The sequence below is a fragment of the Zingiber officinale genome, chromosome 6B (assembly GCF_018446385.1).
Source record: "Zingiber officinale cultivar Zhangliang chromosome 6B, Zo_v1.1, whole genome shotgun sequence".
Classification (NCBI taxonomy): domain Eukaryota; kingdom Viridiplantae; phylum Streptophyta; class Magnoliopsida; order Zingiberales; family Zingiberaceae; genus Zingiber; species Zingiber officinale.
Window position 1 is genome coordinate 136,428,745 of NC_055996.1, and position 61,747 is coordinate 136,490,491.

Sequence of the window (61,747 nt, forward strand, 5' to 3'; positions counted from 1 at the left end):
TTTAAAATAATTTTGAAATTAATTTGAATTTGAATTAATTATCAGTTTGATTTTAATTACTTAGTCATCTCACCCGATCTAAATTTTCAATCAGGGAATCCTATAATTTTTGTGAGATGAATTGAGGTTTAATTTTAAGGATTTGGTTTAACTTTATGTTAGATTCAGGTTTAGGTTTGGATTCAACAAGTAAGCATTTTTTGGATAAACTTTTGGGCTATGGTGAGTCACAAGGAACTCATTAAAGTAATTATGCCTTCGAGGTTTTTCAAATAGTCCTACCCATTGAACTTAATACTAGACCTTGGTCTAACTAGTTAGGATCCATTTAAGGGTAGCTTCGGTCAATTCCACTTGGCCAAATGCACCAGGTCGAAGTCATATCTTCCTAGACATGCGATGCCCAAGCTTCCCTAACGTACTATCATCCAAAAACTTCACCAGTACCGTGAGTCAAGTTAAACCTAGCCTATTTTATCTAACCTTAATTACCCTGCCGGGTAGTCTACTCTTGTTTACCCATTTCGGGTAGATTAAGTTGGGTTACCCAGTCGGGTAGTTTAGTTGGGGGTGCTAGCTATTCTGGATCCTCCTTCTAATTTTTATTTGACTTAAATTGAATTTTAAATTTTAATTTAATTTCGAATTTTTTTAATTGACTTTTAATTTAATTTCAAATTTTGAATTTTGAATTTTAATTTAATTTCGAATTTAATTGAATTTTGAATTTAATTTCGAATTTTAATTTAATTTTGAATTTGAATTTAATTTTAATTTTTAATTTAATTTCAAATTTTAATTTAATTTTGAATTTAATTTAATTGTTGATTTAATTTCAAATTTTTTAATTTAATTTCAAATTTTAATTTAATTGTTGATTTAATTTCGATTTTTTTTATTTAATTTTGAATTTTAATTTAATTGTTGATTTAATTTCGAATTTTTTAATTTACTTTTGAATTTTAATTTAATTTTTAATTATTTTCGAATTTTTAATTAATTTTGAATTTTAATTTCGAATTTTAATTTAATTTTTTATTTAATTTCAAATTTTAATTTCATTTTATTAAGATCGTTTTCCTTTTTGCTCCCCCTGGATCATAGCCTTGATATAGTCTATCGAGGTAGTGTATTTGATCCTTCGGGATCCAATATTGACCAAGTCCAACTTGATTAATCAATTTGGACTTGGGGACCCATGCTTGGACTGTTTTCCTATTTGTTCTTTCTACATGGGATAAGTAGGATTTATATTTTCTTTTTGGTTTAAATCCTAGACCAGTTCTATTGTAAACGGTTCTTTGTGTCCCAAGAATTAGGTCAAGATTCTCTAGATTCTTAACTTGAGTTTTCGGACTGGAGTTCTCTTCTTCAAGTTTTTGAACTTGAATTGAGTTTCCAGTCTGAACTGGTTCAGTTAAGGATTTGGAGTCAGCTACTTCTTTAAGGACAACTACTTCCTTTAGAAGTGACTTTATTCTAAGATTCGACTTAGCTAATTTTCGCAATAAGTAATTTACTAGATTATTAAGGTGAGGGATACTTACAGAGGGATCGGGCCCTTCGGAAACGGATACGGATCAGTGGCTTCGCTCGGACTCGGCCTCCGACTCGGTCTCGCTCTCGGATTCGTCGATCTGGTCCCGGGCCATCAGTGCGAGTAAACTCGTCTGATCGAGTTCATTGTTGGTATCTTCTTCTGAGGATTCGTCTCACGTCGCCTTTAAGGCCTTCTCTGTTTCTTTGCATCCTTTTGATTCGGGCAGTTGGCCTTGATGTGCCTCTTCTGGTTGCACCCGTAGCAGATCACTTCGAACTTTACCTTAAAACTTGGTTGGGCTTCCTTGGATTGGACTGCCTTCTTTAGGCCCTTCTTGTTGAGGTCTTTATTCTTCTTGTAAAGTCTCTTCACAAGATTCATGAGCTCCGTTGTTAGTTCTTCATCTTCATCATCTGAGTCGGGTTCTTCTTCGTGATCTTGGTTCGCGCGTTCGACTGGTACCTGCAACCAAAGCAACTCCCTTCTCGGTTGACTGTGCATTAGTCTGCTCATGTAATTCAAACTCACAGAATAATTCATTTAATTTTATTGGAGACAAATCCTTGGAGACTTTGTAGGCATCTACCATTGATACCCACAATGTACTCCTCGGAAACGAATTTAATGCGTACCTTATGACGTCCCGATTTTCTACCTTTTGCCATATTCCATGGAGAGAGTTGAGGATGTCTTGAATTCTTGCGTGTAGAGAGCTTGCCGTCTCACCTTCCTGCATTTTTATATTATATAGTTTATTAAGTAAAAGATCTCTTTTACTTACCTTGGTGTCGGAGGTGCCCTCGTGGAGTTCTATCAGTTTCTCCCACAGCTCCTTTGCGGTTGAAAATGGACCGACTCTGTTGAGCTCCTCCTTGGTAAGACCACACTAGAGGGTGCAGGTAGCTTTGGCGTTAGCTTCCACCTTCTTGATTAGGGATGGCTCCCAGTCCTCGCAGGGTGTAGGCTTGCCGTCTTTATCCGTTGGCAGATCCAGACCAGTCTTGATTATCATCCAGGTTTCGAATTGGATTTTCATGTAGGTTTCCATTCGTCCCTTCCAGTACCCGAAATCTTCTCCGGAGAAGAGGGGGGGGGGGGGGGGCGAACGGTGCTGAAACCCTCTTGTTGGGCCATTGAGAGAATATGCAAAGAAAAAATAAAAAAGATGTCCCAAGACTGAGTCTTGGATTAGTAGTGCGGGAGTAAAGAATTGAAAAAAAGAACTAAGTCGAGTGGTGTTGCACCAACTTAGAGCAAGATCGATACGAACGAAAAAAAACTGGAATATAGTAAGAATACTAATTTCAGTTGACTCCGAAAAATTTAAAACACCGCGAAAAAAATTGCGTGATTGGTGGTTGCACCAGATCAGCGCGACCCCGCTCTGATACCAATTGTTGGATCGAGACGCGCTAGAGGGGGGTGAATAGCGCTCGTGGCTATTTCGTTCGATTCGTAAAACTATCAGAGTTAAAAACACACAGCGGAATAAAGAAACACAAACACAGAGACACAGTGGAATTTATTTCGTTCGGAGCCTTGATCGACTCCTACTCGAAGGCCCACGATCCTTGATCGCTTTCAGTGGACAACAACTATAAGCTCGATAAGAATTACAAACTAATTATAATGAAAGTATAATAACAACTTTATACTGACAACTAAGGAAGAAGAAACAGAGCTTCGGGTCGTCGGGAGGTTGTTGCAGCACTTCTGAATCGTGTTGTTAGCAGCTATATACAAAGGAATCGCTTGGAGTGAATTGTTTCAAGCTGCTGGTCGAAACCCCCTTATAAAGGGTGTTCAAGGCGCCTCCATGCTACCGAGTTGCCCGCATGGATCAAGCTTGAACTGGTCGAATTTTATCTCTTCAGGGCGCCTTATGCCTCATTCAAGGAGCCTTAATTAGCTGGTTCAAGGCGCCTTATGACTTCTTCAAGGCGCATCCAGAGTGCTTCGCAGCCAGCTCTAGCTTTGCACCCGAGGCGCCTCCAAGCCCCATGGAGGCGCCTCGGACACTGTTCATCCGAGGTGTACTTTGTGTTTTTGGTACCTGCAAGAGTGTTAGTCCCAAACACATACCCTGCAAACCAAAGTTAGCACAAAACAATAGTAAATATGATAACGGAATATAGTGACAGTCTCCGGACTGTCCGGGTCTGACTTCGGATTTCCGACCGGAAACCCTAGGTCGACCCGACGCCTACTGTTCTCTCTACGGGGAACGCGTCCTCACCTACTCCACTCAGGAGATTTACCTGATGCCAGTGCGATCCTCCAGATCGACTGGATTTTTGCTTGGTGCTCGATGCTTCCGGACTTTCTACTGGACTTCCGCTTCCCGGCTGGTCCAGTCTTTCACCTAGTTCGCGACACCAGGACTTTACACCTAGGGTTACCCCCCCTAGGACTTTTGCCTGAAGCACTCGACCCACCAAGACTTTCCGCATAGGGTTACCACCCCCTATGACCTAGGGTTACCACCCTATAGGGTTTTCACATGCCTAACTACAGTTAGGACTTTACTGAAACACTTAGTCAAGCACGTTAGATCATAACACACCTTAACTTTGAATCTTCTGTCATTATCAAAACTCAGGTTCGATCGTCGGATGCTTCCCACACCAACAATACTATCAGATTCAGATATGAAAGTATAGATATATTAAGGAGATTTTAGGAGTATATTGGTTTCGTTTGAAGTGATTCAGAATTCTCTAGATCTATCAACCAAATCCAAAACTGACTTATTAATTTACATCATTCAAAAATGTTTGATATTTTTTGGAACAATAAGAGTCCTAAGAATCCATTATTAGTATTGGTTAATAAATATTATTAGGTCTATGAATTTATGATAAACTTTATCTAATCTTTATAAATTTAAAAAATCATTGCTCTCAATTTATACTATTGAATTTAGACATGAAGACATGGATACATTAAGGAGACTTTCAAAAGTATTTGAAGACATGGATACATTAAGGGGCCAATTTCGGCTGATGGACCGACACCATTTAAAAATTTAAAAGTTTAATATTTTTTTAATTGTGAGAGTTCTAGGAATTTATTGGTGGTGTTAATTAGAGAATACCATTGTGTTGTTGCAACGGGGCGACAAGAGGGGAGGAGTGAATTGCCTGAAAAAGAAAAAGATACCCTCCTCGTTCTTTCAACTCTAAGAATGCAACAATAATAAAATAATAAAATAGAATTAAAGAAGACTCAGGGTTTTGACTTAGTTACAACCTAGGTTGTTGTTAATCCAAGACGGTTGAATAGCTTACTAAGAATCTCCTTCTGAAGGCGGAGAAGCCTATTACACACTAAAAGCTCTAAGCGTTGCTAGGAAGTTAGTACTGTTGGTGCACTCGACCTCCAATGTTTTAATGTCAGACAAATATGTTTAAGTATGTTTAAGTATGAAGCTTGATCAAGGGAAGTCCTAGTTGTAGGCTAGGCAAGGGAAGTCCTAGTTGTAAGCTAGGCAAGAGAAATCTCGGTAGCCGAATAATGAGTCCTAGTTGTAGGCTAGGGAAGGGAAATCTCGGTAGATCGTGGAAGGAAGGTGGATAGGTCTAGAGGACTTGATCCCTAGGTAGCTGAATACTGAGTCTTGGTGAGTAAAGCTAGATGTAGAAAACCCTAGGGGGTGATAACCTTAGGTAACGAGAAGTCTTGGAGGAACTCCAAGCAAGGTTGATCGGACGGTCGACCGGACCAACGGATCTCAGTAAATCTAAGTTTAGGTTTATCATAATATTTTGTATTATTATTATTGTTGTTGGCTAATGTAGTTGATCCTGTCCGGAAGCTGAGTCGGATGGACCGCCGGGTGAGGTGGCGAGAATGTTGATCGAGTCGCGATGTCCGGGAGGGGGAGTGTACTGAGATGGCTTCCGTGTTGACCAAATCTTCAGAAGTCCTCTGGTCAACGCTACCTGCAGCCAGTGACCGGGTCCCCTGGTCCCTGGTACCTCGAGACTCGAGGCGGATCCAACGAACATATAAGTAACAGACTAAACCTTAAAATAATGAAAATGCGTATGGAATATGAACGAAGAACGTACCCTGACTCAGGGGGCGTCCTCGGATGGGACGCTGTTCGAGTTGTCGCGACCCGGAAGAGCAGGTGACTTGGAGTCGGATGTGGAGTTGGGTCTGGAGGCACAGAGTCGAATGCGGCCTAATCCGGAAGACGGCACGCGGACTTGGACACGAGATCGGCATGCAGGCTGGGACATGAGATCGGCACATAGGTCGGGACACGAGATCGACAATCGACTCGCAGGCTAGGATAAGATATCGACACGTAGACCGGGAAATAACAACACCCCGAAGGCTAGACACAACATACAATCCGAAAGACAACCGCGGCTCGCAGGCTGGGATACAATAGCGACACAATGACCAAAGCATAAAAACACCACAAACACCGAGTCGGAACATAATGACAGCGAGGGCTTGGAGGGCTCGGATCGAGAGCGGGATCGACGTCGGACCTAAAGACCCGGGCCCTAGATGATCGAATCCTTGTGTTTGTTAATTCTCTTGTTATTTTTTCCTTAAGCTTGTGATTCTTGCTTTTTTCAGTTGATGCTGTTCTCCTGGCTTTCATGTACAAACATCCAGGGCTCAATAAATTAGTTTTATGTAAACTGGGAGAAGAATTGTTGCAAAGGTGTCGGCTTAATCCTCGTTTCTCTTCTCTCGGATTACTTCCACCTCACGAGGCCCCTACTGAGGCTGCTGAATCTTCTGAGGAAGAAACTCCCTTCATTGTCCGACGCACGCAACATCTCACCTCAAGAAGCAATCGACCTCCGATTACCATATCTGAATTCGAACAAGCCCCTATTGTCACCTCTGAGATTTCTCATGAGCAAGGTAAGGAACCCACTATTCCTGGTCACTTTCGTCCTAACCTTGCTCTTAACCTTATGCGGCCTGACTTACTAATCTCTACAGTTCTCCCAGTTGTTCCCGCTTCTGAGGTAACACCGGCTGCACTTGAGTCTCCTCAGCTTCCTTCCACCTCCTCTCCTTTTCGGTCCGCGACGAGAGCTAGAAGAACCTCCTGTAAAAGGTCTTCTCGTTTGATCTCCCAGGATATTACCTCTTAACCACACCTAGAATCCATCCCTCCTGCTTTGCCCTCCAGTACTCCTATTTCTTCTAATCAGGGTGTTCCCGCGACTCTTAGTGTTAGCCCCTCACCTTCCTCTTCTGAGGCCTTACCTTCTTCCTTCATAGGACCCTTATCTCCTGCTCCTCCTCGAGTTATATTCCGACAGGCCCAATGCTTACCTTCTATGATGCGACAAAATGTCCTTCCTTCTTCTTGCGGGATCCTTCAACTGCATGACTCTATAGCTGGAGCTTGGCTGCATGGCCAAAACTTCCTGAGAGGCAAGAGCGTTTCTGAGCAGGCTGATATTCATCGTCGCTAAACTGCTACCGTGAGTATTTTGAGTATGCCCTTTTACCTTATGATAATTATAGCCCATAATTATGTTATTACCTGGTCTAGTTTATGGCCTCAAGTTTTCATATGAACACCCTGCTACTGACTTGGAGAGGGAGAACAGAATCTTAAGGGATCAGATAAGGGCTTTAGAAGCAGCCCCTCTTCTTTCAATGAAGAGATTATCCTATTGAAAGAGAAGATAGACTCATAAGCTCAACAGACAACCCTTCTAGAGCAAAGTTTGCAAAATCATCGACAACTGCTAAGGACTAAGGATGAGGAGAAAAGGACTTTGGAGCTACATATACAAAACCTTTCCTCTCAATTGAGTGTTGAAATGACCTTGAAAAGTAAAGCCCTCTCAGATGCCCCCCTCAGGTCCACTATTTTGACTCATTTTGGAACTTCACGTCCTCGGTCCCCAGATTCAGTTCAAGAATTAGCCTCTCAGAATTTCGAGATACTGCGACTATAGGAAAAAATGAAGGCTCAAGATTCAGAGGTAGATTTTTTATCAAAAGAGCTGGATCGTGTTAAGACAAAAAGGGATAATTTCAAAGAACAGTCAGAGTGCCTTGCCTCAGAGTTACAAGACTATAAGGCAGATGAGGAAAACCTTTGGGAAAGTCGGCGTCTGGTGTATCTTGCTTCCCCTGAATTTGGGGTTGAATTTGCAGGGCGCATCATAGGAACTATGACTAACTCGGTTGAGGGCATTCTCAGACAACTGCAGGAAGGAGATTTTTTACCCCTGGAATCTCCTCCCCACTTCATAGACCTGCGGTGCCTCAAAGAAGAATTACCCAAAGGCCTAATCATCATTTTCAAGTAAGGGTTGGATGTATATATTGATCATAGGCCAAAACAACCTGTGATATGCCGAATCTGCAAAGGATATTTCTCCACAAGAACTGAATGACATCTCCTTCTATGATCCTGGCCAGGGCTTCTGCCTCCACCCATTTAGAAAAGTAGTCCACAGCTACGAGCAAGAATCGCTTCTGACCGGATGTCATAGGGAATGGTCATACGATGTCCATGCCCCATTGATCAAAGGGACAAGAAACTATGGATGTTCTCAACATTGCAGTCGGCCTATGTGTCAAATTTTGATGCTTTTGGCAAGATAAGCAAGTGTATACTAACCGCTGAGCATCTTTCTACAGGGTGGGCTAGAAATACCCGGCCAGTAACACCTTTCGGGCCAACGTCCTACCTCTCGCATGATTGCCGCAGTATCCTAGATGTATTTCTTGTAGAGCATGCTCAGCCTCCTCTATTCCTAAGTACTTGAGCAACGACCTAGAGAATGCTCGCTTGTACAGTTGATCCCCGATCATGGTATAGGTATGAGTTATTTTCCTGACCAGTCGGGCTTCTTCCGGATCTGATGGTAAGATGTCTCGCTGAATATAACTAATCATTGGCACCCTCCAATCAATTGGCTCCTCAATGTTGTTTTACAAATCTATTTGAGCTATAAGGAAGGTCTGTGCTATTGACTTATCCAGCATCTAAGTGGTAAGAGAGCTGGCCAACTTAGCTAACTCATCAGCTCGACTATTTTCTGCTCTGGGGATCTTAGCTACCATGACCTCTTTGAACTCCTCCTTCATTTTCTCATATACTTCTCGGTATACTTGCAGCTTGTCACTATTAACCTCAAAATTGCCAACCACTTGCTGAGCTACTAATTGAGAATCTGAGTAAATAATTACTCAGACAGCTCCCACATGTCGAGCTGCCTGCAGTCTTGCCAATAAAGCCTCATATTCTGCTTTGTTATTGGTGGCTCTGAAATTCAACCGGATGACTAGCTATAGGATATCCTCTTGAGGGGATATCAGAATGATTCCTACGCCACTGCCTTGTTGAGTAGCTAACTCATCCACATAAACTTTCCAAGTTTCCTCAGAGTCAGCCTGATGAACCTCTGTCAAGAAATCTGCCAAGACTTGCGCTTTAATAGCAGTACGAGATTGGTATTATATGTCGTACTCTCCCAATTCAGTTGCCCATTTGATGAGTTGGCCGGCAACTTCCACATTGGTAAGGGTCTTACCCATGGTGTTGTTAGTCAAGACAGTGATGGGATGCGCCAGAAAATAGGGCCTCAAGCGGCGAGCCATGAGCACCAATCCGTAAACTAACTTTTCCAGGGTTGTATATCGAAACTCAGCCCCCTTCAATAAGTGACTGAAAAAGTACACTGGTCGTTGTACATTGTCTTGCGCTTTCACCAACACTGCCCCAACGGCCTCGGGGGTGGCCGACAAATAGATCCAGAGTGGTTCCCCTGCAACGGGCTTGAACAAGGAAGGCAAGGTCTCCAGATACTTCTTTACCTCTTCAAGGCTTTAGTGCATTCTTTGTCCCACTAAAACTTGACGGCTTTCCTGAGCACTTTAAAGAAGGGTGTTGCTCGGTCCGCAGATCGGGAAATAAACCTAGACAGAGCTATTATTCTACCTACCAATTTCTAGACCTCTTTTAGATTTTAGGGAGCCTTCATGTCTCGGAGTGCCTGAACCTTCTCAGGATTCGCTTCAATTCCCCGCTCAGTTACAAGGTACCCCAGGAATTTTCCTCCTCGAGCCCCGAACAAGCACTTCAATGGATTTAACTTCAATCTATATTGTCAGAGAGTGTCGCAAGTTTCTTCCACATCGATAATCAAATTTATGGCTAAATTGGATTTGATAAGAATATCATCCACATAGACCTCCACATTTCGCCCGATCTGCTCTCGAAAGATCTTGTTCATCATCCATTGGTAAGTAGCTCCTGCATTTCTTAGTCAAAAAGGCATGACAGTATAACAGAAAGTATCGTTCACCGTGATGAAGCCGACTTTTTCCTGATCTTTCGATGCCTAGGGGATTTGATGATACCCTTGATAAGCATCCAACATACAGATCCTTTTGCAACCAGCCGTTGAATCCACCATCTGGTCTATCCTTGGAAGTGGGTAGCAATCTTTGGGGCTGGCGCGATTGAGATCCCGGAAGTCAATGCAAACTCTCCACTTATTGTTAGGCTTGGTCGCCAGGACTACGTTAGACAGCCAAGATGGGAATTGTACTTCTCTAATGTGGCTAGCTTTCCTGAGCTGGTCCACCTCTACTCGGATAATCTTATTTTGGTCGGCAGAAAAGTTCCTCTTCTTCTACTTGACCGGCCGGGAATCAGGCAAGAGATGTAGCTTATGCTCTACTATTTCAGGTTTGACCCCTGACAACTCCTCTGGGGACCAAGCGAAGATGTCTCTGTTGTGTGTCAAACACTGGACCAGGTCTGTTTTGAGTTCGGCGGTAAGTCACTCGCTATGTGGGTGAGGCTTTATGGGCGCTCGGGATGAAGCTGAATCTCTTCCCAAGGAATGAGCTCCTCTGTTATAGAGAGAGGTTCTTCTTGGATGGTGTGGACGCCACCATCCTGAGTCCTTTGTGCTTTGCTGGCCTCCACTCTGACCATATCTATATAGCACCTACGGGAGACCCGCAGCTCCCCTTTGACCTCCCCGACCTGGTCTCCCACGGGGAATTTGATTTTCTGATGAAAGGTGGAAACCGCAGCCCGGAATTTGTGCAATGCAAGTCTACCCAGGATGACGTTGTAGGACGGACAAGGGTGAATCCACCACGATAAAAGTGCTCCTCCTTGTCCGCACAAGTATTGCCCAGGGATATAGCCAGTTTAATCTGGCTCATGGGCTTTACTTCATTGCCAGTGAAACCATACAAAGAAGTGGCCACTGGTTGAAGCTCGCTGACGTTGATCTGTATTCTTTTAAATGCATTCCTGAACAGGACGTTGATAGAGCTTCCAATGTCGACGAAAACCCTGGCCACGCGACTGTTGGCTATGACAGCCTTGATAATAAGGGCATCATCATGAAACAGCTCCAATCCTTCTAGATCCTGTGGCCCAAAGCTGATGACAGGGACAACAACTTGCTCCTTGCTGCATCCGATGGCATGAATATCTAAATAGCTAAACAGCGCTCATGAGATTTCCACGCCCTGCCAAAATCCCCATCTGTAGGCCCTCCAGAGATCATGCTTATCTCCCAAATGGCCGCATTGCCTCTATTTTCTTCCTCCCGGGCTTCTCCCTGCCCTTAGCCGCTAACATGTGGTTGCATACTTGGACCAACTTGATCTGGCCTGGATTTGCCGGCCTGACTAGCCCTGACGCGTTGGCCATCCATCATCCTCTGTACCTGAGGGGCAAGCTCTGGTGGTGGCAGACCTAACTCGACGACGCGCCGAGAGTCACAAGCGAATTGGAAACAGTTGTTGGTGGCATGCGTATGGGATCGATGGTAGGTACAGTAGCGTGGACCCCACAGACCAGGACTAGGAGCGTGAACCGTGGATACCCGTGGAATTGGCGGGGAATCCTGACCATGCGAAAAGGTAGGTCGGGTTTCCCAGGCGCGATGAAGAGGCTGGGTTGGTGGCTGGGGTATTCTTCTTTCTGGCTTTTTGACAGGCTCGGGAGCTCTGTCTACTTTCCTACGCGCTGCTTGCGCCTCCTCTATGTTGATATAGCTGGCCACCTTCTCCAACATCTCATCAAAATTCTTCACGGGATTTCTGATGAGGTCTCTGAAGAACTCTCCTTCTATCAATCCATGAGAAAAGACGCTCATTAATATCTCTGAAGTGGCAGACGGGACATCCTGAGTCACTTGGTTAAAGCCCTTAATATAATTCCTCAAAGGTTCGACGGACCCCTGCTTAAGGGCGAAGAGGCAATGGTCTATTTTTTTTTATATTTCCTGCTGCTAGCGAAGTGCGTGGCGTAGGTAAGCGATTTTGAAGTCTTGGAAATAGGTGATGGAACCATGCGGCAGTCCATCAAACCATTTTTTTGTTGAGCCCGATAAAGTGTTCAGGAATACACGACACTTGACTGCATCACTATATTGGTGTAACAACGCCGCATTCCTAAATTCACGGAGATGATCTTCAGGGTCCTTGCTACAATCATATTCCCCGATAGCAGGGGGCTTGTACCCCTTGGGCAGCTTCTCTTCTAGTACCCATAGGGAGAAGGACACTTGCTCGTCAGGTTCCCCTCGGGGCTCTTCCCTGACGACGATAGGTTTTCCTTTCTTGGAGTCCCTGGACGGGGAACTTTCTACCATAGAAGCTTGCGGTTGCTCCTTCTTAGTGTTGTAGCACCCGGGGTCCCGCTGATAATAACCTAGACCGGGCTCCCTATAGAAGATCGGGGGAAACTCCTCAGGATGCTTTCTCTTAGATCCCCGATCAGAAATATTCGTTGGGTCCTTGGAAATTTTTGGCAGCTTGTGCAGTCGGGAAACGATAGTTTGTTTTGCTGAGGTCGCTCGCCTCTTGGCCTCCTTGAAGAGCTCGTACTCTCCGGCTGTCATGGTTACATTGATTTTGCCCGTATCCTCTATATTCACGCTCTGAAACATGTAAGTGTGTTCTCACAGACAGCGCCAAATTGATCCCGTTCGGAATCTGAGTCAGACGAAAGTTGGCTGCGTTGTTGCTGGCGTTGACGGAGGGTGACTAAGACCCTCTGCTAGCACAGTACTTCGTGGGAGGGTTCCCACGGGCTACTGACAATGGGTGATGATAAGGATGACGACGCGGGAGTTCTCTGTGCACACTCAGACAGGCACACGGAACATTAGAGACCCAAAACCAGGGAAAAAACCCCCGGAGCAAGCCCTCCGACGTTCAAGTCAGGTATTTTCCCCCCAGAAAACAGTAAATTAAAGGAAAAAAGTAGAGGGCAAGTGCGAAAAGGTGAACGCGCGTCCCTGCGTAAGGGAGAGGGCTTCCCTTTTTATATGTCAGTGTGTACTTCTAGAATCTGACAAGTGTCAGAGAATGTCGACTATCAGGCCTTGTCTAGCAGTGAATGACACGTGGCCTCCTTTCATGGGCCAGAGGAAAAGTTCTATTAGCAGAAAACCTTAGACCATTGGAATATACCCTGACAGATGGTTACGATTCCCTAGCTTCATTGTTGTATAGTGCTTATCGATTGGGCATGGATGAAGAGGTTCTGAATGACCAGTGGCTGGAGGACACGACCTGGGTATAACTTGAGTGATCCGCAAGACCCCGACCTGCTTATCTTGACCTACATATCTTGACCTGCGTATCTTATCCTACATATCCTAACCCGTTTATCCTGACCTGTATATCCTGTCCTACATATCATGACCTGTTTGTCCCGACCTGTATATCCTGTCCTGCATATCCTGACATGTTTGTTCCGACCTGTATATCCTGATCGGTTTATCCCGATCTGTATATCCTGCCACGCCCCCTTGTCTTCTGACTGTCACGTCCCCTGACTTCTGACTGCCACGTCTCCTTGACTTCTGACTGTCACGTCCCCCTGACTTCTGACTGTCACGTACCTTTGACTTCTGACTGCCACATCCCCTTGACTCCCGATTGTCACGTCCCCTTGACTTACATCTGGCTGGCTTCATCGGGCCTACCATTATGCGTCGTATCATCCGTTATTGGTTGCTCTTTTGTTGCAGCTGCCCCAGATCGTAAAGTTGCGGTCGCTCAACCGTAAGGGCCGACTAGTTGGAGGGCTCGACTGATAGGGCCGAGTGAGAATGACGGAGCGATGTGAGAGAAAAGAGTTCTTTATTTTATTTGCCCATCCAACAAAGTTCTATCAGACTCGGGAGGAAAGAGTGAATGGAGAGAGAAGAAGTGAATGGAGAGATCTTTCAAAGTTTTGAATTACCATGAACGACTATGGAAAGCAAGTCCCAAAAGATATTCGACTGAGTTCTAGGCACATGCCATGAACGACTAACGGTAGGGATAGGGCTAATAAAAAAAGTAGTCTTTTCTTTCATAGTGTGTTTTTTGAATCTCTATTCCATTTTAGCAATATTGTAATCTGCTGAGGGAATTTCTTTTTTCCTTCTAATACTTGACTCAATTATGAAATTCAAATCTAAAAATCAAACATCTTTATTCACTCTATCCTGCCCTTACTAAAATCAAATATAGTTTGTCCTCCCAAAAGTCTTTTTTTAGCTGAATTTATTCATTTAATAGTGAGAGAAATCAAATACTGTTTTAATTATTCTTCCCTACGCTTGAGCACTTCTTCCCCGTCTAATATTTTCATTTTGAAAATCATTCTTCTGTTTGAGTAGCATGTGTTAAGCATATAGCAAAGTTGATCTTTTGATCTGAAATTGAAGTCCTTATCTTATCTTAAGTGTACTTAAGAGCTTTTTGGAAAGTGTCTTAGGCAACCGTTTATCTGCTTCGCGGGACCTCGGTCCACTCATGGCTAAGCTTCTTTGGGCGACATTTTTTCGATCAATATTTCATGAAAAATCCGAGATGAAAGGAGTGTTCATTTCATCTTCATCTATTACCAGTCAGATTCTGATTAGTTGGCAATCTTTTGAATGGGAGGAATAATGAAAACTGAAATTCATTTTCTTTAATATCCGCCTTATACTCTTACTGCTCTAGGACAGTACGGGGATTCGGGGAAGACTTCCTCTAATAAAGGACAACGACAAAAGACATTTTCTTTCAAAGAATCCCTTATTAACATGAAAATGACACCCTTCTCTTCTTATCTACGCTATTTAGCCCGATTCCCAATGTTATTTTTTAAAATTTTTAATAAATATGTAGCTATTATATGCTAACCATAATTTAAAACATAAAACATTTACTTTAACTATTTGGCTAAACTGAGTAAATCTTTATCTTCTTCTCAAAGGCTAATGGAATCCTATCTTTTTTTCAACTGGACTTGTGATATTTTTCCTAATGCAAGTCTACAAGTAGAATCAAAGCTGTAAAATAGCACAGCTAAGTGCAACAAATACTTTTTGCATATATGATTCATACAGTGACAGTATGAGTGTCTACTAAATGGATAATCTATTGTACACAAACAATTTACAACTGGAATCAAAATTCAAATCAGTGGGCATGGCATGGAGCCCCAGATGCTGTCACGTCGATATCGACATGATATTGGCCAGCATATAAAAATAGCATAAAGAGCTTTCTCTTAAAATTGCACCTAAGCCATCTTAACAAATTTCCAAATTTTGTAGCAATAAGCAAAATGATAGATGCTATATATCAACATGAATATTGTTAAAAATCATATGAAATACAAAGTGGCTTGGGTAGAGTCAATGACAGTATTTAGCCAGATCTAGTGAATCCTAAAATCTATAGTTGCTACTTTTTTCTATCAAATTAGTAAAAATCAAATGCATTTATTAAGTAGCGCAAGTGAAGTAAATATATTAATATAAATATTGTTTAAAATCATATCCGAAATATAAAATGGCTCGGGTAAGGTCAATGCCAGTATTTAGCACAATCTAGTATCACGAGGGAAACTTAACATTTAAAGTTTGCAACCAAAAAGCATTTATTTGTTCCTACTGGGGTAACATGTGAATTTGCAAAGTCGTACTGAGTTAATGACATACTCGACCTGCTTTAAAATCATTGCAAGTGGCTTCAAGAGCTTCGCGTTTCATGATTTCACGATTACAACTATCTTCAATGACTGAATCTCCAATAGTGCATATATCATTGTATCTCCAATAGTACTGCAAGAATTGTTAGGTTGACCTTTTGAGAAATATCAAGCTCTTATATCAAACCTACTGTACAAGTTTATACCACTGTTAAAGATAAAATGAATACAAATAACTAAAACCAAATGAACAGAAGAAACCAAAATCCATGGCCATGAGAAACCACTCCCTCACCATTTGTCTGCATGAGATTGCTCATACGTTTCCATCCTGCTTATTCTTCAGCGGCCAAGGTGGCTGTATCGATAAGCATGATTGCGGAACTCATGGTTGGTGTCCTTGCGTCTCCAATGAAGTTAGAAATCCCCAGAATTGGAGAGTCACATTGCAGCTTGCTCAGCAAAATGAAGTTAGAGAACTACAAAAACGTAACAGGTGCTTGCTTGATGGTGATAAGTAGATTCTGATTGAAGCGGCATTGTATCAGACAATCTTGGGTTATGTAAGGTTTAGGATCCTTCTAAAAGTATAAGCAACATTGTCTCAGTTACGCGATAGACAGCATTTTAAAAAGGACTATAATCTCTATTGAGTTTGCACAAAAGTACCTGGGAAAGTAGTGGATCTGATCTCTGAGGCAGCGGACTTTGCGAGTTGCAAGTCGAAGAATGTGATCACAAATTTGAATTCTGGAAATCACAAGTATGATGTTTATCCAAGTCAAGGAGCAAGGAGATTTTTCTGAATCATCAGCAACAGAAGTTAGAATTTCAAGGGGCATAGTTTTTATTCTCTTATCTCATTGCAGCCATCAGTTTCAAGCCTTTCAGGTATGCTTCAATTTTCTTTGATATCAAATGATTAGTAGCATAACAGCTACCTCTATAATTTACATAACAAGAGTAATTCCACATCAGTTGCTGCTCTACAACTCTTTCAGGCATGCTCACTAATAAAGATGAGGTTCTATATAGGCCACCCTTGCTCATGAAGCTCCTTAGTGAGAGTATGAATAGTGTTCACTTTTCATCCTTAATGCTGTAATTGTGAACCTAGGTTAAATATTAACCCAGTTCAGCTATCAAAATAGATCATATTCCTTCAGATAAAAATTTCTAGGATGGCTAAAACCTGAGGATTACCTTTCGCTAAAGAGCAATTGCTTCATGTATTGGTCTATACCAGCTAATTTAGTCAATCTTTGGAGTGTAACCTTCCATCTTCATCTCATCGACTGCTAAGTCAATCATATCAAAAATCTCTGTAGCTCTGAGATGCATCCTGTCACCTGCATGGAATTCATGGACTCGGTCACTGACCTCGATCCAGCTGCAACCAGGAGTCTTCGCTACGCCCCTCTCCCTCATGAGCCCTATCATCCTGGCTGAATCCTTCCATCTCTTTGAGCCTGCAAACATTTTAGAAGAAATGACATAGTTTGCTGAGTTCGAAGGCTCCAATTCAAGGATCCTCTTTGCAATTTTCTCTCCTATTTTAGCATTCTTGTGATAGCGACAAGCACTAAGCATAGCTCCTAAGGCAACTGCATCAGGTTTTTGAGGCATTTTCTCCAGGAACTCCCATGCTTCATCCAATAGTCCAGCACGTGCAAAAAGGTCGACCATGCAGGAATAATGCTCAATCTTTGGAACAATTCCATACGTTGACTGCATGAAACCAAACCAACGACGGCCTTCATCCACTAAGCCTGAATGTACACATGCCGAAAGTAAACCTATAAAGGTAATATCATCAGGCAGAAGCCCTTGCTTATCAGCAAGCATTCTGGAGAACAACGAAATAGACTCTTCGCCTTGCCCATTGAAAGCAAACGCAGAGATGATAGCATTCCATGTGAATAGGTTCCTGTGAGGCAAGTTTTCGAAGACTTCCATAGCTCGAACTAAATTTCCACATTTTGCATACATGTCAACCAAAGCTGTTCCGACATAAACATTATTATATAGGTCATTTCTTGACGCATATGCATCAAGGGACATGCCTAGCTCTAGTGCCCCAACCGAAGCGCAAGCTGATAGAACACCTACAATTGTGATTTTGTCAGGTTCAATCCCTTTCTTCCTCATGGTGTGAAATAATTTAATGGCTTCATTCGATAAACCATTCTGAGCATACCTGTGTAGTTTTGACAAGCCAAACAATCAATCCAAGATTCTATATGCCACAATCTAACAAAAAAAAAAGTGATTGTCTCCATTTACTAACCGTATAAAATGAACCAACAGAATTAACAAAAGTTTGCCTAGTTTATCAAAAAGGACATCATAATGTAATGCACAAGGATCTAATGAATACTTCTTTTCTGTTGATCGGATATTAGTTAAACCAATATAGAAAGGAGCAAGTCTTTGTTACTATGACACCAAAGGTTTACCACAGTCAAATATTGTAATGAACTAGAGCAACAGCTATGGAATTTGGAAAGTGAGTTTCAAAAAAGGAATGATATGTACCCTGTGATCATTGCGTTCCATGCAACCAAATCCTTCTTTGCCAGTCTATCAAAAACCCTCCTTGCTGAGTCCAAATCCCCGCATTTACCATACATATCAATCATTGAAGACCCAAGAAACGAGTTCAGGACCAATCCATACTCCCCCACCAGCTCCTCCAACCACATGCCCAAACTCACGTCCCCCAAGTCCCCGCACGCCGCCAAGACACTCACCAGAGTGACCTCGTCCGGCTCGACCAGTCCTTCTGATCGCATCCTCCGGAACAGCTCCACCGCCTCCCCGGCGCAACCCATCTTCGCGTACCCTGAAAGCATCGAATTCCAGGAGACCGAATCTCTCACGGCGATTTCACCGAACAGCTTGCGGGCGAGGCCCACCTGGCCGCACCGCGCGTACATGGTGAGCAGAGAGTGCTGGACGTGGTCGACGTCGTGAAGGGCGAGCTTGAAGATGGAGGCGTGGGCGGAGAGGCCGTGGTACAAGGACTGGAGGTTGGCGGCGGCGAGGAGGACGAAGGGGAAGGTGTAGTGGTCGGGCCGGAGGCCGGAGCGGAGCATGCGGAGGTAGAACTCGAGGGCGAGAGGAAAGCGTGAGTAGAGAGTGACAAGGGCGCGGATCACGAGGTTGAAGGAAAAGTCGTTGGGGCGGGGGTTCTGGGAAAAAAGGAGGAGGGAGTAGGGGAGGTCGCCGAGGAGGAGGAGCCTGGCGAGGAGGTCGTTGGGCTTGCGGACGGCGAGGGTGAGCATGTGGGCGTGGATCTGCTTGAAGCAGCGGAGGGTGGTGCATTGCTTGAGCAGAGAGAGGATACGGTGGTGCCGGTGGCGAGAAGGAGAAGCATAGGAAGGCGGCGGCGGCGGCGGCGGCTTTAGGAGTTTGGATTTGAGCATGGCTTGGGCGAACACTCGACTCGCCCAACGAAAATAGCACAGCTGATACGTTTACTTGGGCACCCAAACTTGTGATATTTTTGAAGTGTTTTAGCGTTTAAGATGGTCCGGTTGTACGAACCTTCCACCGTTACATATTTATCACATGAGACATCTTCTTGTTTTCCATTTTATATGAAACACTATTTTCACGGCTGCAAACCGTGACCTAAGGTCACATACCTTTTAAATTTATAATTAAAAAAATTAGGTGTCTAAATTTCCAACAACAACCTCTTATAAAAAATCGGGATAAATATCTTCCTTATATATTAGTCATTATTCCAAAGACTAATAACCACCTATGATTTATCTCCTCTGTGTTGACCTTATGACGAATTGACGAAGACGCTAGGAGCAAATATATTCGTCTTTTGTCACAATGAAGTAAGACGGTGTATAATGGATCTTTCCCTATACTCTATATGACAAAAATTTCATATATCGAACTGTTTTTTTTTTTTTTTTTTTAATTTAGGGAGATAGATCGCTCATTCATCTGCCAAATAATTTGTAGTCTAATACTTATCTTATCCATATTAATTATCCTATTTAAAAAGTTTATCCTAAATTTTAAATGAGATAGTTAAAAAATCTTTATATTAACTATTTTATCTATTTAATGCAAAGAGAAGAACTAGCCGGCAAATTACTGTAGAGCTAGCTCCGGCAACCACAATGGATCCACTCGTGTCACATTACGAATGTAATTTTGATTTGTTCGGACCAGTTAGTTGAAGATGATACAATCTGCCTTTGTGTGGAACAACACAGAAGAAGGATGCACCCGCAAGGTCTGACCGCTCGCTAAAGTTCTACGGCAGCGAAGGAAGAATGCAACAGGAAACGATGAGATAGTACAATCAAGAGTATCTTTAGATTGTGCACTAAAAGATAAATTGCAATATCTTCAAACCTGTGAATGTCCCGTGCGTGTCGAAGAGACCGATAATTGATGAAATTCTCCCTGCACCATTTATTTAACTTTTTCTCCAATGTTTTCTCTTTGACATTTGCAATTTTGTTCTTCTCCTAGCTTTCCGCAGATGTGCGGTACACATTCAACATAGTTATGTGGTCTCCCTCAGGGCTTGAAAAACTCTTTCTGGCAGCTCTTGCCTATGAAAAGAAAGAAACTGAAATGAACAGTTCATCTTCTAAGAGCTTAAAACTTTTAAGTCGAGAGCTATAAGATCTTTGTTAGACAGTTGACCTAATAGAAACCTCGGACGTGCTAAACAAGTAAAAATATGAAGGTAACTTTGATCCCAATTGACTTTGAATAATATTTTAAAAACAACTAATGAAGTTTATTGTATAGCTCAAGAATGTTCACCTCTTCCAATTTTTCTCGTGGAAAGTAAAATATGGACTCCACTGAGAGCATAGCGACAACTATTAACATTTCTTCCAGGCATTTAAACTCGGCAGCCAAGATAAGTGCCTTCGAATACATAGGATCCAAGGGTAGCTTTGCCATCTGATGTCCGACTGGACTTGAGAGCTTGTAGTCATCAGTCAAAGCCCCAAGTAGGAACAGCTGTTCCAAAGATTTCACTTAGTATATCTAGAAGGTTTTTCCATGAAACAAACCCAATGACATCATCAATACCAAGGGCTTTTAGCTGCAAAACAACATTGGAGAGGTTGCATCTTTTGATCTCAGGAACAGTAGAATCTGCAAGTTTACCAAACTCACTCTCAGGGTACAACTGAAAGCATTTTCCAGGCCCTTCTCGTCCAGCACGACCACTGCAAGAGAAATGGATGGTCATATTACATGTAGTAGTATAATAGAGTATACAATGTTGCATCTGAGATTTCAATTTGCAAATAGATAGAAAAGTCTGAAAATAGGCACCCAATATTGCAAGAACAAAGTTTGTTTTTGTTAATCTTCTAATTGAAGAAAGAACTAATCATTTCTTTAGTAAATGTTTCAAGGAGAACAATTCTACTTATGAAAGTAGGTTAAGGCTGAGAGTACTAAAGTCTAAAGACAGACTTTCTCATATGAAGCTTGAAATCCAGAAATTGCATGCAACTTATGATATAACTTACCTTCTTTGTAGAGCCTGTGCTTTCGAGGTAGGAATGATAATCAATGACTCCATACCAGTCACTGGACTGCAAGAACGAGCATCGACCAACCCAGCATCTATAACATACTTAATACCAGGAATTGTTACAGAAGTTTCTGCAATATTTGTCGCTAGAATAAAACCATAAAGAAACTATGAGAATGATGTCGACTATGAACATACATGATGTGAAACATTAAGGATGTAGTTCATAATATACAGAATCAAGAAAGCAGAAGCTTGGTTCATCACTGGAACGAAGACCCGCCAGTCAGCTCATGTCCTTGTACCTAATATTTACCACCACCGACGGCCCACCGGTCAGCAGGTCCTTCAAATCGAACCTAGGACCTCCTTGTTGCACGAAGATCAGCTTCGGCCCCTTGTTGTTGCCTGCGCAGAATATGTACGACGAAATGCCAATACAAAATGTAATATTCTGAACTATGGGGAATGAATTGAAAAATAAAATAAAATGTCGACGAATCCAACGTCTTTAGCCTACCCGGATTTTAGTCCAGAGGCACCCTTCGTATCCAACGTCTTACCTTTCGCCCAGGCTCCGCACAGTCATACGTCTATAGATCTAACGGATCCTCAAGATCGAACGAATCCTCAGGATCGAACGAATCCCAGGCAGGATCGAACGAATCCAGGTCATCACGTCTTTTCTTTCGCCCTGGCTCCGCACAGTCATACTCATAATCACTCCGGGAATAAAACTGTTCCACATGAAAAATGAGAATTATTTAACCAGTGATTTGGCTTAATTGGTTCCATTGAATCAATCAGACGTCTGATTCTAAGAAAACTACTTATGAGGAGGTAACAGATAGAGAACAGTGCAATAAATAGAGGACATATATGACAGCCAAAAGTTTCCCTGACAATTATTTTGGAACAAATATATACTCTCCAGTTGTTAATATATATAAACAAAGAACTTAGAGAGGAAAATGAACGGTTCTTTAAGATTACTTAAACCACTTTCTTCATCATAATGTGAAATAAAATCAACTATGTTTGCATGGATTTGAATAGTTATAGATTCTGTCTACTTGTTTCTTTAAAAACTTTTCCTGGCATGGTTTTTTGTTCACAAATTAATAATCATGCTCTTTTGTAATACAAATTAGTCATGCTATAACGAAGCTTAAGTGCCTTTACACAAGCATTTTCAGACATAGAGATAGTAATTTTGGAAAAAAAATAAATCAACTTGAAAAATTACTTACCGAATTAATCAACTTGAAATAGGGGGTGAGAGAATTCTTATCGTTAACATTCTCCCACTGAATCATTTCCCACCAATCCTCATCACAAATAATACGTTTCAATTTATTTTGACAGATTTCAGCTCCAAACGGTAGCTTTCTGATTTTATAGCATGATATCACATCTATCCGCACCAAGTAGGGGAATGTTAGTGGCTGCCGTGAGATACAATTCAATTTAGGCAATCGATCCAAAGACAGTAAGCGTAAGCCAATGCTAGAGTTGACGGAACTTTCAACACAACTTATCAATTCTTCCATCTCACCACAATTTGATACTTTCAAGACACTGAGGCTTGGTAGGTGAAGAACCCAGGTGATATTTATCAACTTGTTGCATTTATCAATAGTCAATTCGTGGAGATTAGCAAATATCGTTTGAGGCTCGACTGCTTTCCAAGTGATTTCTTGCAAATAGTGGACATTTTTAAGTGTCATATACCTCAAACATTCAAAGCCTCCTTCATGATCCTTGTTGCTCCGAACAACTGTTAATCCACCATCTGTCCTGACATTTATAATCTCTAATCGTTCTAAGCCCTGCCTTGTGTTGTAACTACTCATGATGTTCTTAAATAGTTGGCTTGGATAAGCCAAGTCTATCATGTTTTGTAGTTTGAGTTTCCATGTAGATAATTGTGATAGAGAACTCAATCGTTTAAGGTTTGTCATTGAGTCTAAGGTAAATCCAATATTTTTCCGACATCCTTGAAATCCCTCTAGCTCATCCAAGTCAGCATAGCTGCTCTCATATAAATCCAACAATTTGAGCAAAGGTAAGTTGGATATTGTTCCCTTGGGTACTTGGGCAAGACTCTTAGTGTTGAATTTTGTTTTAAAAAAATTCAAAGCATTTTTTGGAGTGTTTTTAGTCCCACATTGCTAAGTGGAGAAGCTTGGAAGGGCTTATATAGGAAGTCCTTCCATCCTTGCTTAGCAATGATAAGAGGACCTACACGCATGCGCGGACCAAGCCCAAATCGAGTGGATTTGGGGGGTTCGAGCCGGAAATCCATAAACCGGGCGTCACGTGCGCGATTAACGCGCGCAGGGGGGGTGCAAATCCCCAGCCCGTGGGCCTTGCGCTCACGGGCGGCCCGGTCTGTTTTTGCTGGTTTGGTTCAGGGTTTAGCCAGTTTGGTTTCTGTCCGCGTAGCGTGAGGATGCGAAACAACGCATCCGCGCGGGAGAAGAGGTAGCAGAAGCAAAGTGTGCGTCCCTCCTCTGCACTGCTTCAAGTGTATAAATACACTTCTTCACTTCCTTCTCAATTCACTCCAGAAAGCATAGCATTCCTTCTCCCTTGCTTTCTACTTCTTCTGAGTTCTGAGGCTTGGTTCGCGATCTGAGGTTGAGTCCGAGTGCGGCGCTCGTTTTGGAGTACACCTACGAGCGGTTGTCGGATCTTGGGAGGATTTTGCCGGAGAGCCTCTGCACCGTGGGCGGCAATCAATTCTCTAAAGACAGTCGGCACGTCCGACGCTTCTACCGGAGATACACAATTTCTTAACCCTTACTGTTATTAACGTTTATTGCCTGCTCGTCATTTATTGGTGCAATTATAGATTACTGTATTAGTATAATTAGTTCTATTACAGTTATTACAATTTTAGAGAATTGATTGTAGCATCAATAAACATGATGAACGATAGGGTAACGGGGTCCGATGAGGCTAGCGCCCGACCCGAAAGATTTTTCGGGTAAAACTTCAGACGTTGGCAACAACGAATGAAATTTTGGCTTACTACGCTAGGACTATTCTCCGTTATAGAAACAGACCCTCCTTCACCCAATGAAGAGGAACCTGCCCGTAGTGCTACCTTAGAGAGGTTTAAGCAAAGGGATTATCTCTGTCATGGGAGAATCCTATCTGCCCTCTCAGACGCACTATTTGATGTGTACTGTTCAACCGCTTCAGCTAAAGAGCTGTGGAAATCTTTGGATAAAAAATACAACTCGAAGATTCCGGTTTAGAAAAGTACACTGTGGCAAAATTCCTAAACTTCAAAATGGTTGAAGGCAAATCTGTGATAGAGCAGACACATGAATTCCAAGTCCAAATTCATGGTCTTCTGAAGGAGATATGCCATTACGAAAAATTTCAGGTCTTGTCAATCATCGAAAAATTGCCTCCGAGTTGGGAAGATTTTGGCATGACTCTTAAACATCAAGAGGTAAAATCTCTCAAGATTTGATGATTGCCTTAAATATCGAAGAAGAACATCGGAAGCAACATAAAAATGATGATACAAGAATGCCTATGGATTTTATTCCAAAGGCGAATGTAGTAGTCTCATCTGACAAAAAGAAATTCAAAAATCAGAAAATGAAGAACAAGATGAAACACAACCCAAAGGTTCAAAAGAAAACTGGAACTAAACCTAAGCCTTGTTGGGCATGTGGACAGGTTGGACATTATGCCAAATTCTTCCCTAAGCGAAAGGACAAGAACCAAAGCAATACGTCCAACACCAAGGCACAAGTAAATGTCGTGACTGCTAGTGACGACACCAGCGATAGGTTTGTTACCTTCAAACCTGAACTAAACTTGATCTATCAACCCAATGAATGGTTAGTTGATACAGGTGCTAATATACACTGTTGTGCTGATCGCTCTGCCTTCCTTACTTATCAGGTAATTGAAGGCACTTCCGTGACCATAGGGAACCATTCTGCAGCCAGGGTGTTTGGGATAGGACAAGTTGACCTGAGGTTCACCTCTGGAAAAGTCCTGTCACTGCATGAGGTGCATCATGTTCCAGCGGTCCGTCGTAATTTGATTAGCGGATCAAAGTTAGTTCGTGCTGGTTATGAGTTGAACTTCAAATGTAATAAAGTTGTAATATTACATTTAGGAACCTTTATTGGAAAAGGTTACCTTAATGAAGGTTTATTTAAACTCAATGTAGAAAATGCTACTTTAAATAAAACTTCTAATATTGGTTGTTCATATAACATTGAGTCTTATGATATGTGGCATGACAGATTAGGACATGTCAATTTTAATACCGTAAAAAGGATGATGAATCTTGACATGATCCCTAAGCATGCTATAAATGATAAGAAAAAATGTGAAATTTGTGTGCAATATAAACAACCCCGTAAACCCTTCAAATCAGTTGATAGAAATTCTGATATTTTAGAATTGATTCATACTGACTGTTGTGAGTTTAACGGTGTAATAACGAGAGACCATAAAAGGTATTTCATTACCTTCATTGATGACCACTCTCGTTATTGTTATGTTTATTTGCTAAAAACCAAGGATGAAGCTTTAGATAAATTTATGATTTTTAAATCTGAAGCTGAGAATCAAACCGATAAAACTATTAAGAGGTTAAGGTCTGATAGGGGTGGAGAATTTACCTCGAACCTGTTTCAAAATTTTTGTCAAGATACAGGTATAATCCATGAGGTAACTGCTCCATATAGTCCTCAATCCAACGGTATAGCAGAATGAAAAAATCGAACCCTTGAAGATATGATTAATTCCATGTTAGGCAGTTCTGGGTTACCCAACTTTATGTGGGGGGAGGCTCTATACACTGCATGCCATGTGCTAAATAGAGTCCCAATGAAGTCAAGGGATAAAACCCCATATGAGCTTTGGAAAGGTCAAAAGACAAGTTTGAAATACCTTAAAGTGTGGGGGTGCCTGGCAAAGGTACTAGTACCTGAACACAGAAGGAAAAAACTTGGTCCAAAGACCGTAGATGGTATTTTCTTGGGTTATGCTCAAAATAGTATTGCATATAGGTTCCTGATTATTAAATCAGAAATTCCTGGAATAGATGCAAATACTATTGTAGAACTTCGCGATGCTACATTTTTTGAGGATATATTTCCTATGAAGACGAGAACACCTCAATCTAGTATTTCTACTATAAGTGAGCCTTCTTCCGTAGAGGTCCCATTATCCATAGTGGGTACACCTTCCTCAAGTCACTCTAGACTAGATGAATCTAGTGAGTATACAGAACCGAGAAGGAGCAAGAGGCAACGTGTCTCTACGGATTTAGGCCAGGACTTTATCACCTATAATATAGAAGGTGACCCTGTGACATATAGAGATGCTATGGCTTCTCCTGAAACTAAGCACTGGAAAGAGGCCATTAAAAGTGAAATGGACTCTATTATCTCTAATGCCACTTGGGAGTTGGTAGATTTACCTCCTGGGTGTACCACTATAGGATGTAAATGGGTGTTTAAGAGAAAACTAAAGCCTGATGGGCCAATAGATAAATTCAAAGCCCGCCTAGTTGCTAAGGAATTCAAACAAAAAGAAGGGATTGACTATTTTGATACTTATTCTCCTGTTACTAGAATTACTACAATCCGAGTGTTAATCGCATTAGCATCCATATATCATCTTGAGGTCCATCAAATGGATGTCAAAACGGCATTCCTAAATGGAGATCTAGAAGAAGAGATATATATGGATCAGCCTGAGGGATATGTAGTCTCTGGAAATGAGAATAAAGTCTGTAGGTTAGTCAAATCTCTTTATGGTTTGAAGCAAGCCCCAAAGCAGTGGTACGAAAAATTTGATAGAGCTATGCTATCGTTTGGCTTTGAAGTAAATGACTATGATAAATGTGTGTATGCTAAAATGAAAGGTGATAATTGTATTATCCTATGTTTATATGTAGATGATATTCTACTATTTGGAACTAATCTTTCAATTATTAATGAGACTAAGGCCCTCTTAAGTGGTAAGTTTGATATGAAGGATATGGGTTGTGCTGATATGATTTTAGGGCTGAAGTTGACTCGTTCAACTGATGGAATAACAATTTCTCAGTCACTCTATGTTGAGAGAGTATTAGAGAAATATGGTTATAGCCAAGTTAAATCTGTTGTCACACCATATGACCCTTTAAAAACTCTCCACAAGAATAATAGTGGTGTGGCAGTGTCTCAATTAAGATACTCACAAATAATAGGTAGTCTAATGTATTTAGCTAATTGTTCTAGACCTGATATTTCTTTTGCTATAACGAAATTGAGCAGGTTTACCAGCTGTCCGGACAGAACGCATTGGGATGCATTAGACAGAGTACTCAGATACCTAAAAGGTACTATATCCTTGGGCTTGTGGTATGGGAGATTCCCTGCAGTCCTGGAGGGATATAGTGATGCTAGTTGGATAGCAGACATTGCTGAGTGTAAAGGCGTTACTGGTTATGTCTTTACACTTGGAGGCGGTGCAGTTGCTTGGAGGTCTGTTAAACAGACAATTATATCCCGTTCTACATCTGAGGCAGAATTGTGTGCTTTAGATACCACAGTAACTGAAGCTGATTGGCTTAAGGGTCTTCTTTCAGAAATTCCCTTGATGGTAAAGCCAATACCTTCTATTTCAGTACACTGTGATAATCAAACAACAATAGCTCAGATTAGAAGCTCCAAGTATAACCAGAAACAGAAGAGACATGTACGAATAAGATTGAAGTCTATTCGTGAGCTAGTGTCTCTTGGAGTGGTGTCATTGGACTTCGTAAGTTCAAAAGACAACATTGTTGATCCACTCACAAAAGGACTTGATTCTGAAAAAATCAAGAGATCCAGTAAGGGAATGGGACTGAGGCCTGTCCTGGTTTCATCTATAGCGGCAACCCAACCTATCTGATTGGAGATCCCAAAAAGTAGGTTCAATGTGGTACAAACAAGCTATAAGGGTGAAACGTAAGCATCAAATTAATTGAGATGTAATCTCATAGTCTCTTCCCTGGATAGATGCTTGACTGCTAGTAAGGATGAGCTTAGGAGCTCTTAATGAGTTCAAGGTCTTAATGACAGGATGCTTGCAGTACATCCTTGGAGAACTCACCTATGTAAGTGTAACTGTGAGGCCGCAGTGTGGGGGGTCTAGGCAACTCTCCTTAGCACTTATGAAACAAGATTCGGTGGCATGACCGTAATGCACCAATCCAGAAGGATTCAACCGTCGCCAATGATGAATTGTTACCAATTGATCTTCACATATAAAAGGTTTAAGATCAAGACTCTGTTCTCTTCAAACATATGTGAATAAGATTGGTGTACTTAGGTGAAAATTCAAACCGGAAGGTATTTTCACTGAAAGCTCATTGCAACCAAGCCTCAGAACATATCTTTGTTTTTGACTAAAATGATTTGAATTTGTGGGGGATTGTTGAATTTTGTTTTAAAAGAATTCAAAGCATTTTTTGGAGTGTTTTTTTAAACACAAGGGGATAAAGTGTTATTGATAGAAAATAAGAGGTTAAAAGTATTTTACCTTAAAAAAATACATAACTTTCACTAACCTCGAGCCAACCTACGGGCCTCTTGCTAGAGGTGAAAGAATCGACACGGTTCGGAAGCTTTTTGAATTGATTTGATAAATATTTGATTCGTGTTCGAATTTATTGAATTCGAGCTGAACTCGCGCCAAATTATTTAGTTCTATAATTCGCAAGTCGTTCGGAAGTCTTAATATTTTATTAATATAATATAATTATATATTAAATAAATAAATTTTGTTTCTTTTGAGTATTTATTTTCAGCAATAGTTCGAATAGTTCACAAACATGTTCAAATCTTTCGAGTCGAATTCGAACTAGAGTTCTGATTCGAACCGAATCCGAGCAAAAAAATTTTAACTTTTCGAACCTCAAATCGAACTCAAACTCGAATATAACTCATTTGAGCCGAATTCAAACTTTAAAATTTTCTTCATATTCATCTTGATTCAATTTGTTTACCCCCACTAAGTCCCGCCTTACCCAGCTTATATCTGTAATCTGCGTGGCTGACCATTTAGATCTGTTTTTAAAAAAATTTCAATTCAAATCGTTCATCTCAAAATTGACAGCTAACGAGGACGACTAAATTGATTAATTCGTTAGGAGTGGCCTGAGTCGAGGGAATCGCTGAGAAGGACGTTGGAGGACTTTAAATGGCCGCGAGGCACGCTAAGTATCTGGAGTTCTTCGTAGAGCTAGGTAGTTTAAACCCTTCGCTATTCCTCGAATGATTCTTAGGCGACTTGGCCAATCGAGTTATGTCATCTATGTGGATCAAGTATCTGAATGCAATTCACGAAATTAGTGAAAAATAGTGATGTTGATGATGATGACGATGACGACCAAAAAGAAGAGGAGGAGGTTCCTTCAACTCGAACCTAGGACAGGGTCGGCTCAAGGCATAGGCCACTAAGGTCTATGTCTAGAGCCCCTATTATATTGTGGCCCACAATATATATATATATATATATATATATATATATATATATATAATTATTATTTTATAAATATATTGAATTTGAATAGTAAATATTTTAAATTATGGTTAAAGTAAATTTGAATCAAGATTTATTTTAATTGATAATTTTAATTTTTTTATTAATCAAATTAGATTTAGTCAATAAATTTTTTTACAAGTTAAATTTAGATTGGATTGATAATTTAAATTTTTTTTACTTTAAAGTTAGATTTAGTTGTTAATTAATTTATTTATTTTATTATAATTTATTAGGAATTTTTAGTTTTTTATTAATAAATATTTAATTAATAACATAAATTAAGTTTGATTAATAAATTTAAAATATTTATTAGTTATAGTTATTAGTAAATGATATATTTTTATAAAAATATTTTTAAAAGTCAAAGCATATTTAATATTGCATTATTATTTCTCTATAAATTTTATTTTATTTTTCTTTCTTCTCGTTCATTATCATTTTTCTATTGTTTACAGTATGGCTCATCTACAATTTATGCACTCTTTTTTTTTTAAAATTCATCATCAATGCTTACTCGCTAAATTTTCTGGCTAAATAAATTTGATTGATAATTTTTCAAAATAAAATTGATAAAAGACAGCTCGATGCATAAAACTTCGGCTAATATAGAATCCAAGGAAATGATCTATCATAAGCCGTGTTTATATTTACTACTCAAATATGTTATCTCTAGTTTTATACAACAATAATTTTATTGTTACGTTCCTTCGTCAAAGTTAAAATTGATGGATAAAATTTTTTAAGATAACAATTAAAATGTATATTAATAATATTATAATAATTTATTACTGATTTTAATATTTTTAACATTTATTTGATGAAATTTAATTTTATTTATTTTAAAAAAATATTTATTAGATAAATATATTATTTTTTTAATAAATTATGTTAGAAAGTTTAACCTAAAAGAATTTTTATTTTTTAAATTCTAAAAATAAAGAAGTGTAACCTAATTAGTAACTGTTTTTATTGTGAAAGCAACTTTTTACAATCGTTGAGACGACCTTGACCTAGGACCTCCTTGTTGCACGAAGATCAGCTTCGACGCCGTATGCTCGTGCTCCTTCGTTAACGACGGTGCCTTGTTGCCTGCGCAGACCCTCGTTGTTGCCTGCGCAGAAGATGTACGACGAAATGGCAAGCAGGCGAAGAAATCGGTTATACAAAAGTAGACGAAGGTCCAAAATGGAATTTTCGTTTTTCAATTTGGTCCTCTTCCTTCACCTGCAAACAGAGCATCGTCCAGGCTTCTGAGGCCGTCTGGCCCTTCCAAGTGATTGTTCGACAGATTTACGAGCTTCGCTTTTCCGCGATTGGATGTTCGGAATCGAGTCGCTGATGCGATTGTTATCAAGCCGGAGTTCTAGAAGCTTCGGCAGGCGGGGGAGATTTGGAGATCGGCCTCTGGAAGCCGTTGTCAGCGAGGTAGAGCTTCTTGAGCCAGCGCATGCCCTCGAAGGATCCGTAGAACTTGTTCCTCGACAGGTAGATTGCTCTCAGGCTCTGCAGCTTGCCGACCGCCGGCATCGGGCCGTCGAAGCTGTTCCGCATGAAGATGAGGGTGCGGAGCGCCGGCAGGCCGCCGAGAAGGGGGAGCTGGGAGAGGGATCCGTATAGGGTCATGTCCTCGAGGCGGAGGGAGGTCCGAGACGTCTCCGCCGTCGCCGCAGAGGACGCCGGCCCAGTTGGTGAGGTGGTCGCGGCAGGGGGCGGTGCTGGCGGCGTCCCAGGTTTTGTGGGGCCCCGTGGCGTCCGGGATGGTGTCCTTGAATTGGAGGAGGACGTCGGCCTCCGCCGATACCGCTGAGGCGGGGGAGGCTGAGGATGCGAGGAAGAGCAGCAGCCCCAGTAGAAGGGAGTAGGAGAAGCGTCGGCGGCATGCTTGCGTTGGAATTGACGGTTGTGGGAGGAGAAGGCACCGAGCCCGTCGGCTTCCTTCTCGTATCGTCCTTCTCGCTAGCTGTGTCTTCCGCTCGACTTCCTGCGCTCCTAAGCTCCTGCACACTCAGACACAGGGATCAAACACAAAGCAAGACCTAACCAACTTGGTTGATCACATCAAAACTACCACGGGGTCCAACAGACACTACTCCCAGCGAGTCACCTCGCTGCCTTCGTCTCCCGCCGGTGCACTCCACACGACGTCGACAACCTACTCCTCTTCTCCCTCTCTCACACTCTCTTGCGAGACGTCGCTGCCTCCCTCGTAGTGAAGTCGCCGCCATCGCCGGCCAGTCGATGCCTCCCTTCTTCCCCCGCCTCTGACCTCGATCATCTCCCCTCTTGTCAACCTCCTCCCTCGTGGTCTGGATGTCGTCTCAGACGTCACTGCCTCATGGCCCTTCTCGCCACCTTCAACTCCACCTTGTCGCCGCTGCCTATGAGAGTGCCACCCCCTTTCCTTCCTCCTCATGTCACTCTTACTGCCGACGCTAGCAGGCCTCTCAGCCTCACTACGGGTCGAGCCGCTGCCATACACGAGGTCTCCCTCTCCCTTGGCGCGCCAGCATTCACAGTCGCTTTACGTGGTCGCCGCCTTCCGGGTCGTCAGTAGCCAAGCGCTGCCTTCTCCTCCCTCGCACAGCCTCAACAACGATGACCCACCGCCTCTCTTGTAGCCTCATCGTAGGCCACCTTTGGTCATCCGCATTGTATACGCCATCAGGCCCCCGAGCCCTCGCTGTCATGGCACTCCGATCGGACCGCCGCTGTGTTCCGACCATCGAGCTATTGTTGTATTCCGGCCTTCGAGCCACGGTTGTATTTCAAATTGTGCTTTGTGTCTAGCCTTTTTATTGCTGTTATTTCCCGACTTGTGTGCCGAGATCCTATTTCAGCCTACGCGCTGATGTCCTATCCCGATCTATGTGCCAGTGTCCTATCTCGACCTGCGTGTCGCTATCGTATTCGGGCCTGCATGCCGATATTATATCCTGGCCTACGTGCCGAGATCACATCCGATTTTGTTGCATCGTATCCGACTCCGCGTCGTCAGATCCAGCTCTTCATCCGGCTCAGAGTCATCTACTCTTCCGGATTACGACAACTCAAGCAACGTCCCGACCAACTCACCGATCCACCTGAGGGCGCCTTCCTGGGCCAGGGTATGTTCTCCGTACTCATTCTACATTCGTTTCATTATTATACGTCTTAGTCTGTTACTTAAATACTCGTTGAATCTACCTCGAGTATTGGGGTAATAGGGACCGGGGCGACCTGGTCACTGGCTGCAGGTAGCGTTGATCAGAGGACTTTTGACGATTTGGTCAACATAGAAGTCATCTCAGCATACTCCCCTTCCGGGACGTCGCAATTCGGTTAATATTCCATCCATCTCACCCGACGATCCATCTAACTCAGATTCTGGACAGAATCATATACCTAGAAGGTTTTTTCATGAAATCAAACCCAATGACATCATCAATACCAAGGGCTTTTAGCTGCAAAACAACATTGGAGAGGTTGCATCTTTTGATCTCAGGAACAGTAGAATCTGCAAGTTTACCAAACTCACTCTCAGGGTACAACTGAAAGCATTTTCTAGGCCCTTCTCGTCCAGCACGACCACTGCAAGAGAAATGGATGGCCATATTACATGTACTAGTATAATAGAGTATACAATGTTGCATCTGAGAATTCAATTTGCAAATAGATAGAAAGTCTGAAAATAGGCACCCAATATTGCAAGAACAAAGTTTGTTTTTGTTAATCTTCTAATTGAAGAAAGAACTAATCATTTCTTTAGTAAAGACATTCAGAAATTTTTTAGTATGTTTCAAGGAGAACAATTCTACTTATGAAAGTAGGTTAAGGCTGAGAGTAAGTCTAAAGACAGACTTTCTCATATGAAGCTTGAAATCCAGCAATTGCATGCAACTTATGATATAACTTACCTTCTTTGTAGAGCCTGTGCTTTCGAGGTAGGAATGATAATCAATGACTCCATACCAGTCACTGGACTGTAAGAATGAGCATTGACCAACCCAACATCTATAACATACTTAATACAAGGAATTGTTACAGAGGTTTCTGCAATATTTGTCGCTAGAATATCCAATTTAAACCATAAAGAAACTATGAGAATGATGTCGACTATGAACATACATGATGTGAAACATTAAGGATGTAGTTCATAATATACAGAATCAAGAAAGCAGAAGCTTGGTTCATCACTGGAACGAAGACCCACCAGTCAGCTCATGTCCTTGTACCTAATATTTACCACCACCGACGGCCCACCGGTCAGCAGGTCCTTCAAATCGAACCTAGGACCTCCTTGTTGCACGAAGATCAGCTTCGGCCCCTTGTTGTTGCCTGCGCAGAATATGTACGACGAAATGCCAATACAAAACGTAATATTCTGAACTATGGGGAATGAAATGAAAAAAATAAATAAATATATCGACGAATCCAACGTCTTTAGCCTACCTGGATTTTTAGTCCAGAGGCACCCTTCATATCCAACGTCTTACCTTTCGCCCAGGCTCCGCACAGTCATACGTCTATAGATCTAACGGATCCCAAGCAAGATCTAACAGATCCTCAGGATCGAACGAATCCTCACGATCGAACGAATCCCAGGCAGGATCGAACGAATCCAAGTCATAACGTCTTTTCTTTCGCCCTGGCTCCACACAGTCATACTCATAATCACTCCGGGAATAAAACTGTTCCACATGAAACATGAGAATTATTTCACCAGTGATTTGGCTTAATTGGTTCCATTGAATCAATCAGATGTCTGATTCTAAGAAAACTACTTATGAGGAGGTACCAGATAGAGAGCAGTGTAATAAATAGAGAACATATATGGCAGCCAAAAGTTTCCCTGACAATTTAATATTTTGGAACAAATATATACTCTCCAGTTGCTAATATATATAAACAAAGAACTTAGAGAGGAAAATGAACTGTTCTTTAAGATTACTTAAACCACTTTCTTCATCATAATGTGAAATAAAATCAACTATGTTTGCATGGATTTGAATAGTTATAGATTCCGTCTTCTTGTTTCTTTAAAAACTTTTCCTGGCATGGCTTTTTGTTCACAAATTAATAACCATGCTCTTTTGTAATACAAATTAGTCATGAAGCTTAAGTACCTTTACACAGGCATTTTCAGACATAGAGATAGTAATTTTGGAAAAAAAAATAAATCAACTTGAAAAATTACTTACCGAATTAATCAACTTGAAATAGGGGGTGAGAGAATTCTTATCGTTAACATTCTCCCACTGGATCATTTCCCACCAATCCTCATCACAAATAATACGTTTCAATTTATGCTGACAGATTTCAGCTCCAAACGGTAGCTTTCTGATTTTATAGCATGAGATCACATCTATCCGCACCAAGTAGGGGAATGTTAGTGGCTGCCGTGAGATACAATTCAATTTAGGCAATCCATCCAAAGACAGTAAGCGTAAGCCAATGCTAGAGTTGACGGAACTTTCAACACAACTTATCAATTCTTTCATCTCATCACAATTTGATACTTTCAAGACACTGAGGTTTGGTAGGTGAAGAACCCAAGTGATATTTATCAACTTGTTGCATTTATCAATAGTCAATTCGTGGAGATTAGGAAATATCGTTTGAGGCTCAACTGCTTTCCAAGTGATTTCTCGCAAATAGTGGACATTTTTAAGTGTCATATACCTCAAACATTTAAGGCCTTCTTTATGATCCTTGCTCCGAGCAACTGTTAATTCACCACCTGTCCTGACATTTACGATCTCTAGTCGTTCTAGGTCGCGCCTTGTGTTATGGCTACTCATGATGTTCTCAAATAGTTGGCTTGGATAAGCCAAGTCTCTCAAGTTTTGTAGTTGGAGTTTCCATGTAGATAATTGTGATAGAAAACCCAATCGTTCAAGATTTGTCATTGAGTGCAGGGTAATTCCAATATTTTTCCGACATCCTGGAAAACCCTTTAGCTCATCCAAATCAGCATACTTGCTCTGGTATAAATTCAACAATTTTAGTAAACGTAAGTTGGATATTGTTCCCTTGGGTACCTGGACAAGACTCTTAGTTTTTTCTAGAAGCAAATACTTGAGTTTAACAAGGCCACTCAACTCTACTGGCAATGCTTCAACTCGGGTGAAACTCAAGTTTAGATATTGGAGTTCAGATAACATGTTGATATCGCTTGGAAGCTTTCTGATATTTGTACCTGAGAGATCCAAGAATGTCAAAGCAGGCAAAGACGAGAAAAATGACTTAGGAATTAAGTTTAGCAATTTATTCTGTTGGAGCATAAGCACTGAAAGTTCTGGAAAAGTTGCAGTCTGCTCTGGCAAATAATCTAATAGGTTATGCATGAATGATGCTCGTTCTACCACTTGACATTCCTCATTCTTTAGTTCCAACTGTCTCAATCCAGCCCGTGCTATAACAATCCATCTATGTTGATTGGATCCCTAATTCGAGGCCGTCCATAAAGCCATGTCCCGGATCACATCATGCATCTTGATCTTTGTCGTGTGTATCTCTCCATCAATAAGCTCTAACAAGCATGCAGATGCCAAAGTCTCGATATGGAAATGCCCTCGATCGAATGCTTCGTTGATCGAGTCAAACTCATCAATCAGACCAAGGCCTATCCAACACTGAATTAGTTCAACTTTATGAATTTCAAAATCTTCGGGCCACAAAGAGCAGCACAACAGGCGAGCTCTCATATTGTCATCTTCCAGATTATCATAACTAAGTTTAAAGGCGGCTAACATAGGATCTCGTTCTTTCATACCCGTGACTTTCGGCATATGTGATTTCTTCAGTTGCCTGAGAACTTCATTCCAAGCTTCTATTGACCTCTTTGCGGACATGACTTTGCCGACGGTGATGAGAGCAAGGGGCACACCGGCACACTCTTCAGCAATTTGTTTTGCTAGTCCAGTAATTCTTGGCTCTATGTTGATTACATGTTCACCTGCATTTTTAAGAAAGAGCTCCCATGCTTGATCATATGGCAATCCTTCCACTTTTTTTATCACGTCAGCACTCATTTCAGTGCATACTTGCTCGCTGCGCGTCGTGAAAATTACCACCTTGCGCTTCTGCTCTTTGCCATGCTCAGCAGGTACTTGTTCCATCCCCAACTTAACAAGATCATAGGATTCCCAAATGTCATCAAGAAACAACAAGCAACTTTTTTGTTTTAAGAAGTTGTAGAGCTTAGAAACACGATCGTCTTCACTCTCATCATCTTCAAATTTCAGTCTTACCTTCTTAGCCAGGTCCATCTGAAGTTTTTGTAATTTGCATCCTTGGGAGGCCACGATCCAGACGACATGCTCAAACTTGAGCTTGGAGATGTCTTCATGGTTGTGGATGTGCTTCAAAAGCGTAGTCTTTCCTATCCCCCCCATGCCGTAGATGCCAATAACACTGTTATTTTCATCCCTAATCTGGTTCACAATCTGGATCAGATTCGATCGCATCCCGACGACATTATTTGAAATGGGAAGCTCCACGGCAGCCGGCGGAGGCAGCTTCGCGGCAACCTTCGAAACATCCACTCCGCTAATCAACTCACTCACCTCCTCCATCCTCTCGCTGACTCTCTGGTTGATGGAGACGCAATTCCACGACCAGCCTCCGAGGCACCGCATCGCTCCGTAGTCCCGTTGGATGGCGGCGACCTCCGATACAAACGCCTCGGCCTTGCGCTTCAACAGTCGAGTTTCATTGGTGGTGGTTTGCCCGTTGCGCTCAGCCTCAGCGATTTCCTGATTGACGTCTTCCAGTTTGGCCGTCAATCGCTCCGCGGCTCTGCCCAAGTAATTGACGCTAGATTGAGGGCTGGCGAGGTAGAACGAAGCTGCATTGCATATCTTGTTGAGGATTTGCCCCAAGACCGTGGAGAGAGTCATGGCGATCGAGGCGAAACAGCAAAGGCTTGGATCGCAATCAGTGGAGAAGGAATTGGGAAGAAGGAAATTACTGAAACTTCAGCAATCGAGAAGCGAATTGAGAAGGAAAGGGGATCAGGTAGTGGAGTTCAAGTCAACAGACAGCTAGCTGTGCCAGCAATTATTGGAGCCGACATGCTGAGCTGGATCAGGTAGTGAACTTGAAGTCAACAGATAGCTAGCTGTGCCAACAATTATTAGAGCCGACATGCTGAGCTGTGGTGTGTTAATCTATATTTGATCCGATCCAATCCAAAATCACTCATTTATAAAAATATGCCATCTTCACTCGAAATATATTTTATTTTAATCTGAATTTAATTAAAATTTGAACCGAACCTAAATCAAAAATATTTATAAACGGGGCGTAAATGGTAATCCGATCCGTTTATTAATCGTGTCAATTAGGACGTGTTTGGTTCAGGGTTATCATGGATAACCTTGATTATCTATGTACGGTTATCCATGATAACCATGTTTGGTTCAAGTTTTTTTTGGATTCCAAAGTTTTTCTCAATTCCTACACGTCATCAAACGTCATCAATTTGGGCATCTTACCAGGAATCAGAAAACCTCCATCTACCTTGGTTTTTCTCGATTCCTGAGGTTAAGCAAAAAACTATTCCACAATTATCCTCTAAACAAAGTATGATTGGAGCGAGGCGAGAAGCGGTCGTCAAGCTGGGCGATGCCGGATCAACAGCGAGGCAGTGTCGAGGAGCAGGAGCGGGAGCAGGCGGTAGGAGCAGGAGCAGGCGGCGAGAGAGGGTGGCGTGAGCAAGAACGGGAACGGAAGCAGGCGATGGGAGCGAGAGCAGCCGGCGCGAGCAGGCATGACGACCGGAGGTGGCAGCACGGGGCGGGGGTGGGGGGTGGCAGCAGGCGGCTAGAGCTGTAGCGGGCGGTGGGAGCGAGAGCAACGGCGTGAGCTGGAGCAGGCGGTGCAAGCAAATCTAAAGGAAGAGGGAGAGGCGGCGCGAGCAAATCTAGAGGAAGAGGGAGAGGCGACGCGAGCAAATCTGGAGGAAGAGGTAGAGGCAGCGCGAGCAAATTTGGAGAAAGAGGGAGATGTAGAGATTTTTTTTTCCAACTTGGTTATTTAATTAAAATCTTATTAAATTAAGATAAATTAAATAGATTTAATTAAAATCTAATCAAATTATATAAAAAATTTTAAAATAATAATAATAAATTAAAATTTTATCCAATTTTATTTATTTATATATATCACTATCAATAATAATATTTTAAAAAACGTAAAAAAAATTAAAATGAAAAAATAAAAAAATAATAAAACAATAATAATAATAATAATAATATTATTATTATTATTATTATTATTATATTTATTATTATATTTATTATTATTATTATTATTATTATTTATAGTTAGTTTTGTAACTAAGGTAATATAGTAAAATATTAAACTAGGTTATTTATTAAAACCTTCAAACAAATAAGTTTTAGTTGTATTACTTAGATTGAACCAAACAACATTTTGTTATGTTTTATTTCTCATAACCTTGGTTATGTGATTACCTGGTAATCACATAATCAAGGTTATACATGATAACTTGAACCAAACGCACACTTAGATTCATCTAAATCCAACCCAAATCTAATAAAACATAACCCTAACTTAATTTTTAAGGGGTCATTTGGTTTAGGGGAATAGGATTGAAGAATGGGAATGAGAATCATTGATTGTCATTTTTAATGTTTGGAATATAGGAATAAGAATATAAATAAGGGAATGAATCCTTGAAATTGGGTAATAACTCAGGGGGTGTTTGGTTTAGGGGAATATGAGTAGGGAATGAGAATAGGAATCATTGATTGTCATTGTTAATATTTGGATTATAGGAATAGGAATACAAATAAGAAAATGAATCCTTGAAATTGGATAATAACTCATTCTCATATACCTCCCTTTCAATGAGTCATTATCCTATTTTCATCAATCAAATATTTTCTTATTCCAAAAATACCCTTAACCTAAAACTAAAATTTTCCCCCTTAATATCAAATTTCAAAATATATTTATTTATTTTTTCTTTCATATCACTTCTCTCTCCTTGTTCTCTCTCATCATATTTTCTCTCTCATCATTTTATCACACACTTTCTCTCTCTTTAATCTCTCCTATCACACTCTTTTTTTTTCTCATTATACGTTCTCTCTCCTCAATCTCTTCCATCGCACTATCTTCTTTCTTTTTTTCTCATCATATTTTCTCTCTCCTCAATCTCTCCCATCACATTCTCTTTTCTCTTTTTTTCCTCATCACACTTTCGCTCTCATCACACTTTCTCTCTCCTCAATCTCTCTTGTCACACTCCCTTTTTTTTTTCCTCGACACACTTTCTCTCTCATCATAATTTCTCTCTCCTAAATCTCTCCCATCACACTCACTGTTCCTTTTTTTTTTCATCACACTCTCTCTCCTCATTTTTTCTCATTATATTTTCTCTCTCTTCATCCTTTTCCATCATATTTTCTCTCTCATGTTCTCTCATCATGCTCTCTCCTATCACATTCTCTTTTCTCATTTTCTTTCATCACACTTTCTCTCTCTTTATTCTTTCTCATCACACTTTCTCTCTCATCATTCTCTTTCATCATATTTTTCTCTCAAATCTAATTTTTTCTCTTATTTTCCTTTAAGGGCAAAAAAGAAAATTTTAATTTATTCCGATAGAAAATATGCAACTAACCAAACATTGATTTTAAGAGTGATATCCATACTTATTCCCATTCCACAATATAATGATTCTCATTCCGATTCCTATTCATAGGAAAGAACCAAACGGCCCCTCATTCTCATGTACCTCCCCTTCAATGAGTCATTATCCTATTTTTATCAATCAAAATATTCCCTTATTCCAAAAATACCCTTGACCTAAAATTAACATTTTCTCCCTTAATATCAAATATCACAATATATTTATTTATTTTTTTCTTTCATATCACTTCTCTCTCCTTGTTCTCTCTCATCATATTTTCTCTATAATCATATTTTCTTTCTTATCATTTTATCACACATTTTCTCTCTCCTATCACACTCTCTTTCCTCTTTTTTTCTCATTACATTTTCTCTCTCCTCAATCTCTTCCATCGCACTCTCTTCCTTCTTTTTTTCTTATCATACTTTCTCTCTCCTCAATCTCTTCCATCGCACTCTTTTCCTTCTTTTTTTCTTATAATACTTTCTCTCTCCTCAATCTCTCCCATCACACTCTCTTTTCTTTTTTTTTCTCATCACACTTTCGCTCTCATCACACTTTCTCTTTCCTCAATTTCTCTTGTCACACTTCCTTCTTTTTTTTCCTCAACACATTTTCTCTCTCCTCAATCTCTCCCACCACACTCATTGTTCTCTTTTTTTCTCATCATACTTTCTCTCTTATCATACTTTCTCTCACCATACTTTCTCTTCCTCAATCTCTCTCATTACACTATCTATCTTTATTTTTTCTCATTACATTTTCTCTCTCTTTATCCTCTCCCATCATACTTTCTTTCACATCATATTTTCTTTCTCATCATGCTCTCTCCTATCACACTCTCTTTTCTCATTTTCTCTCATCACACTTTCTCTTTCTTCATTCATTCTCATCACACTTTCTCTCTCATCATTCTCTTTCATCATATTTTTCTCTCACATTCATCTTTCTCTCACATCTATTTTTTTCTTTTATTTTCCTTTAAGGGTAAAAAAGGAAATTTTGATTTATTCCGATAGAAAATACGTAACTAACCAAAAATTACTTTTAAGAATGATATCCATACTCATACCCATTCTCATTCCATAATACAATGATTCCCATTCCGATTCCTATTCTTAAGAAAGAATCAAACACCCCCTAAATATTTACCATCCCTATTATTATGAGCTCGCCCTCGTTTAGGCTAGTAATCCGCACGGATTAATCCGTTTAAATATGTTTTTTTAATATTGATTGATAAAATTTTAATTTAAATTATTTAAATGGTATACTAAATTGTTTAGTGGACAGATCAATTCTAAAATTGACGACATTACAAGAACTACTCATGCAAATTTTTTATTATTATTATTATTCGACAGAGGTTGCGAGACTTGGTCGGCGACGCCGTGCTGCGGCCGCGGCAGGAGGAACACCACCGCCACAATTCCGGAGAGGACTAAGAAGGTCACGGCTGCAACGAGAAAGCGCTGGCGGTTGGGCATAGCCGGAGACGGAGTCGATAGAAACAGCGCAGACGAGGAGGCGCAAGGGGTCTGAAGAGGCTCGCCGCACAGAGCCTTGTTGCCTGCGCAGAAGATGTACGACGAAATGCCAAGCAGGCGAAGAAATCGGTTATACTAAGCATAATATTCTATTAGATGAAAAAAAAAAAAAAAGTAGAGGAAGGTCTAAAATGGAATTTTATTTTTTTCAATGTGTTCCTCTTCCTTCACCTGCAAACAGAGCCGCGTCCAGGCTTTTGAGGCCGGCCAGAATCGGCCCTTCCAAGTGATTGTGCGACAGATTTACGAGCTTCGCACTCCGCGATTGGATGTTCGGAATCGAGCTGCTGAAGCGATTGTTATCGAGCCGGAGTTCGAGAAGCTTCGGCAGGCCGGCGAAGGATTTGGGTATCGGCGCCGAGAAGCCATTGTCGGCGAGATAGAACTTCTTGAGCTAGCTCATTCCCTCGAAGGCACCGCCATGTATCTCTCCGGAGAACTTGTTCCTCGACAGGTAGATTGCTCTCAGACTCTGCAGCTTGGCGACCGCCGGCATCGGGCCGTCAATCTGTTCCGCATGAAGCTGAGCGTGCGGAGCGCCATGTCCTCGAGGCGTAGGCCCGAGACGTCTCCGCCGTCGCCGCAGAGGACTCCAGCCCAGTGGGTGAGATTGTGGCGTTCGAGATGGTCGCCTTGTATTGGAGGAGGACGTCGGCCTCCGACGATAGCGCTGTGGCGGGGGAGGCTGCGGATGTGAGGAAGAGCGGCAGCGCCAGGCATTCGAGAGCATTCTTTCGATGGTGGCGGCGGCGGTGGAGGAGAGGGTGGCGATCTGGCGGAGAATAGACCCAATGAGGCCGGAGAAGGGGTTGGCCGAGTCAAATCTTCTTTTTTATTATTTTTCAAAATTTTAAATAAAAAAATTGGAAAAAAAATATTACCCTTAAAATTAAGTTAAAATTGATTATCATCTACGCTCACTTATTACCAAATAAATGGTAGAAATTTGTTACAATTCACTTTACAATAATAGATAAATTAATTTTGAAATCAAACTTTTATATATATATATATATATATATATATATATATATATATATATATATATATATATATATATTAATGTCAAATTCTGATGAATAAACTTATAAATGTGTCACCAAAAATTAAAACAAAAGATCATTCCCAAGTTGTGCCTTCAATTGCATTTGCAACAATAAAGTTATTACAAAAGAAGAGTAGCTAGGATTCAAAGCTTTCTTACTTGTATACAAGTAAAATGTTTCTGAAATATACAAAGTACTCAAGATGATCAGTTGTTGAAGAATAGTTTCGGCAAACATGACTTGCTGGGAATGATAATGAGTCCCAGATAAAGTAAATGATACCGTCTTTACGATAAAAGCTTCACTATAAATAATCTGGATACATACTACAGAGATCAGCAGTGGAACCAAAGAGAAGAACTAGCTGTTGGCGGCAAAGTACTGCGGAGCTAGCTCCGGCAACCACAATGGGTCCACTCGAGTCACATTACGAATGTAATTTTGATTCGTTCGGACTAGTTCGTTGTAGATGATACAATCCGCCTTTGTGCGGAACAACATTGAAGAAGGATGCACCTGCACGGTCTGACCACTTGCTAAAGCTCTGCGGCAGTAAAGGAAGAATCAGTGTTGTTATACACTTCATGTCGTAAATAGAAACTCATAGTCGGAAAATTTGTTTGGGTTATTATGGTTCCACACCTATATGATCCGTCTGGTTGCTTCATCGCGGCATTAAGGAAGAACGAAGCAGTAAGGCATCTGCGGAACTGAAGTGTATCGTTGCCGCATGATGATGCAGGAAAACCCATCTGCTGGATATGACCTTCAATTTGACTGCAAAAGGAAACGATGAGATAGTACAATCGAGAGTATCTTTAGATTGTGCACTAAAAGATAAATTGCAATATCTTCAAACCTGTGAATGTCCCGTGCGTGTCGAAGAGACCGATAATTGATGAAGTTCTCCCTGCACCATTTATTTAACTTTTTCTCCAATGTTTTCTCTTTGACATTTGCAAATTTGTTCCTCTCCAAGCTTTCCGCAGATGTGCGGTACACATTCAACATAGTTATGTGGTCCCCTTCAGGGCTTGAAAAACTCTTTCGGGCAGCTCTTGCCTATGAAAAGAAAGAAACTGAAATGAACAGTTCATCTTCTAAGAGCTTAAAACTTTTAAGTCGAGAGCTATAAGATCATTGTTAGACAGTTGACCTAATAGAAACCTCGGACGTGCTAAACAAGTAAAAATATGAAGGTAACTTTGATCCCAATTGACTTTGAATAATATTTTAAAAACAACTAATGAAGTTTATTGTATAGCTCAAGAATGTTCACCTCTTCCAATTTTTCTCGTGGAAAGTAAAATATGGACTCCACTGAGAGCATAGCGACAACTATTAACATTTCTTCCAGGCATTTAAACTCGGCAGCCAAGATAAGTGCCTTTGAATACATAGGATCCAAGGGCAGCTTTGCCATCTGATGTCCAACTGGACTTGAGAGCTTGTAGTCGTCAGTCAAAGCCCCAAGTAGGAACAACTGTTCCAAAGATTTCACTATAGTCATCCTAGCAAAAGTTTCGAGAACAATATGTTAACAAATATAAAATAAAACAAAAAAAATTTATAAGACCAGAATGAAACAGAGAGCTTCTATCAAAGAGTCAAATGCAGAATAGGAAAAGAGATAAAGGTTCTAGACCTGCCAATATGCTGTCTACTACGGCAAAGAAAGAAGATTCCTAATGTTTAATTTGGATACACAAACTTTCACAAGCACATAGCAAGTTTTGATCCAACATGTAGCACATGTTCAGTTAGTATTGAATTCTATTTTACAATGATAGACTGATTTTTCTCAGTTTGGTGATTTATTGACTTAATTAAACATAATATCCTAAAGAACCAATGATACCCAAGATCAGGACAAAAGGGCAGGATCACGAATTGCAGTAACAAAATAATCTAATATGAAATATCAGCTCTGTAAAAGGCTTTCAGTAACTAAATAAATATATTTCTTGACAGAACTGCAATTGGAACTAGTTGCGTCTAAAAACATAAAATGAGAATCCAGATGTTAGTTTCTCTCTTCTTTTTTATCTTTAAGAAATATATAATGCCTCGGACAACATCTAATGCCATAGCAAACTTTTGTAGTATACCTAGAAGGTTTTTCCATGAAATCAAACCCAATGATATCATCAATACCAAGGGCTTTTAGCTGCAAAACAACATTGGAGAGGTTGCATCTTTTGATCTCAGGAACAGTAGTATCTGCAAGTTTACCAAACTCACTCTCAGGGTACAATCGAAAGCACTTTCCAGGCCCTTCTCGTCCGGCACGACCACTGCAAGAGAAATGGATGAAGTCATATTATGAAAGTAGGTTAAGCCTGAGAGCACTAAAGTCTAAAGGCAGACTTTCTCATATGACGCTTGAAATCCAGAAATTGCATGCAACTTATGATATAACTTACCTTCTTTGTAGAGCCTGTGCTTTCGAGGTAGGAATGATAATCAATGACTCCATACCAGTCACTGGATTGTAAGAACGAGCTTTGACCAACCCAGCATCTATAACATACTTAATACCAGGAATAGTTACAGAAGTTTCTGCAATATTTGTTGCTAGAATAACCTATTTAAACCATAAAGAAACTATGAGAATGATGTCGACTATGCACATACATGATGTGAAACATTAAGGATGTAGTTCATAATATACAATATTAAGAAAAAGAGGGGGGAAATGCAAAATAAAGGTAAGGTGTCATTTTGTAAACAACTATAATGAACATTATATCATAATTGTCAAGAATACAAAACACTATAGAAGAAACAATGGAGCAATAGTAGAAATATGCTTACAAGAATATGACAGCATCTCAGAAGCATCAATATTCAGTTTAAAATCCAACAACAATAAAAGGTTTGAGAACATCAAGAAACAAGGATGTTTCTTATATGTCACATGCTTTAACAATATTAGAGCGTTGACAATTATTACATGGAACAAAATATTCAAAACAAACAATCAAAAACTTGAGCCTATGATTGCTGCAAGTTACAACCATAATCATAATTATTATCCCTTTATTAAGCACTATGCAAGATTATACACTAGTAATATTTACATGAATTAAGTCATTTTTCATTACATTAATTGGAGTTTTCTGAGGTCTAGGTGCAAGCGCAATAAAACATAAAAATTCACAAGACAAACTTGTCATACCTTTCGAAAACCAGAAGGAGCAGGCTTAAAGGCATTCATTTGTTGCTCTGAGGGGAGTGATGCATAAATAGGGACAACCAGAAGATTTTGACTGCTATCAGGCAGTTGCTTGATGCGTTCATTGATGAGCCTTTCAACCGATTCAATCTCATCTTGCCCAGTTAAAAATGCAAGAATATCTCCAGCAGTCTCCTCCAAATGTATCTACCACATACAGAGAGTTGATCAGGATGGTATTGAATAAGGCAATACCAAAATTGCAAGTTATTATTATCTTCCATTGTGAAATTACAAGATCGGTAGGACAACACCAAACTTTGCCAATATTCTAAACGTGAGAATGGCAAGAAAAAATGATGATTCACTACAAAAGTTAATCCATCGCTATCCTGCTGTAGGTCAAAGTAAATCAAGGAAAACATATGGTTTCACTTCAAAAGTCAGAACACAAATGCATATCGTGCTGTAGGTCAAAGAAAATTACATGATTAAAGAAGAATCTTAAAAACAAAGACAGGGATATCAACCTGAAAAATGGTAATTAGGGTAGCATCGAGGTAATCTGGCTCAGGTTGATAAGTATAAAGTATTTCTACAGGGTATTGGCGCCCATGAATGTGAACAGCTTTCGCACCACAGAAGTACTCAGAGAAGCACCGTGCATCCAAACTGGCAGACATAATTATCAACTTCAAGGAAGTAAGTTTTGCAATTTGACATGGCATAAGGGAGAAGTTGCCAGACTTTGCTAGGCCATCACCAGCTTCCTTGCTCAAGTTGTTCTCCTTATTAGTAGCATGAGACCGTGCAAGTTGCACTTTCTTCATCAACCCAAGCAGCACGTCTGTGTGCACTGTTCTTTCATGAGCTTCATCAATAATGATGACACTATATCTAGACAGAAAGGGATCCAGCTGTGCTTCCCTGTAGATATGTGACCAACCTTACTAGTCAGCAAAAACAATAGTAAAACTTCAAATCTGTGTTAGTGGGAAAAACAAGTAATTACATGATCATTGTATTCAATTCTCTTTTTGATTTCATTAAGAATTGATAGGTAAACACAACAAACACTTGGTAGTTGGTTAGAAGGCAATAAATTGTCTTTCAAAGACAAACTGAGTAGAACACAGAATTAAATAAATTGCAAAAGGCATAAGGTTACAAAGAGGAATGATTCTAAGTACCAATGTTATCAGGTTTCACAAATTAATAAACACAAGGCATCGCAATATTAGGAACTACAACAAAGCTGAAAGTTAAGTACAGGAGAAAAATAAATTCATGGAAGAAGGGAGAAGAAAAACTTGTGGACAAAAATAAATCTTAAGTGTAGGCATAATTTCTTTGATCTGCATCTACTCGTTACCTTTCCACACTAATATGTTCCATTCAATTATAGAATTTATTGGTCACCTTTAAATATGTTGATACCATCTCAGCCTATTTCTTTCATTTTATCATCAAAATATGAGCAAGAAAAAAAGAGGGGAGCAATTGCAACTGTGATGTAAAATGCTGATGTTTGTTGTCATCCAATCATGAAACTATCTAAGTTAAGAAACATAGAGCCCTGTTGATGCATAGGTACAAAGAATTGACAAACCATTTGAGCACGGCTGAAATTTGACTTGCCACATATGTGCACTTGCAAATGTTTTTTTTTTTTTTTGTTAAAATGAGTAGCACTGAACCAGAATAGCAGACTGTAATATTTAACATTTGCTAAAATTCTTAAGCACATGGATTGATGCCAAAACATACACAAAAATCTTATAACTAACCTAAGAAGCAAACCATCTGTCATGTACTTAATCCTTGTGGAGCTGGATGTGACATCCTCAAATCTAATAGAATAACCAACCATTTGACCTAGCTTGACACTACATTCTTCAGCTACTCGTTTTGCAACTGTAACAGCAGCAACTCGTCGAGGTTGACTAATGCCAATGGTTTTCCCATCGCGACAAAATCCACCATTGAACAAAAACTGTGGTAGCTCTGCAATAAATTATGCTAAACCATAGTGAGTAAATTTAAAATAAACAAAAAAAATCAATCAAAAAGTAGCAACTAATCACATCATTCTCCTGCATGATGCATGAGCAAAAAAAAGATATATATAAGCGCATATTACACTTGGATATACATTCTTTTAGGATGTTCACTGATACTAGATTCTTAGATATGCTGTTTGCTTCATATTATGTGCATTCTTATTCAACTATCGAGATAGGAAAGTTCATTTGATCTTTTTTCATAGTTAACTGACCCATGGTCTTACTTACAAGTCTACAAGTTGCCACAAAATTTGAGAACTGAGGGTAAAACAGAGATTATTTTATGGAGCAAAAAAAACAAGGACATCCAAAAATTTTACAAGCATAACCAAGGATGGTAATATGGAATATCAACCCTGATAAATACAACCTGAATGCTTTTTGTTATGAATGATGGAAAAATAGATGAGGAAAAAGATTAAATAAGAAAAATAGGAAGGTAATTCTTAGAGTAGAAAGAATGATGAAATAGGTAAGTGCACAATTGTAATATCAGGAATTCAGGATTTTAATTATAGAAAAAATAATTTATGAAAAGTAACCAAGTAACGATGAATATTTTCTTCATAACTTAAGAAGCTTTATGAAGATTGCCCTAATTAAGAAGTCCAATATCCCCTCGTATCCTTTTCCAATATAGCATAGTTTCTCATCTGCCTACTTATTTTCTGTGACCTTTTCACTCTTTACAACCATGAGCAAATGACATGGGGATGAAAATTAAATAAATCAGTAAGATATTAACTGATTTCATTGGCTTAATGAACTAGTGGAGAGAATGGTGATGATGATAGTAGCATCAACAGAGAAAAAAAATGCTTAAGGACGAAATATGTGCATGTATAAGAAGAAAACAAGCACTTGGAGGAAAATAAAAATAACTCACGTGTAGTCTTCCCGCTTCCTGTTTCCCCAACGATTATCAAAGTATCATTTTTTCTAACTTCTTCCACAAGCCGGCGCTCAACTGAGATAACCAATCAAAAGAATGCAATAAAAAGGGAAATTTAGAACGATCCACTTTCTCATATTAACCAAAACATATAGCTAGGATGATCAAAACAAAAATAATAAGAATAAGAATAAGAATGAAGAATGAAGAATGAGGAATGAAGAATGAAGAATGAAGAATACACCTGAAGCTATAGGCAATGACTTCCTATGCAGTAGAATCGACTGCCTCCTAAGATGCCAAATCAAGGAGACATATGAAGCGTCAAAACTATAATAATAAGCTCCAAGGATACACTTCAATGGGGAGGTCGAGCTAACCTGGCTAGAAGATGCTGGTGCCTATGATCCTCGTTGGCGAGCAGGTGCTGATTATCCTGAGGTGAAGAAACTTGGGGAAAAGATGGCATGGCTAAGAATCAAAGAATGATGGATCCAGCAGACTATATTTAGCTCTATTTCACAGTCAAAATTTTAGATTTCACTTCTTCCGGGGTAAAAATGGATTCAGGAAGTGTACACGATTTAATTTCGCGAATGAGGAAATAGAATACGCTCGAAGAATCCACCTCCGGTAGGACGAGTAGATCAGAAACGGTGATGCAGCAGAGAAGAGGTGGGCGCCGGTAGTGCGCCTAGGATTGAGTGTAAGAGGAGCAAAGAGACGAATCTAGGAGGACATGACCGAGTCTCTCTAGAAGGGCAGCAACAGCGGAGGTGACGCGTGACGGCGAGAGCGTGGTCGAGGAAGCGGCGCCGGCGGTGAGGATACGCCGCCGCCGACTGTTCTCCGTCTGCTTGATGGAGAAAAGGGGGGCAGCAACAGTGGAGTAGACGAGTGGCGGCGCGAGCGTACTCGAGGAGAAGGCGCCGGTGGCGAGGAGACGCCGGCGGCGTCTGTTCTCTGCTCGATGGGGAAGAGGGGAGCAGGCGGCGAGTGGGTCGCGCGGGCGAGAGGAGTGCGTCGTGAGGGCGAGGGGAGAGGAGAGCAGGAAAGTTAGGTTTTTAATTCATTATTTCAATTAATTTCTAATTTAAATAAGATATCTAAATTTATTTTAAAATTGTATAATTATTTAAAAATTATTTTTTATTATTATTAATTTGATTTAATTTATTTAAAATAAATTTATCATGTTTTATAATTTTATATTCTCTGAGATAATGTAAAACATGTTATCTCTTCCTTCCCCTTCCCCTTCCCCTTCCCCTTCCTTCCCCGTCCAACCATAGGCTAAGGGAGATAGGTCTACGGCTTGGGTTCGCGAGAAAGAAGAGGGTTTGGATTATACTTATAATTGAAATTTTCACTCTTCAAAATTATTTAAAAAAATCAAAATTTATTTTTCCTCTTTCACTGCCTTAAATTGGGCTTAATCGGGCGACCGCAATTGGGCCCAATGGGGCTGGACCAGTTATAGTCAGGTATTAGCCCTTCACTTCTTCTGGATGAGCTTTCCGACCGCTGGAACTTTCCGTTGCAGAAGCACCACGGCGGATTTCTCCGTCGTCTCCGACCGTTCTGGGACGAATCTCGATCTGTTAACGGCGACGCTTCTCTTCACAGCTAACAGATCATATTGTTCGTCACCGCCTGCTCTTCGAAATTCAATCTTGTTCTTCCTGCTTCATTTTTCATAACTTTTTATGCTCCACAGACTTTCCCGTGCGATTACGAGGTGATGATCCGCAGACCTTCGACATGCTTGTTGAACGTCCGCGTCGCTTCCCTATGTAAAGCTCGGAACTTGGAAAAGGCCGAGGCCGTCATCACAGATGGTATCGCCGGCTAGAGGTGTGTTGTCGTGCTTGCACATTTTTGGGAATCGCACAGTGAATATGAGAATTTACTGTCAAGAAAAAAAAATAAGAATTCAAATAATTTAGCATAAATGAAATCCGCATACACAATTCTTTGTTATCGCAGAGGAAATGTTGTTATACATCACGACACAAATCCTCGCGTGAAGCAAATTTATTCTAAAGCCATAGCCAGCGTACAACTAAACGTCCACAAAGATAGAATGAAGAGCATTTTGAATGCACATTGTTCTGTTGGCATCCACAGCTCACCACAGCTATTAGCTATCAGTGCGTTTATTCTTTTCTCACAGTTGTCACCGCGTAAAGCTGGTAGGCGCATGCTGGAAGACGAAAAGGTAAGATCAAAGCTTGCAATAACGTGAAATGGTGAAAGAATCACCTCTTATACAATGACTAGTTGAGTTTACAGAAAGAACTCATTGTAATTTTATGAAGTGGTGAAAGAATCACCTCTTATACAATGAGTAGTTGAGTTTACAGAAAGAACTCATTGTAATTTTATGCATGTACTTTTGATTAAAAGAATTTACCTTCAACAACATTTGTCTTAAGCATCAAGATCAAAGCTTGTGGTAAAGTCTCCATAGTTTGATGGTAATGAAAGAATTGTCACTTATGAAATGATGGGTTGAGATAACGTAAAGAACTTGTATTAACTTCACATGAGCACAACCAATTCGGTCAAAGGAATTTAGCTTTCTACAGCATATATCCTAAGTGCTTAGATTAAAACTTGCGATAAGGGCTCCCTAAAGTGCAGATACTGAAAGAGTTGCCTCTTATAGAACAAGAAGTAGATCTTCCGTAAAGAACTCTTGGTAATAGGAGCAACATATGTAAACACAATACGGATTTTGGTCTACAACATATATATTCCTATGCACTAAGATCAAGACTTAAGGTAAGGTTCAAGTAAAACTCAACACCAATTGATCAAAAGAGCTTACCTTTCTATGACATATATTGAGTACTAGAGGGCTTCCAGTGTATCTATGTAAAGGAAACCATGACAAACGGAAATCCCTCTGAATGAGCAAAGTTTGAGGTCTAGATCCAGAGCTGACACAGTATAGGAAATAATAATACCTAAAGGAAATATGATTTTTAGGTTTTGGAAGAACTTGGTCAAACCAAGTATGAGGAAGCATCCATTGAGGAATAGGCATAAATAGTGAGAATATTATGAATCCGCAGTCTGATCAAGAGATTTGGCAAACAGAATGCAACAATTAACTAAGATTGACGAGGAAAAACAACTCAACATTGTGGAATCACCAAGAAATTTGGCAAGTACAATTTCATGACAGACAATTTGAATTGAGGCAACAAGGGCACCATGTTAGGGCATTAAAAACACATCTCAGGAAGCCAAAAATCAATGAGATTTGCAAGTTAAAAGTGGTAATCAGAGTCCATGTTAGGGAGGATACATGTTGATGAAGGTCAACATAAGGCTCATATAGAGGAAGTGCCAAGAAGAGCAATGGCCGAAGTAGCACCATGTTAACATTTTTTTGCCAGACTTGGTTTAGGTGGAGTGACAAGAACTAGTCAGCATGTGTGTGATTTATGCAAGTGGCCAAATCATTAAGAGTAATGGGCAGGCATTGGAAAATGGCTGCCATTGGAGAAAAAAGAAAAATGACTCATTTTCAGGTATGAATAAAATTATAGAAAAATGTTCAATTGGATATATCCAGACTCGATATATCTCAAATTCTTCTAGTAACCTAGAAGTCTATAAGAATTGGGATGTGTTTCATAAGGAAAAAGACATACCAGCAACAACAACGATAGTGAGAACATCTCCAACCTTTGATATGCGCTTCAGGTTATTTTTGTATGATTTGAATCTCTTTAATGCAGGATCTTCTTCCAAGAGCTGTATATGGAAGATACCAATCACATTAAGGATCTTCTTAGCAAATATCCATAATCCAAAATAGTATTCTTGGCATAATATCCATCCATGTCTCATATAAAATTTCAAATAACCAAATAAAAATGACCCATAGGATTCTTGTCTTTTTTTATCAGAACTCAGAAATAAAAATAAAAAAATAAAAAATTCTTTTACTACATACTCTTGAGAAGTTGTAAGGAATGGGCAAAGTATCCTGCAGGAGTAGACTGCCAAAGTTGCAACTGACTCAACTATTCAGCATTCCAAACAAGATGTGATTTTGCAAGCATGCACCATTCGTATGTTTGCAAGCATGCACCATATCAATGTTGTACACGAATATTAGCTAACAGCGCCATAATGGCCATGGTAAATTCATGCCACAGGTTTTTATTCCACATCTCAAACAGAGTTCTATTGACTATAGATTATGAATTATAACATGACATGAATCGCCTATTTTGGAAAATTTATCATTATTTAAATTCGATGATCATCCTTTGGCGACGAATACCACTAAGAAAAGGTCCACAACGACAAGAGCACAAGATATGACCGGCGACAATCGGAAAAAATAAGATAATATAGCCAACAAAACCCCACGAATGCTTTTCAAAACAAGGGGATCGAAAGGCGATCATCAAAAAACTTAGATTTTACCCTAGATCAAGACGACCAATATGGGAAATAGATCAGATAATTACTAACCGCTTTCTCCCGAGCTCCGAGATCGATGTGGTATCCGCGCCGCGCGATGTGGTTCATCGTCGACGGCAACATCTCCTTCTAGTACCAACGCAAGGATCATGAGATCGTAGAAAAAGTAAGTGGATCGATCACGAATAGGATCTTCCAGAGAATCAGATTAAGAAGAGGAAGATGAGTGAGAAAGAAACCTGAGGAGTGGAGCTGATGGCCCCGAAGAGGGTCGTCTTCTCGGCTAGTTTTCGAATGGCCGCCATTGCAAGGAAGCCGAACGCGACGAAAGTTTGGGCAGATCGAGAACCCGTGGAAGTGGAAGTCGCGGGATTATATAAAGGGGAAATTTTATGGGTAATTTTTAAAATGCTCTTAAATATTTGCCGGCTTTGTAAAAATATCCTTCAAATTTCAATTCATATTAAAAGATTACTTAAATCTTCTATTTTATTGTAATAATTTCCCTACCTACGACTAGAATATTCATGTTATTATGCTAAATTAATATTTATTTTTAGTGTTGAATAAATTTTGCGGCATTATAATATTAATAAAAATATATTGATTTATTGGGACAGGACTTCGTTTAAAGTATTTTCGAGGACTTTGTTTATTTCTCTCTTGAACAACTTATTTTAATCTCTATAATTTATAATGTATATATCTTATTTATCGAGATTCAATCCAATTATATATATATATATATATATATATATATATATATATATATATATATATATAGATTTTTTTTAACCGATTAATTTTAGAGGTGATCGATTATGCGCAGAAGCTTTCCATCAACGATAAGAGTAAATCAGAAAGTATATGTAGAGACTCATTCAAGTAGTCAACGTTTTTAAAATTATCATCCTACTAAAGTAAAATCGCTGCAATACGTAGTTAGAATTCAACTATTAGATATCTAATTACAGATGATGATATAAATAAGATAGATAATAATAAAGAGAGATATGTAAATAATAAAAAAAAAAAGATAGTCTGATGCATGAAGCTCCAACCTTGTAAGGTCCTGGGGAAAGATCTATTATGATCATGTCATAAATCTGAGAAGACGGAACTGTCGAAATGACGTGGCTGGAATATTGACCGCATCTCCATGACCCACATCAAAGCGAGGTAATGAACTGTCTTCTTTGTTGACCAAGTCATCATAAGTCTTCTGGTCAACACCACCTACAGTCAGTGACCGGATTGCCCCGGTTCCCGTACCCCGACGCTCGAGACAGATCTAACAAATATATATAAGGAACCGAATGCATAGTAGAGTAGTGAAATGCATGTGGAATAAGAATGGAGAACGTACCCTGGTCCCGGGGAGCTCCATCTTGTAGATGGTGAGCTGATCATGGCATTGGATTTGACTGCTCGGAGTCAGACAAGGCATGTATCCAGAAGACGACATACAAGCTAGGATATGACGTCAGTACGCAGATCGGAATATGACAATGACACACATGCCGGAATACAACACCCAATAATGGCTCATAGATCGGCTAGTAACAACGGCTCACAATCATAATAGTGGTACGAAGGGCAAAACACAGCGGCTCGATGGCCGAAAACACAACAGATGGCTGGAAACATAGCGATGGATCAGATGTCAAATCTACTTTGAAAGTAAACTATAGTGCAAATGCCTCGGAGGATGGCAGTGGCTGACCATAAGAGCCGTGAGGAAGAGGGGTAGATCGGAGATCTACCCAGTGCCCATCAAAGTCTAGGAGGCAGTGCGATATCCGAGCCTGGAAGGAAGAGGTGGCAATAGATGAGGAAGGAGAGACCACCAGTAAGCGGTTGTGGATGCCGGAAAAGATGGAGTTAGAGGTGATGCTTGGCTACTGACTGCCGCTGGAGGTGGCGACCACTGGAGGTGGTGGTCGCTGGAAGTGATGACCCGGAGAGCAATGGTCATTGAAGGTTGCGATGTTGCCAGTGTACATGGGGGAAGGGGAGGCGACACCGAAGGCGATGCGCAGGTCGCTGGGGTCCGTAAGGCGACGGCTGCTAGAGGCAACGCGAGCCTAACCTCGTGACAGCGACGTGTGTCCGAGAGGGAGAAGTCGACAGTGTCATCGTCGGGGGTCGCGTGACGTGCGTGAGGCGGAGACGGCATGGTGGCGTCGACCTAGAGGGATAGAGGTCGCTGGTGTACCGACGAGTCTAGGCGGAGGTGGCGACGCCAACGCCCAACGGGCGGCGGAGCCCCCTCTCTCCCGGCATGAACAGTGCCCCTTCCTTAAAACCAAACCTTATTAATATCAAATGACCAAAATACCCTCCCTTGTACCTGTCCTCATTTCATCATCATATCATATTATACATAGTCTTACTCTACTTTTTACAAGAGACAGTTTTTAAAATTCGAACTACAATAACTTTACTATTGCATAAAGGCTCTCCTTTAAAGAGAGATATGTCAATACATATCTTAAATTCTTTTCATCTCCTATATTTTATCCTCTTGTTTTTGGAGTATCCATGATCACTTAGGTAGCAGAGGATATCTCATTAGGTAAATAACATAAATATTCATAAGTGGAGATATATAGATACAAATCTTAAATTATTTTCATGTTCTACATTTTAATTTTTTTTTTTTTTTTTTGCAAAAAGTAATTCGCTCCCCTCTAGCGTCTCTGTCAATATGTCCTTAAGTCACCACGGAGAAGATAAATTATGAATGACTACTAAAAAATGTGGAACCGCCACATCAACGACCCCCCTAGAGTCGGTCCCACGGATATGGAGGGAGGTAAATGTAGGTACACAGGTGGAAAGTGCATAGCGAAGACGTTAACCCCAGGCAGTGACACCCCGAGGATCGACTTCTGGACCTTTCAACCACAGAACCATGCACTCCCCACCTGTGCTACGCTCTGGGGACAATTATGAATGACTACTAGTTATTAGTACAGGTGACCAAGATATGACCAAGAAAGGTATAGTTAAACACACTAAATTTTGAGCTAAGACCTCTTTTTTATTTATTTTCTTGGAGTTTTATGTACTGACTTAGATATATATTAAGAGATCTTAGATGAGGCGATAGATGTGATTGTCTCACTGTTGTTGCTAACTTAAAACGTTGTTAGTAACCCCGAGGGCACAGTGTGATACTAAAAAGTAGGATGAGCTTGATTCGAATCTCTTACAGATATATGATACGTTACTCCTACCTTTAAAATTAATTAATTTAAAGAATTTGATATCTGGATTTTAAAAAATAATAATAAATAAATAAAACGTCGTTGCCAAAAATTGAGGGGAGGTGAGGAAAATTAATGCCCGCATGTTGTTTACCAGGAAGGAAGTAAACAAAAACAAATATATTGGCCACTAGCCTTTCATGGAACGAGTACTAAGAGCCAAAACGCAAGCAAGTTGACTTGGTTAAAGTATGCAATGTAATTTTCAAAGTCAACTCAGATATTATTTATTCTTTTTAAAAAATAATAATAATATCAGTTTATTGTTTTCTAAATAAGTATACCTATTGAGGAACATTTTTATATTGACTTTTTAATATTTATATTCCATTTTTTTATATTTTTATTTCACAATATAAAATATAAAATAACATTTAAAAAATAAACACACAATATTCGGTCAAAAGTTCGCCGTGTTGGATCGCGAGTTGCCGTGGTGGTGGGGTCGCCGGCCAAATGACATCATTCCTTCCGTCACTATGTTGTCGCCGTCCTCCGCCTGGAGAAGTGACGGCGGAGCCACCTCGTCGTCGTCCTCTGGATTCATCGCCCGTAGCATCTTCTTGGCTATCTTCTGCCGCATGCCGCCGCCGCCTCCTACGCTGTCCTCTGCCACCCGCATCAGCTCCAACTCGGCCCCTGTTTCCCTCGCCAGACGTCGGAACCGGAGGATGTTTTTGCTCATACCGTAGAGCCCCGCCACGCAGTACTCCTGGAGTGCTTCTCGTGACGGAGATCGCATCAGTGCCGCCATCGCCGCCACCGCCCCGCCATCCATCAGAGCTGGCCGCCCCTCTTTGTTGCCCGCTAGGTTGCATATCACCATCATCGCTAGCCTTTCCAGAGACGGACGCGGCGACGGCGGCGCCTCCTCTTTCTTCGACGCCACCGAGAGCAACGCTCGCACCGCCCCCGGAGCTCGCGCGATCTTTGAGCAATTATCGCCGACGAGAGAAAGGTAGTGCAGCGCCGTCCCCGCGTCTCGCCGGCCGTCGTTACCGCGGGCGTTGGGCTTGTAAAAGTAGTGGAGCAGCGGTGGGATGGCTCCGAGTACGCCGATCGTCGGGCGGTTCTTCTCCTCAAGGGTGAGGCTGAAGAGGGCGGCAGCGGCGTGGTCGCGTGCTTCCGCGTCTCCGTCCTTGAGCACCTCCACGATCGGCGACACCACGCCCGAAGTCGCGATCAAAATCTTATTCGCCGGCTCCACGGACAGGTTCAGCAATGCGACCGTGGCGTTGATCTGTACGGCAGCCCTCTGGGAGAGGAGCATAGGGCGAAGGGCGGCAAGGATGTGCGGCGTGCAGAGTCTGATCCGGTGGTCCCCGCTCTCCCTCGTGGCTCGCCGGAGCGACACCAAAGCAACTTCGTGCTCGGAGACCTCCGTTCCTGTCAAATAGATCTCTATCATCTCCACCGGAACGTCGATCTCGTAGGCCAGAGGCGGGGGAATATCAGTGGCCGGCGAGTTCATGACAACTTGGGATGGCGACGGAGAAAATTTGTCGGAGTCTTCCTCGAAGAAAGTCCCATTGGAGGAACTGGAGGACGCGGACGAGCTCGAATGGCGATGGGAATGCTGCTTCCTCCTGCGAACAGAGTGGGGAGCAGGAGCACTGGGACTCGCCGCGGCCGCCTCCAATTTCTGCTCCGAGCTAGTCGATTTCGAGAGAAAGCTTCCATCTTTGTCATCGGAGAACACTGAAGAAGGCTGCGGAAGCTCCCTTTCCTGCCAGTATCCGCCGTAATCCGCCGCCGATGATCTGAAACCCTTTCCCCTGCCTTCTTCCTCTTCTTCTTCCTCCTCCTCCAAGGAGAACTCGGCGAATCTGCTCAACACATCGTCTCTTCGGATCCACCTCCCATCCGCAGAATAAGCACGAGAAGGAGGAGGAGGAGGCGAGTGTGCCATGAGTCGGCGGACGAGGATGACGGCGGCGTCATAGGGAAGGGGGAGAGGAGGGCGGAAACCGGAGCGGTGGCACCATTGGCGGATTGTGAGCTTGAGGGCGCCGTTCGGGGTGAAATCGGAGAGGGGAAACAGAGGGAGTCCGAGGCCGGGAACGGCGTATCCGAGGTCAGCGCAGGCCTGGATGCAGCTGCGCTCGAAGGTGTGGCCGGAAGGATGGACGACAACGGGGTCGCCCATTAGGGAGCGAGAGATGGGGCAGAGGTACTCTGCCGGCATATCAGGACTCAGAGGCGCCATGGAGGCGGTGTTCGGAGACGACCGAGAAGGACAGTGGCGGCGGCCGCCGTCGTTGGTCTACGGTACCAGCGTCGTCTTAGACTCGTAGCTCAGCTCTTATCTTTCTCAGGCCGACTACTTCGACACTTCAACGTAAACGTAAACTTCAATTTACTGCACATATTTTTTATTTTTCTAAACATACACCCAATCGTTTCAATGTAACAAAAAAAAAAAATTATAATAAATCAATATTCATCTTTTTTTTCCTATTAAATTAAAGGTAGTTTCGATAACTTACGAACCATTCAAAGTCTAAGGGCTTCCTTCAATAGTTTAGTCATTTTCCCACTTTTAAAAATACTCTATTTATTTGTACTCATACTCTAATTGTTGAAATTTACTTATTATTATTTTTATTATGACCTTGGTCCTTTTATTGTTGAATTGTTCATATCAAGTAACTAATGATCCTTTTTTTATAATAATGATATTTGATCATGTCTTAAAATCGATAAGATGAATATTGGAGATGCAATACTTCCTCTGACCTCCTACGGACTTCACTCCGGCTTGCAACACAAGTGGCGAGTGCCGAGCCAGGGAAGGGGTTCCCGGCGATGGTCCTCCGATGCTCAAGTCAGTCTCCAGCGAATAATAAGAAACAAAAAGCAGAGCAACAAGAAAATTGTAGCGCAACAGTAAGATATCGCATACCTCCGCTGATGCTTAGACCCTCCCTTTATATAGAACTATGATAGCGAGCGTGCACGCTTCCCAAGGCAATCACACATCTCAAAGCTTTCCTTGAAGAGACATGTCAGTAAAGTATATCTGACACAGTACTCTAACGGACCGAGCATATCTCTGAAGTGACAGTGGAAGCTTCCGCCGTACGATCATCTGTTTGACAATGTCGCTTGTCAACGGAACTAGCTCCCAAAAGGATGTCAAAAGATAGTCTGCTGTGTCTGTTGATTGGTCAAGCGGAATAGCCGCTCGGCCGGAAGTCCACTATCCACGTGCTGTCTGTTGTCGGGCCGAGCGGGATAGCCGCTCGACCGGAAGTCCACTATCCGCGTGCTCGGCTGATGTTGAGTCTGCTGTTAGGACGAACGGAATAGTCGTTCGGCCGGAAGTCCACTGACCGCGTGGTCATCTGATGTCGAGTCTGCTGCTAGGCCGAGCGAAAGAGCCGCTCGGCCGGAAGTCCACTGTCTGCGTGCTCGTCTGATGTCGAATCTGCTGCTAGGCCGAGCGGAAGAGTCGCTCGGCCGGAAGTCTTCTGCGTGCTCGTTTGATGTCGAGTCTGCTTTGTCGTCCTCTTATTTGAGCGTCGAGCACTCGGCTCATGGGCGAGTCAAAGGTGATATCGAATCGGCCGATGACTTCTAAGAGTTGACCGCCTTGACTTGGATCTCCTTTGACCTCCATCGTAGCAGCAGGGTAGGGCCCCTCATCATCTCTGTATCACAAGTCTCTCCCTCAAGTTTAGTAGAAGGAGGTTGTAAGTCGGACTAACTGGACAATTATTTGTGTGAGCAAATTTCCTCCCGATCAGCCTTCGACATTGTGTGGTTTTTGCTCAAGAGGCGACTTCACCTTGCCGATCGGCCTGTTGAAGTTTGTCGTTCGGCTGTAGGTAAGCTCCCCTGTCCGATCAGCACGATAAAGGTTTGCACTTGGGAAATCTTTCCTTGGGTTGTCTTGGGTGAGCGCGAGCCATGTTGACGTCACCAAGATTTTTGAAAAATCGTGCAAATCTCTATTCATTAAGGCTGAGCGCGCTCCCACGCCTTCATTAATGGCCGACCTGTGGTGATGCGCCACGTGTTACGCCCGCTGCCGCGGCACGCCTTATGTGACAGGGCACTGATGTGACGTTTAGCGATTTGAATTCAACGACCCGATCACTGCCTCGGCTTCCGTGGCCTAAATCGGACGACTCTAGTCGGTTGAGCCCGAGGCCTATAAGCTCGTTGCATTGCCTCCTTCGCACACTTCGTCTTCGAGTTCGAGTTTTCCGGTAGCAACCTTCCTCTGCGCCTGTGCAACCTTCATTAATGGCCGACCTGTGGTGATGCACCAACAGGTAGCAACCTTGACCTGAGGGATGTTGCACCAACAGTTAGTTCTTCTGAGGCGTCTCGACTCTGATACCACTTGTAGGACTGTTGCGGCCGGCTTAAAAGGGAGTTGGATATCCTGCAAAAATAAAAAAGAAAGACAACCCATCTCGAACTCTTTAAGTTAACACTTGCATAATGAACAAAGCAAATAAATAAAACATTAAAAGACGAGGCACAAGATATTTACTTGGTTACAACCGATGTGGTTGTTAATCCAAGGAAAATTAAGCACTAAAACTTCTTCAGGCGGAGAAGCCTCTTACAACGTTGAATCACAGAAAACAGAAGCTCAACTACAACTAGAAGTGCACAAGCATTGGAATTACAAGTAATGAGTTCATTATCAAGTTTCTAGACCAAGGCTATATTTATAGCCTTGGTCGGGGTGCCCCGAAGGGTTCCGGGCGCCCTGGGGGGGGATAAACTTTATCCCCCAACGATCAGATCGAGTCAAATTTTGATTCTGGTCAAAAGTCGGGTCCGGGCGCCTGAAAGCATTCCGGGCGCCCCGGAGCAAAAAGTCAATAGTAGTTGACTTTTTGTCCGGGACCTCTTCTCTGGTTCAGTCCCGCCTCGGTCCGGGTCTTCTGCTCTAGATCCACTCGCTTGGGTGATCTCTGCCATCCGGAATAGGGTTCACCCGAACCCAACTTCCGGTCTTCTCGAGCAGCCTTCCGCTCCGGCTTCTCGTCCCTCGGAGTCGCCGCGTGCTTCCTTCTCGTCCAACAACGTACTCATCCACAGTCTTCGTCCCTCGGTCGCATCCCGTGCTGACCTTCTCGCTAGCTACG

At 41.3% G+C, this 61,747-nt stretch overlaps 5 protein-coding genes, 1 long non-coding RNA gene and 1 pseudogene across 11 annotated transcripts; 1 reads left to right on the plus strand and 6 right to left on the minus strand.

Moving 5' to 3' along the window:
• Window positions 1-15,573: 15,573 nt before the first annotated feature.
• On the minus strand, window positions 15,574-19,006 carry LOC121989768 (pentatricopeptide repeat-containing protein At2g34400-like). Of its 3 annotated transcripts, XM_042543998.1 has the most exons (4): window positions 18,021-19,006; window positions 16,689-17,682; window positions 16,155-16,598; window positions 15,574-16,066 (listed from the first exon to the last, which is right to left on the minus strand). In XM_042543998.1, exons 1-2 carry the CDS (start codon window positions 18,908-18,910, stop codon window positions 16,737-16,739), a joined length of 1,836 nt encoding a protein of 611 aa, XP_042399932.1. In that variant the 5' UTR covers window positions 18,911-19,006; the 3' UTR covers window positions 15,574-16,066; window positions 16,155-16,598; window positions 16,689-16,736. The 3 variants fall into 3 exon arrangements, with proteins under 3 accessions (XP_042399932.1, XP_042399933.1, XP_042399931.1); XM_042543999.1 differs by having other exon boundaries at window positions 15,574-16,063; window positions 16,155-17,682; XM_042543997.1 differs by having other exon boundaries at window positions 16,155-17,682.
• A 592-nt stretch (window positions 19,007-19,598) lies between these two features.
• LOC121991616 lies at window positions 19,599-22,331 on the minus strand (annotated as a pseudogene).
• Window positions 22,332-33,528: 11,197 nt separating this feature from the next.
• LOC121989773 (disease resistance protein SUMM2-like) lies at window positions 33,529-37,586 on the minus strand. 3 transcript variants are annotated; one of them, XM_042544009.1, is made up of 3 exons: window positions 34,746-37,586; window positions 34,041-34,235; window positions 33,529-33,882 (listed from the first exon to the last, which is right to left on the minus strand). In XM_042544009.1, exon 1 carries the CDS (start codon window positions 37,443-37,445, stop codon window positions 35,991-35,993), a length of 1,455 nt encoding a protein of 484 aa, XP_042399943.1. In that variant the 5' UTR covers window positions 37,446-37,586; the 3' UTR covers window positions 33,529-33,882; window positions 34,041-34,235; window positions 34,746-35,990. The 3 variants fall into 3 exon arrangements, with proteins under 3 accessions (XP_042399943.1, XP_042399942.1, XP_042399941.1); XM_042544008.1 differs by having other exon boundaries at window positions 33,997-34,235; XM_042544007.1 differs by having other exon boundaries at window positions 33,529-34,235.
• Window positions 37,587-42,876: 5,290 nt separating this feature from the next.
• Window positions 42,877-49,984, minus strand: LOC121989774 (pre-mRNA-splicing factor ATP-dependent RNA helicase DEAH10-like). The gene is made up of 12 exons (XM_042544011.1): window positions 49,311-49,984; window positions 49,175-49,221; window positions 48,925-49,005; window positions 47,763-47,979; window positions 46,506-46,902; window positions 45,979-46,182; window positions 45,224-45,384; window positions 44,909-45,094; window positions 44,080-44,311; window positions 43,660-43,862; window positions 43,443-43,577; window positions 42,877-43,344 (listed from the first exon to the last, which is right to left on the minus strand). Exons 1-12 carry the CDS (start codon window positions 49,397-49,399, stop codon window positions 43,161-43,163), a joined length of 2,136 nt encoding a protein of 711 aa, XP_042399945.1. The 5' UTR covers window positions 49,400-49,984; the 3' UTR covers window positions 42,877-43,160.
• A 294-nt stretch (window positions 49,985-50,278) lies between these two features.
• Window positions 50,279-51,058, plus strand: LOC121989776. The gene is made up of 3 exons (XR_006114317.1): window positions 50,279-50,571; window positions 50,648-50,784; window positions 50,917-51,058. It is a non-coding gene; the product is annotated as an uncharacterized LOC121989776 (long non-coding RNA).
• Window positions 50,857-53,726, minus strand: LOC121989775 (succinate dehydrogenase subunit 7, mitochondrial-like). Of its 2 annotated transcripts, none has more exons than XM_042544012.1 (4): window positions 53,613-53,726; window positions 53,425-53,502; window positions 52,593-52,695; window positions 50,857-51,133 (listed from the first exon to the last, which is right to left on the minus strand). In XM_042544012.1, the coding sequence occupies exons 1-4, from the start codon at window positions 53,676-53,678 to the stop codon at window positions 51,087-51,089; spliced, it is 294 nt and encodes a 97-aa protein (XP_042399946.1). In that variant the 5' UTR covers window positions 53,679-53,726; the 3' UTR covers window positions 50,857-51,086. The 2 variants fall into 2 exon arrangements, with proteins under 2 accessions (XP_042399946.1, XP_042399947.1); XM_042544013.1 differs by having other exon boundaries at window positions 53,425-53,499; window positions 53,613-53,718.
• Window positions 53,727-57,036: 3,310 nt separating this feature from the next.
• Window positions 57,037-59,047, minus strand: LOC121990710 (U-box domain-containing protein 41-like). The gene has a single exon (XM_042544795.1). The coding sequence runs from the start codon at window positions 58,846-58,848 to the stop codon at window positions 57,043-57,045; it is 1,806 nt and encodes a 601-aa protein (XP_042400729.1). The 5' UTR covers window positions 58,849-59,047; the 3' UTR covers window positions 57,037-57,042.
• Between the last annotated feature and the right edge of the window lie 2,700 nt (window positions 59,048-61,747).

Coding starts and splice junctions, on each gene's coding strand:
- LOC121989768 (XM_042543998.1), bottom strand. CDS start 18,910: ATGCTCAAATCCAAACTCCTAAAGCCGCCGCCGCCGCCGCCGCCTTCC. Junction 17,683..18,020: donor TGGAACGCAATGATCACAGG/GTACATATCATT, acceptor AAAACTACACAG/GTATGCTCAGAATGGTTTAT.
- LOC121989773 (XM_042544009.1), bottom strand. CDS start 37,445: ATGACTCTCTCCACGGTCTTGGGGCAAATCCTCAACAAGATATGCAAT.
- LOC121989774 (XM_042544011.1), bottom strand. CDS start 49,399: ATGCCATCTTTTCCCCAAGTTTCTTCACCTCAGGATAATCAGCACCTG. Junction 45,385..45,978: donor CTCCTTCTGGTTTTCGAAAG/GTATGACAAGTT, acceptor TGGTTTAAATAG/GTTATTCTAGCAACAAATAT. Junction 43,863..44,079: donor CACGAGAAAAATTGGAAGAG/GTGAACATTCTT, acceptor TTCTTTTCATAG/GCAAGAGCTGCCCGAAAGAG.
- LOC121989775 (XM_042544012.1), bottom strand. CDS start 53,678: ATGGCGGCCATTCGAAAACTAGCCGAGAAGACGACCCTCTTCGGGGCC. Junction 53,503..53,612: donor CCATCAGCTCCACTCCTCAG/GTTTCTTTCTCA, acceptor CGTTGGTACTAG/AAGGAGATGTTGCCGTCGAC. Junction 51,134..52,592: donor CACTATCGTTGTTGTTGCTG/GTATGTCTTTTT, acceptor TTCGTCTTCCAG/CATGCGCCTACCAGCTTTAC.
- LOC121990710 (XM_042544795.1), bottom strand. CDS start 58,848: ATGGCGCCTCTGAGTCCTGATATGCCGGCAGAGTACCTCTGCCCCATC.